The 72,089-nt window shown below is 36.2% G+C and overlaps 1 protein-coding gene across 1 annotated transcript; it reads right to left on the reverse strand.

The window, feature by feature from the left end:
• Positions 1-21,464: 21,464 nt before the first annotated feature.
• LOC149137729 (uncharacterized) lies at positions 21,465-21,824 on the reverse strand. Its single transcript, XM_089352082.1, has one exon. It carries the CDS (start codon positions 21,822-21,824, stop codon positions 21,465-21,467), a length of 360 nt encoding a protein of 119 aa, XP_089208208.1.
• Between the last annotated feature and the right edge of the window lie 50,265 nt (positions 21,825-72,089).

The following is a 72,089-nucleotide window of genomic DNA, read 5'->3' on the forward strand; positions in this document are numbered from 1 at the left end:
AAATTCTTTCATCCTCTAGCTCTGATAAAATGTTTGAGAATCATTATGTTAATATATCTTGTCTGTTGAAAATTCATGTTTATTGCAACTGAAGATAGCACTGTATTTAAATTGATGTAATGCTTGCATTGTTCAATTAAACGGAGTTGCTTGAAATGGTCATATTGCACTTGACATACTGTTGCTTATTTTGATTATATATATATATATATATATAAATATACAGGGATTAGCATTGAGTTGCTTCTCCAACATACTGAAAATTTAGAAATAGCAGTCAAAGAACTACTGCTATTTCTAAATTTTCAGTATGTTGGAGAAGCAACTCAATGCTAATCCCTGTATATTTATGATGATAAATGGTTTTACCGATAAAGGTTTTTTCATACTGAACTACTTGGCAAAATTGTTAATTATTAATTCTATTACTAATTGACGATTCCCTGCCCTTATTCTTGTATATATATATATATATATATATATATATATATATATATATATATATATATGTGTGTATATCTTCAGTAAATCACAAATCTAAAAGAGAAGTACACTCTAAGTTATAGAGCAGTAGATCACTTGCTAGGGAGACCATAGACAGGCCATATCTATCTATCTATCTATCTATCTATCTATCTATCTATCTATCTATCTATCTATCTATCTAAATATATATGACAACAGCTTGGGGTTCCTCGCTCCTGGTGGTTTTACAGTGTGTCCTGACTCTAACCAAGGGTATATCTGCATCCCTGCACTTAGTTAGATTGTCATCACATATATTAGTTATCCTATAGTTGGGAACCAGACAGGTACTACAATTCTGGGTTAGAGTTGACCTGGGAACAATACTGGTGGTCCCAGTCTTCTCAAAATCCTGAAGCACCCAAACCAGATCCCCACTAATGAATGCAATTTAGAATCATACCCAGGACACACACACACACACACACACACACACACACACACACACACACACACACACACACACACACACACACACACAGATAGATACATTTGATACATATGTTTATAAGCATATATGTATGCATCTACATGTGGATGCACCTATGTGTGTATATCTGTCTATGCAATATCGTTTCTAAAAAAAAATCCATTTCCTTGTTGAGATAGGAACAAACAGTGACAAGAATATCTGTATAAATATTTGATTTCAGGCTAAAAACAATAAAGAAAAGATCTATCTTTTGTCATAAGTATTTTTGTATTTGATTATTTAATTTTTGCTATGATATTTTGCCCAATGAATTCTTCAGCTTCTCAGCTGCTATAGAAAGCTGTCTGACTGCTGTGCTAATGTAGAAAGAAGTGTTGACTGCTGTACAAAACAGGAAGGAATCAATACTATGACCAATGAGTGGTAACAGACTTTTCACCATAGAAATAGAGAAATTTTCTTGGAAGCTGAAGTATGACTAAGTGGAAATATTTTTTTCTCCCCTAAAAATTGAAGTGACAGAATTCTGTCCAATTAAATTTATTGTTGTTGTATAGGAAGATGATGAAAAAAGACAACTACAGTTAAAATTGTAGAAATGAAGCAAATATATATACATACATACATCATGCATACATGTGTGTGTGTGTGTGAGTGTGTGTGTGTGCACACATATGTGCATGTGTGTGTATATGCGTGTGCAAATGTGTGTGTATGTATACCCATCTATTTATGTATGTATGCAGGTATCTGTCTATCTATGTTTGTATGAATGCATACACATGAGCATACATACATGCATAGATACATACATGAATACATACATGCAAACATCTATCCAACCATCCAGCTATCAATCCATGCACGCACACACACACACACACACACACACACACACACACACACACAAGTGAATGTATGCATCTATATTCCAAGGGTTACAATTTTGCACCTAGATAGTAGAAATTTTAAATAGGAGTATATCACTTCAAGGAAAAGGCCATTGGTTAAGTAACTTCGACTGAAATTGTTCATCTTAGCTCTTGGCAGAAAAACTAAGAATATTGTATTCCACCAAGCACAGCAACAGACACTGAAACAACTTAATTCATTTAGAATAATTACTCAAAATTTAGTATTTTGAAAAATTGTGTTTTTCCAGAAAATATTAGGAAACATAAATTTTCCTTGGAAATATAAGCATAAGTCAGCCTGGATGTCACCAGATGACTGAACTGAGAAGACCAGATAGATCACTTTATCATTTAGTGGAAATTGAGGTGGAGCTTACCTGATTTCAGTATGAAATGGGAGGCAGATGTGGTATCCAACCATCATCCTGTCCTTGGAACACCAGGAGTGAGACTAGAAGTCTATCAGAATTTGTCTGACAAGTTGGCTGGGGTTTATAGTAGAAGACACTCATCTAAGGTACTATGCAGTGGGACTGAAACCAGAATCATGTAGTTGGGAAGCAACCTTCTTAATTGCACAGTCATACCTTTACCTATACTTACATCAAAAATCATTATCTCAGAGAATTGCAGAATTCCAAAGCGATCATGCTTTGGGAGTTATGCCAATCCATACACACAGGAAGATCAAAGCTAACGTGCCAGACATTGTTGTCAAAAGCAAAAAAACTGCCAGGAAAAGAAGTACCTGTCCATCAAAGTGTCAATCTCAACAGATGATTATGTATCTTTTGAAGAAATGGAAAAAGTTATCCAAACTGGAAATAGAGTAAGCCTAAATGTGAGAACTGTGAACAGAAACAACGCTTACGATACTAAGTACCTAGTGAAAGATTAAATACACATGTAGACAGACACATGTAGCCAAAACCTAACAAATATGAATATCATAAGGAAAATATTCCTATGCAGTTCAAAATAATTATTATATAAAATAGTGACAATATAATTAGAAAATACTGAACTAAAACAAAAACACTGTAATTAAATTACATGGTACTTTGTAACATAATGAAAGCATGCAATAAAAACAAGACTACTGAATAATAATGATAGTAATATTAATATTAATAATAATAATAATAATAATAATAATGATAATAAAAGCAAACATAATTCTCTTATGGTTTCTTAAACATTCTCTAGAACAACACTATGTACAAAACCAAATATGTGGCACCCTAGGCATAACACCAACGTGAACTTCTAACTTGTCTCTTAAGGTCTCTGGGTGAGACTTGGAGACAACTTGTACAAATGTAAGCTGAAAGTCAGCCTTGGTGGAGTTTGAACTCAGAATATAAAGAACCAGAAGAAATGCTTGCTGAGCATTTTGTTTGACGCATTATCAATTCTGCCAGCATCTGCCTTACTACTACTACTACTACTACTACTACTACTACTACTACTACTACTACTACTACTACTACTACTACTACTAATGCTGTTGCTGTTGTTGCTGCTGTCGTTGTTGTCGCTGCTGCCGCCACCACCGCCGTCACCACCACCACCGCCGCCGCCGTCACTGCCGCCACCAACGCCACCACCGCTGCCGCCGCCATGACCGCAATGACAACGACGACCACTGCCACCACCACCACAACCACCTCCACCACCACCACCACCACCTACCACCACCACCACCACCACCACCACATCAACCACCACCACCACCACCACCACCTACCACCACCACCTACCACCACCACCTACCACCACCACCTACCACCACCACCACCACCACCACCACCACCACCACCACCACATCAACCACCACCACCACCACCACCACCACCACCACCACCACCACCACCTACCACCACCACCACCACCACCACCACCACCACCACATCAACCACCACCACCACCACCACCACCACCACCACCACCACCACCACCACCACCACCACCACCACTACTACCACTACAAATTATAGTAACGATAGTAACAACAACAACAAAGCATTTTCCTTTTATATTTTCTCTCTGTATTTTCTATAGAAAGCTTCATATCTTCTAACTTCCTTCTTCCTACATGCATCCAGCTATGGTAATTGGGAAATTTGCTCCTGACAATAGAATTGTTCAGTTCTACATCCATTTAAGTGTCCATCTTTCATTAGGGACACTTAAAAAGAATGTACACTCTACTTATCTTCATCGAAAATATACATATCTTACCAGCTAGCTGTCATTTTTCTCACCATTTACAGGCATCTATTGGAAATAAAGAAAAGAAGTTCATTGTTTTGGCAAAAGCACATAAAGATGGTCAAGATATAAAGCTCTTCTTTTTCTATTAATCTATTTATTATATCATAGCTGAAAAGGGCCAAGAAATTTTCTTTTTCTTTCGTATTCTGTTTTCTATTTTTCCTTTTGATATTTTTATCACATGCCAATATCATATGAGCAATTCATTTTGTTACAAATTTTGTTATTTTGATTCAAATCCAAATGATTGATGAAGAGAGATTAAGAGGTTATAGACGACTCTTTCTCTCCAGAGAGAGGGATATATATATATATATATATATATATATATATATATATATATATATATATATATATAGAGAGAGAGAGAGAGAGAGAGAGTGCTAAAGTAGAGTAGTGTGAAGCCTAAAGTGTTGGATTTCATAGATGTGAGGTTAAGATGTTCATTTTACAACCATATGATTTCAGGTTCAATCCTAATGCATGGTACCTTGAGCTAGTGTCTTTTATTATAACTTTGGGTTGATCAATAACTCATTAGTGAAATTACTTAAACTGTACAAAAGTAATTGTACATACATACATACACCAACTACATGATCCTGGGTTCAGTCTCACTGTATGATAACTTGGGTAAGTGTCTTCTACTATCAGGTCATCCCATAAGTTCTGTCCAAATTTAAAAAAAAAGAAAACGAGTGATCAAATGTGATATTTAATTGAAATTTAATCAGCAATGTACTTTTCCTGATTATCTATGGCTTCCTTACATCTATTTACAAGCTTTTTAATCTATGTAAAACTCTTTTGGCTTCAAAGTGAAGAACTCTGAAATGTCAGTTTTGACCTCCTCCTGGCTTGCGAAAGTTATGTCCCCCAAATGATTCTGTACACTACGAAACAAATGGTAGTCTGAAGGAGCAAGGTTGGGAGAATAAGGTGGATGAGGAATTTTTTCCCAACCAAGCTCTTCGATCTTCTGTGATGTGATCTTTGCAGTGTGGGGTCGCGCATTGTCCTGATGAAACATCACTCCTTTTCAATTCGGGCCTTTTTTCTTCAAAGCTTGGTTCAAATGCTCTAATTGCTGACAGTAGACTTGAGCATTGATTGTTGCATTAGATGGTAACAATTCAAAGTGAATTACTCCTTTGCAATCCTACCAGATAGAGAGAAGAACCTTTTTTCCATGAAGTTACCTTCTCGGTTGTGGTTGAGTTTTTTTTCCGTTTACCAAGTCACGGTTTACGACATTTAACATTTCGATAGAAGATCCATTTTTCGTCACCAGTCACAAGTCTATCAAAAAGGGTGAAATGAATTCATGAAAATGGAGAGAAGAGCAGATGTGAACTCGGGATTTGCGGTTGGGAGAATAAGATGGATGAGGAATTTTTTCCCAACCAAGCTCTTTGATCTTCTGTCATGTGATCTTTGCAGTGTGGGGTCGCACATTGTCCTGATGACACATTACTCCTTTTCGATTCACTAAAGTGGGTCTTTTTTTCTTCAAAGCTTGGTTCAAACAATTGCTGACAGTAGACTTGAGCATTGATTGTTGCATTAGATGGTAACAGTTCAAAGTGAATTACTCCTTTGCAATCCCACCAGATAGAGAAGAACCTTTTTTCCATGAAGTTCCCTTCTCGGTTGTGGTTGAGCTTTTTCCCTTTTACCAAGCAACTGTTTACAATGTTTAACATTTCGATAGAAGATCCATTTTTCATCACCAGTCACAAGTCTATCCAAAAAGGGTGAAATGAGTTCGCGAGAATGGAGAGAAGAGCAGATGTGAACTTGGGATTTGTGGTTGCTTTCGGACAATTCATGAGGCACTCATTTTCCAAGTTTAGGAACCTTTCCAAGTTGTTGAAGATGACGATGAACAGTTGTATGGTTTGAACTAAGCCTTATTGCGAATTCTTCAACTGATAATGCAGGATTTTCTTCAAGTAATGCCTCAAGGAGCTTATCATTACATTCAACTAGACGTCCTGTTCAATCTTCATCTTCAAGGCTGAAATCTCCACTTCTGAATTTTGCAAACCATCTTCTGCAAGTTCTTTCATTCAGGCGTTCTTTCCCATAAAATGAGTGTATGTTTCGAGTCGCTTCCGCTGCAGAGTTTCCTTTTTTGTACTCATAAAACATTATGTGCCTCAAATACTCTTTGGATACTTCCATGTTAGAAAGGGTTTTAATGAAAGAAATTTTAATTCTATTATTCTGTAAAATAATATTTAATTAGGTTAAATGTACACAAATGCATAAAAATAATTTAAAATTCCATTAGACATTCTAAAATACTATTAAATTTCATTCAATTTAAAAAAAAGGTAAAATCGGACAGAACTTATGGGATGACCTGATATAACCTTGGGCCAACCAAAGCCTTGTGAGGGGATTTGGTAAATGGAAACTGTAAGAAGCCTGTCATATATAAATGTGTGTGTGTGCATGTGTGTGTGTACACGTGTGTGTGTGTGTGAGTGTGTGTGTGAGTGTGTGTGTGTGTGTGTATGTTTGTGTATGTGTGTGTGTGTGTGGGTGTGTCTGAGTTTGTCCCTACTACTGCTTGACAACCATTTTTGGTCTGTTTACAACTCCATAACTCAGCCACTGAGGGACATGCTCAACTGGTGAAGATCAAGCAACTGACAAGCAAATTTGCAGTTTTGAGCAGAATATTTTTTGTAGCTCATCTTTTATACCAAGACAGAACAATGTACATGATAACACTTCCAGTCAGTTGAGATCAGTAGCCATGAGAACCACTGCCTGGTATTGCATCAGGGCATTTATTATTATTATTATTATTTTCTTTGATATTGGCTAGATATCAAATACATGCCGTGAGACAACCAGTCACCTAGGAGAGGCACTGTAGAATAATATTATTGTTCAACACAGCTTTTTGTCCTGTTGAGTTTAAAGAAAAAAGACTGCAAAGGTTTTGAGAATGTAGATTACATGGACAAGAACTTACAAAGGGTGTGAGCCATATTATTTAGCACTATTTCTTGGATTTCATATATGTTAGGTTGTTCCGGGATTTTTTCAAAGAAACTACTGACTGTTTCTATTTATTATTCTGATGCCCCAATCACAACTAGTATTGCTTCTATCTTCAGGTGCCACATCCTGCTTATTTCAGTTTCAAGGTTTTTATACTTAGCAAGTTTATCATATTCTTTGGCAGGTACATTTTTGTGAGGTAGTATTGTCAGTTCTGCAAGTAAGCAGGTTAGTTTCTGGTGTCTTTAGTAATAATCTCTGGGCGATTGGTATTAATTTTGCAATCAGCTGTATACTGTAAAGTCCCAAAGAACGGAAATTCTGTTACTTTCAATCACTGGTTTAGGCTAGCGTTCATACCAGCTTTTCATATATTCAGCACAGACTTTTGCACGAAGTCCCGAGAATGTATAGGCAGGCATGTGTGTGTGTGTGTGTTTGTGCTCGTGGACCTCTGTCATTCTTAATATTCCCTTTCATTTGTTGTATAATGTCTCTTACAACTTCCTTTTGTTTTGTAAATATGGTTTTTCTTGCAATCCTTGTAGCTAAATTAGAAACCATTATTATTATTATTGAGTGAGAGAGCAGTGCATGCCATCAAAGTGACACTGGGGTAAAATATACAAATCCCAGTATACCCATCATGACTACTCGTCTGATAAGGATACACCAGGTACATGCATCACAACCATCTGTGCATGACATAGTGATCTCATATCAAGATAAACAGTGCATGACCTTGCAGGTGGGACCCAGTTAGAATTTTCTTCAGGTCGAGCAGTCCATCTCGCTCAAAAGGTCCCTGAATAAGGTTTGTTTAAGGATGTTGAGCAAAACACCCATGTCTCCAAAGGTGAATTATTCAAACCCCAAAAGAATTCCTCTCAACACATGGCTATGATGCTCCTCCACTACTTCTGCCCATGATCAGAAATGCACACATCGTCAGCCATGAAGGGACATGCTCAAATGGTTAAGGTTAAGCAACTGACAAGCAAATCTGTGGCATTAAGCAGAATATTTGCTGTAGCCCATCTTTTATACCAAGGCAAATCAATGTACATGGTAACACTTCCAATCAGTTAAGATCAAAAGCCATGAAAGCCACTGCCTGGTACTGCATCAGGGCATTTATTATTATTATAATTATTATTATTATTATTATTATTATTATTATGATTATTATTATCATCATCATCATCATCATCATCATCATCATCATCATCATCATCATCATCATCATCATCATCATCATTAAGGTAGCAAGTTTCCAGAATCGTTACTGTGCTGGGCAAAATGCTTGGCAGCATTTTGTTTCTCTTCACGTTCTGAGTTCAAATTCTGCTGAGGTCAACTTTGCCTTTTGTCCTTTCAGGGTTGATTAAATAAGTACCAGTTGAGTACTGGGGTTGATGTAATCGATTTGCATCTTTTCCCGAAATTGCTGGCCTTGTGCCAAAATTTGAAACCACTATTTTTGTTGTTATTTAACTTGACTCAGGTTCAGTCTTATTCCTGGTAGGATTTATGAGGGTACCAGGTTACTACCTGTAACCGCAGGTATCCACAAGTTTTCAGCAGTCTTTCAAGTGCTTAGAACCCTTCTGATAATCATTGCTGTCTCTTCGAGTCAAACCTTCTGTAGGAGCTCTATAGGGTATTCTATTCCAATCTCTTTCAGCCATTTGTCTATATCTTTGCGACCTTGACAGTTCTCATACACCAAACTCTTCCTATTTCAAATTTTAAGGGATTGTATTGTTTTAGCTTTTCTTCCTCTTTCTTTTCAATCCTGGAATCAAACAGGCATGATGGGTTGATTAGTAAGCAACTTTGCTTTTCCTTATCTATTATTGCTATGTCTGGTCTATTATTTTCTAACTTCTTGTCCATTTGAATTGGAAAGTCCCATAAAATCTTACATTTTTCTGACTCAACTACTCTTTCAACACGATTTTATATCATCATTATTATTATTATTATTATTATTATTATTATTATTATTATTATTATTATTATTATTATTATTATTATCATTATTATTATTATCATTATTTTTATCATTATTATTATTGGTTTGTTTGTTTGACATAAGTAGGTATGTGAGTTATTACTCTGCAAAATTTGGATATTTACCAAGCAAGGAAAAATAAACAAAACGTTTATTTTAAGATATTTACTTTTGAGAATTCTTCCAGAATATTATGGACTTCTCTTATACTGGGTGAGAAGCAAGGCTTGTTATTTTTTTAATCTTTTAAACATAACTTTTTATTGTGTTTACATTCAGCTCAAGATGGCTACAAGACATAAAAACATGCCCAAGTAATTCAACTGAATGTGAGCATAGCATAAAAAACACAAAATATAGAAAAGCAAAAAGAAAGATATTAAAATATTTCACATGCTGTAAAAAATGATCACTTTTTGATAGGAAGCAGCAATTTTAACTTGAACATTCACAACAATAAACCAAACAACATCATCAAAACCAATACACACACACACACACACACACACACACACACACACACACACACATTTTGCCAAACAAAAATAATACTGAAACTTTTTAATATCAACAACAAATATAGAAATGTAGCTTTGTATTTTGATAATGCTTCCAGCAACAAAGAAATTCTATATATGAGCTATTTAACTGAAAGAACTGCTTGGCAGCATTGTGTAACTGAAACAAATACCTTTTTGCTTGAAGCTATCACACAAGTGTGAGAAAGGATGGAGGTGACTTGTTTGTACATTTTCAAAGCTGGAGAAAGCTCTGCTCAATGTGTGGAGTGAAATTGCCTCTATAGGACAGGGCTGATTATCTTGTTTTAAACCGGGGATGATGTAAGGAGACAAATTGAGCAAGTGCATCACATATGTGCCCATCAGCTATTCTCCACCACAAAAATATATGAAATAAAAAGATACAAAGGACACTGAGAAAGATATTAAAGATGATATAGGATCTTGACTATTTGCATTTTTGTAGTACAAAATAGACAAATGGTAAGTATTGATTTGAGCATTAATGAAATATTGGGCCTCTGTAGATAAATCAGTCTGGATGACATCTGAAGATCTCAAAATGATTCCAGAATTGTACCCTGTAGCAGGTGCAGAAGGAAGGGCTTTAAGCCTTGCAGTGCAGGGTAGAAAGCTCAGTTGCTACACATATGGCAGTAAGAGTCATGTGAGAGCTTTCAACTTAGAAAAGCTGGAATATTTGAAAGCAAAGAATCAATGCAGATAGCACCAGTAAGACAAGGCCACAAGGTTGCTGTTTACAAGATACAAGTTACAACCTTGCAAACTACAGAGAAGATTTGCCTCACCCTCATTCTCAGGAATCTGACCAAGAAGTCAGTAACTTCAGGCATAGGAGTGGCTGTGTGGTTAGTAGCTTGATTACGAGTCACATGGTTCCGGGTTTAGTCTCACTATGTGACACCTTGGGCAAGTGTCTTTTACTATAGCCTCGGGCTGACCAAAGCCTTGTGAGTGGATTTGGTAGATGGAATCTGAAAGAAGCCCGTCGTATATATGTATATATATGTGTCTGTATATGTTTGTGTGTGTCATTTGACAACCAATGCTGGTGTGTTTATGTCCCCGTAACATAGTGGTTTGACAAAAGAGACTGATAGAATAAGTACTAGGCTTACAAAGAATAAGTCCTGGGGTCGATTTGCTCGACTGAAGGTGGTGCTTCAGCATGGCCACAGTCAAATGACTGAAACAAATAAAAGAGAGGAACTAAGAATTTTACGAGCAAGAAGTTCCTCCCTCCTAGTTATGCTCTTCCATCTTCTTGTGATGATGGGATGAAATGAAGATTGGAGAAAGGTAGCAAGCTGTTGAGGTGGTCAGAAAAAGATAAGAGTGAGGACAAAAGTAAGGGCCAATTAGAAGTCATGCAAGGCTCAAGAAAAGGAGACTCATACATCTTCTTCATCCTCTTCTCTTACTTTCTCTCTTCCTCTTCTCTCCTCTCTCCTTTCCTTTTTTTTCAATGGGATAGTTACATATCTCCTCTATTGCAAGACACCTGTTTATATCCCCCTATCATACTCTAACCTATCACCACCTGGCATGAAGCCACCAGCTTCAATACAGCTTTACACTCAGTTAAGGAGTTTTGTCTTGCAAGTTACCTGGTAACCTCATTGGTGCTGGTGCCATGCAAAAAGCACCCAGTATGCTTTGTAAAGTGGTTGGCATTAGAAAGTGCACCCAGCTGTAGAAACTAGGTCAAACCAGACAGTAGAGCTTGGTGCAGTCCTCTGGCTTGCTAGCTCCTATCATACTATGCAACTCACACCAGCATGAAAAATGGATGTTAAAAGATGATGATAATGGTTCATCAACATCATCATAATTGGTGGTGAGCAAACAAAACTGTTACCATGCCAGGCAAAATGCTTGGCAGTATTTCATCCGTCTTTATATTCTGAGATTAATTTTGTCTTTGATCCTTTCAGGGTCAATAAAATAAGTACCAGTTGAGCACTGGGGTCAGTGTAATCAACTTATCCCCTCCTCCCAAATTTCTGGCCTTGTGCCAAAATGTGAAACCATCTTTATTATTATTATTATTATTATTATTATTATTATTATTATTATTATTATTATTATTGTTCAGTAGTTTTATTTTTATAACGTGCTTTCACTTCACTACCGAGCGCAGCTCTGTGAGCCTTGGGTATGTGCTGTAGTTTTCTGTGGTGCTCTTATGTTTACTGTATTGAAAGTGTTTTGCGTAGAATGTGTGCAGTACCCAGTAGTGCAATTTTCTGTATGTTATATATATTTGTAAGTCCTGGTGTTTTTGTTATGTATTTGTCTGAATATTTTTTTATTATACCTAAGGCACCTACTATGATAGGAATCGTTTCTGTTTTTAGATTCCACATTCGAGTTATCTCTATTTCCAGGTCTTTGTATTTTGAAAGTTTTTCCATTTCTTTTAGAGAAACGTTGTCATCTGCTGGTATTGATACATCAATTAGAAAGCAATTTTTTTCTTCATGATCTTTGACAACTATATCTGGTCTATTTGCCTTAATTTCTCTATCTGTGTGTATTGGCATATCCCAGAGTATGGTTTCTTTCTCGTTTTCTGTGACCTTTTCTGGCGTGTGTTTATACCATCTTTTTTCTGTTGTTATTCCATAGTGTTGGCATAGCTTCCAATGTATATAGGTCCCAGCTCTGTCGTGTCTGTGAATATATTATTATTATTATTATTATTATTATTATTATTATTATTATTATTATTATTATTATTATTATTATTATTATTATAAGTTGTAGTAGTAGTACAGAGACAAAGATAAGTTAAATGTAAAAATAAATGCAATTGGAAACTGAGAGTAAAGAAGCAAACCTGATGTGAATAAATATTTCTATATCAAATATGTTTTATTGGAAAAAGATGGAAGTTGAAGAAAATAACGCCTTCTCAGGAAATGAATAATTCTTATGAAATATTTCTACCTTTTTATGATAAAAATAACCTTAACATTATGAAGAAAAATAAAATTTTTCCAAAGTTTTAAAAACATTTTTAGCAACATAGTATCTAACTACAACATGAAAAATATATTATGACATTTAGAAGAGATTTTATACTTCGTTTTCAACTTATTTAGAATTTCTATAGCTGCAGTACAGATTTAGAGTTGGTGATTTATATGGTTCAAATTGTATAGCCATCTATGGTAGCTATCACAATTCCTTTTGGTCCTAAATTCTGTACAGAACATATTTTCCTCTCAAACTCTTCATTTCCAGAACAGCTTATTGAACCCACTATCCTGAAATTGTGAGTGCGACTCCCTAACTACAAGGCCATGCACCTTCAGATATACAGATATACACACATACATATGCACACATATATAAATAGGACAAGCTATAATATATGATGTTAGCTGACAAAGTAGATACAGTGAGACTGAACTCCTAGACTCATGGTTCTGAACTGAATTTCTAACCACAGAGCAATGCCTGCACCTATAAATATATAATGATTAAATATAACAATCAGTGAAAGTTGGAATCATCAATCAGATTAGGCTAGACAGGTTAAGAGGTGAGTTTACTCTCATAAATTTCCTAGTGCAACAAGCAAGAAGATTAGGCAGCAGACTTGTAGGAAAATGTCAATTTGGTTTTAAATCCTGGCCCCATAATTTGGTTGTTATACACACGCATGCACACACGCACACACACACGCACACACACACGCAAGGGCGCGCGGCATGGCTGTGTGGTTAAGAAGCTTGGTCTGCAACCTTGGACAAATGCATTCTACTATAGACCTGGACTCACCAACTGACAGATATCTTGTGAATGAATTTGGTAGATGGAAACTGAGTGGAAGACCATTGTATATGTGAGTGTGTATATATATATATATATATATATATATATATATATATATATATATACATATATATACAGGGGTTGGACAAAATAATGGAAACAACTTAAAATTTCAAACAAATTTATTTCAATATGGGGTAGGACTGCTTTTGGCAGTAATTACAGCTTGAATTCTACGAGGTATGAACTCATACAAAGTTTGAATTGTTTCCAAAGGAATTTTTGTCCATTCTTCAACTAAAACACTCTCCAGTTCTTGTAGTGATGATGGTGGAGGATATCGACTCCTTACTTGTTTTTTCTAAAATGCACCATAAATGTCCAATAATATTGAGATTTGGGGACTGTGGTGGTCAGATAAAATGTTCAACTTCACTAGAATGTTTCTTGTGCCATTCAGTAACAACTTTGGCTGTGTGAATTGGTACATTATCATCCTGAAAGATTGCGTTTCCCTCCAGAAGCAGTTCTGCAACCATAGGATGAATTTGATCAGATAAAATACTTAAATAGTCTTGACTGATTCTGCCATGAAGGGAAACCATTGGGCCGCTCGGATTTCCAAGAAGATATAGCCCCCCCCCCCCCCCCCCCCCCCCCCCGATCATCACAGATCCTCCTCCATGTTTAACAGTTGGAAGAAGGCAGTCTGGGTCAAATGCTTCTTTTAGCTGTCTCCACACATATACTTGGCCAGTGGTCGGAAATAGGGTAAAGGATGACTCGTCCGAGAAAATAACATTCTTCCACTGCTCTAGGGACCAATTCTGTAGGTTTTTACTCCACTCTAAACGCTTTGCAATGTTTGTTTTTGAAAGTAATGGTTATAATATATACTCCTGTATATATATATATATATATATATATATATATATATATATATATATACAGGACAAAATAATGGAAACACCTAGCGTCATAGCATCATTATTTCTTTATACACCCTAATGTTCTCATTCCAGTCCATGTCACGATGCTGTTGAGCCAGTCTGTCTTGTCACCCTCTTCCCTTCCTAACTTTTTTCAAATGTGATTGTCTTTGCATGTGTACCAGCTGGAATCAGTGGCTACATACTTACTTGTGAGATCTAATAATGAAAATATAACATGTAAAACTGAATATAAAGAGGTGAATTGTAACAGCATCAACACAACAGCACAGTTAGCAATGATGAAAATAAGATCTGGAACGACAAGAACAGTGTGCCAAGCAACAAAGCAAGGCTAGTATAATCTGTGATAACCGCCATTGTATTGTATGGTTATATTATTAAGTATCATCAGTATCTAAAGTAATTTGAAGACTATAAAGTCGAATGAGATCAGAAATGTTTGATAAATGATAGAAAAATAGCGATTTCCACCTAACAGTGTTTCTCAATTTTAGTGCATTTAACATTGTGATTGTTAAATGATCTATGATGAATTCAATCAACTATGATGGTGATTTTGATCTTGATCTTTCTTTCAAATTCACTTCCGTCAGTTGTGCTATATCTATCCAATCAACTACGCTCTATGCAACAAAGACGGCGATTTTGTCCTAATTGGGTTTCTCTTTCTCATTTTCAGTGCAGTCATTGCTATGTCTGCTCAATGAACTATGCTTTGTTAATTCCTATGTACATGCCATAAGTCTGTTCAGACTCGACCAGACAACAAAGCTGTTACAGCAGTAGTGTCAGCAACTACAACAGCAACAGCAATAACGAGGTTGATAAAAGTGTTTGTGCTGATGATGGTATTGGGTGTTGTAGTACTGGTCACAGTAATGTTGGTGTGTATAACGATGACAATAATTAGGATGTTGATGATAATGATGATGGCGAAGAAAAGCAAGAGAAAAGAAGTGAAGCAGCAAGATTGGGACGATGATGATGATGATGGCGAGCTGGCAGAATCGTTAGCACGCCGGGCGAAACGCTTAGCGGTATTTCGTCAGCCGCTACGTTCTGAGTTCAAATTCCGCCAAGGTCAACTTTGCCTTTCATCTCTTCGGGGTCGATAAATTAAGTACCAGTTACACACTGGGGTCGATGTAATCAACTTAATCCCTTTGTCTGTCCTTGTTTGTCTCTTCTATGTTTAGCCCCTTGTGGGCAATAAAGAATTGGATGATGATGATGGGGGGGGGGGTAGTGTTGGTGTTGGTGCTGGTGCTGGCCTTCTTTGAAAGAAAATTCAGAAACATCCGAAGGGTGGGGCAAGTTATTAAACATTTTGCTATTCATTGTGATTGATTCATCAATTTAGGTGTAGAATATGTCAACTAGAGAAACCACTACATGTATACTTGAACTGGTATAAATAGCTGTCAAATCTCCCTTACATTAACCCTTTTAAGGTGCAATATGAAGGAGATGTTGAAAAGGGAGGATAGGACACATCAGATAATGTAGTTTTGGATATTAGCATGTTTGTCAGTCAGATCAACGGAGACTATCTAGACATCCTTAAAGATCACTGATGACATGAAGGGTGATTTTGTTTAAGGTGAAGAAATTTGCCTCAATAAACTCTGCCTGACCCATGCAAGCATGGAAAAGTGGAAATTAACCCTTTAGTATTTAAATTGACCATATCCAGATCCAGCCTCTCACACCTACTCAACAATGTCATTCTGAAAATAAGCAATAATATCGTTGAAATCTGGAAGCTACAAGATAATGCATGCATAATTCAAAATAACGTGAATATATAAGCATTGCATTTGATAAAGTAATCTGAATGCTAAAGGGTTAAAATGATGACAACGACGACGACGACGATGATGATGATGATGATGATGATGATGATCATCATCATCATGATGATGATGTTGACGATGACGATGATGACGATGACGATGACGATTATGATGATGATATGTGAGATCCTTACGGTATGTGTATATAATATGCAGAATGCTTCCTTAAGGAACTTTCTTTCAGCCATAATCTTTTGTCAGTATAGTAACCATAGTAGCAGGTAATCAATTCATTGGTTCCTTGCCCAGGAAAAAAAAAAAATTTTTTAAATAAAGAAAAAGAAAAAGGAAAAAGATGACAAAACAAACAAACAAACAAAAGCAAACTATTTTAAGCTTGCAAGGACTGCTGTAACAGATATCAAGAATGTGTTATGAGCTATCATTTAACACTACTGAATTGCAAGCAACAGCAGCATATGACACGTGACCATGTGACATGTGACAGGTGACAGCAGACAGATTGGCCAGCATAATACTGCGAATCTGTGTTTGTCAATGTTTGTCAAATGACTGAAACAAGTAAAACAGTACTTCCCGTGGTTAAGAAACAAAACAAGGTTCTGTAGTTAAGAAATTCACTGCCGCTGCTGCTTCTGCTACTACTACTACTACTACTACTACTACTACTACTACTGCTACTGCTGCTGCTGCTGCTGCTGCTTCTGCGTCTGCTACTACTGCTAATGCTGCTGCTACTACTGCTGCTGCTGCCGCCACCGCTGTCGCCGCCGATGCTGCCGGTGCCGCCGCCGCCGCCACCACCACCAAAACCACCACCACCACCACCACCACCACCAAAACCACCACCACCACCACCACCACCACCACCACCATCACGAGCTGTCACAATCATAAGACCAATAACATTATTGACCCTATTAAGACACTAACAACACTGATACAAATAATATAATTACTGTCATGGTGGTGATCATCAACATCATCATTGCTGCTGCTGTTGCTGTTGCTGTTGTGATGGTTGACAAAGATGTCTGGGAAGTATGCTAGTCTACAGGCTATATAGAGGCATAGGTGCAGGTATAGCTGTGTGGTAAGAAATTTGCTTCCCAACCAAGGTGGCGAGCTGGCAGAAACGTTAGCACACCGGGCAAAATGCTTAGCAGTATTTCGTCTGTCTTTACGTTCTGAGTTCAAATTCCGCTGAGGTTGACTTTGCCTTTCATCCTTTCGGGGTTGATAAATTAAGTACCAGCTACACACTGGTGTCGATGTAATCGACTTAATCCCTTTGTCTGTCCTTGTTTGTCCCCTCTATGTTTAGCCCCTTGTGGGCAATAAAGAAATAAGAAATTTGCTTCCCAACCACATGGTTCCAGGTTCAGTCTCATGACTTGGCATATTGGGTAAGGGTCTTCTTCTATAGCCCTGGGCCAATCAAAGCCTTGTGAGTGGATTTGGTAGATGAAAATTGCAAGAAGCCCATTGGATACGTGTGTGTGTGTATGTGTGTGTGTGTGTACATTAATCAAAGTATTATAAATACAGTGTTATAGATGCATTCCAACTGATCTTGTTCATTGGTTTTGTACTGGATATTAAAACTGGATGTTAGATAATAGCATATTAAGTGATATGCTGTGCTCTTCAGAGACAGCAGGTATGGAAAAAATATGCCGACTTTGAGTAATATATCCACTCTATTGACAGATATACTAGTGCATCTTTTTTTCTTCTAACTAATGAATTCTTAGATGACTATCATCATCATTTAACGTCCGTCCTCCTCTACCACTTGACAATCAGCATTGGTTAGTTTACACACCTTTAACTTAGTAGTTCTCAAAAGAGATCAATAGAATAAGCACCAAACTTTACAAGATAAGGACTGGGGTTGATTATTTTTGCTAAAACCTTTCAATGTGGTGCCCAGCATGGCTTCAGTCAAATGACTGAAACAAGTAAAAAGATGTAGAAAAAAGATATAACTGGGTTGTATAATCTCAGCTGCAGTGATAAGCTGGTCAAATAATCATGGAGTATCAGAAAATGAGAGAAGTAAGACAGGTTTCAAACAGAAGGTGTTCTTTCCTTTTTACCAAACTCTCTAATGTAGGATATAAAAAGACAATGAAAAAAACCTCTATGTGGTTGCTTCATCTGCTAGAACAAGCAGCCAAACAACAAGAAATGATACCTGTACTAAGAATTGCTGTTTCAAAAATTTCCAATCTATAGTCATAGTTCTGTGATTAAGAAATCCACTTTGCAACTGCTAAGTGTATTTTTAAGGTTCAGTCCTACTTATGACACTTTGGACTGATATTTTCTACCATAAACATGGATTGATTAAAGCCTTGTGAATGAAATTTGGACAATGGAAATAGTGTAGAAGTACATTAGAGGGACTATTCTTGTTCTTGGGCAATAAGTTTAATTCTCCCCACCCCTCAGTTTAATACTACAGTCTTGGGTACCTTTAATGGAACCACTCAGTTGCAAATTTTGGGCAACAGAAAAAAATGTAATTTTCCACCCTCTTTTATTTGTTAAAAAAAATCATGATAAACTTACTGCATTGCTGTGCGGTAAAAAATTTCAATTTCCAACCACATGGTTCCAGATTCAATCAGTCCTGCTGCATTGCATTTTGTTCAAGTGCCTTCTAATATAACCTTGGGTTAACCAAAGCCTTGTGAGTGGATTTGGCAGATAGAAACTGAAGGAAGCCTGTTGTGTGTGTGTGTGTGTGTGTGTGTGTACACACACACACACACATAGACATAATATATTGGGTGATCCCATAAATAATGTGGTTTTTTTTATACTTCTTTGATTTTTCAAAATTAAGATAAACAGTTTTTTCTAATCTAAAATATAATCTCCTTCATTTTCTACAATGCTCTTCCATCTATCTGGTAGATTTTCAAGGCTCTACTTCCAAAATTCTCTTGTCTATGACAAAAAATGCTCCTCCAGTACTGTTCTGACCTCGTCTACAAAATTCATATTTTTTCCATCCAAATGATTTTGACGACTGTGGAATAAATGATAATCAGATGGGGTAATGTCTAGCGAATATGGTGGGAGGGGCATCATTTCCCATTCAAACTGATCCAGCCTTTGGAATGTCATCCTTGCTGTATGTAACCGAGCATTATCCTGATGGAAGAACACCTTTCATCTTGAAACCAAAGATGGTCGTTTTTCTTCTAGCACTGACTTAAGCCGCTTAAGTCAGTAAATCTCCTTTGTTATTGTTTGGTTTGGGTTTAAAAGTTCAAAGTTGACTAAACTTTTTATATCTCACCAAACAGATAACAACACTTCACATGGGTGATGACCTTCTTTAGCCTGGGGTGCTGGTATTTCTCCTTTCCCTACCCACTGTCTTGGGCGCTTGACATTTTTATAGAGAACTCATTTCTCATCACCAGTCACTATTCAGCTCCCAAAAAGCTTCATTCATGAGATGTGACAGCAAAGAAGAGCACACATTCACTCTCTGCATGCAATTAGACTTGGAAAGTTTGTGAGGAGCCTATTGACCCAATGTGCTGACTTTTCCAATGGAACACAGGTGTTGATGAATGGTTGAATGACCAAATCCAAGCTTCTCTGCTAGTTCCTCAACAGTTACGATGGGATTTTGTTCCACTAGGGTTTGCAGGATGTCCTCCTTGAGCTCTACAGATCTTCCAGGATGAGGCTTGTCTTCTAGGTTGTAGTTTCCGGCTTGGAATTTCTGGAACCGCCGTTGACACTGGCTTACACTTATTGTCCAATCCCCATATATTGCATTGATATCCCTCGCACTTTCCATCGCCTTTATTGAAGGATATTGTATTTTGAATGACATCTTGAACTATCACAAATGGATATGTATGTTTTTCTACATTTAATCACAGACCTCTTCACTCTGATTTATAATTTTATATTTGACATTCTATATTTGACATTCTAAGTTAGATATATGTATGCTAATTTATATTTATATTTATAAATTCTGTTATACATAATAAGCACATTTTATTTCCAATATTATAAGAGTGGGCTCTACCTATTATACTCTAACTAAGGGTGTACTTTCTTTTTCTAGATTTCAATTCCCATATATGTTTACTTAATTCGCTATGATAGATCGCTGACCACTACACATATTTTTTTCTCTCCTTGTTTCTTTTTGTGTTCCTTTCTGTTGAAGAGCGTAGGCTCGAAACGTTAAAGACTTTCTCTACTCCCGAGCGTTATACTAATATATCCATTTGTTGTTTACACCACCTGTCTTCGTCTGTTGTTTTTTCGTGAATTCTCCCTATATTTACCTAAACCTGTGGACTTACTTAATTTGGGATTTTTGAAAGTCTGGTAGTGTTGGGAGATTCTTTTTTTAATTTCATTTGCTGTAGATCCTATACATATCTTATTTATATTATTATTATTATTATTGTTCTGAGAAATTACTATACATTTATAAATTACATTGTCAATATTACAATTATTAGAGAGCTTACATTTAGTCTAATCATGACACGAACATTATATGTGGATTATGACTTCCATCACTAGTAGTTATATTATAGCTAGAGCTATTATTTATTGTGTTGTTATAATAATTATTTAAATTCTTATTATTTATTGAGGAGATGATATTACCTACATTCCTCAATGTTGAGTAGCCTGCTCTTATTGTTTTACTGGAAAATATATTAGAATAAATGTTGTACTTTTTAAAAGACACTTTTACAATTTTTAGTATCTCCTTAATAATATTAGTCTTCACTTGAGCCCCATATGGAATAATTAATCATGTAATATCCTTTTAGTTTTCTATATTTTTATATTATAATTATTAGACACTATCAGTATCAAAGTGTTATTCGTAGGTGTATTAAATCTCCACTTATATAATGTATTATGTTTCTTATTATTGATCATATTCTCATTATAAGTATTACTACTATTATTATTATTGTAATCATTAATAATAAATATGTTGTATTTATTTTTATTTAGTTTTTTTATACTGTCTTTTATTATTATTCATATTTTTGCTGTTAGAATGAGTATTAAGATTACCTGTTGTACTATTAAGGTGTTAGTAATGATTAAAGAATTTTATTTTAGAGTTATATAGCAGGATGGTATTTGACTCTTTCCACTGTGAGGGAATTCTTCCCTCATCTAGATAGTGCAGGAATCACTCGGCGAGGATTTTCCAGAGCTGCTCTCTGCCTGACTTTAACGGCTCCAATGTTATACCATCTTTTCCTGGTGCCTTTCTGTTTTTCATTAAGCTGATGGCTCTTTCAACTTCACTGACAAGGATAGGTGGCACATTTTCTTCCTGTTGGAGTGGTGGTTCCAGCTGGACATTTCTGGTAGACTTGAAAAGCTTGGTGTAGAAGTCTTCACAAACCTTTTCCATCTCGCTCTTATCGTTGACCGGTACTCTATCTGTATTCTTCAAGGCTGTCACCTCCGATCTATATAGTGCCATGTCCCTCTTGCATTTCTTGAGGCTCTCCTTTTCCTCTGCAGCCTTCAGGAGCTTCTCCATCCAGTATGCCTCAAAGTCTCTCTTCAGTTGCTGACGAATCACTCTGCTGAGAAGAGAATATTCAAGGTGAATATTCTCTTCTCTAGTAACTTCGTAGTTTCCTCCGAGACTCTTCCCTTCTCTCTCGGACACACTTTCTTAGCATTCCTTAAATACTCCTTCAATTTCCCTATCAGTCAATGACTTGAACAATAATAACGATGTCCAGGAAACATCTCTAACGTTCCTTAAACATTCTTATGAAGGCCATAAGCTAAGAAGCAAACTTACTGCCTTGTACAAAGATGCTGAACTAAAAGGAAAATCCGTTCAAGATTTACGGTACATTCTGTATAACAGTGGATTAGATGAAGCTTTACCCCAGTTAACGAAGTTTTCTGAATTAAAATTAACATTCCTGTTCATACCTAAGGAGAATTCATAATTATACAAGAAATTTGCAGGGACAAAAAAGGTTGAGCATTTTAGTTCTAATTGGCATAGAAAAAGCCATTTTAAAAAGCATTAAGAAAGACACTTTCTACAATGATGTTATCAACAATTTCTACAAGAAAAAGAGAAGAATTGAATTAACATTTAAATATAATAGGTAAGATTTAATTGTGATTTTTAAAAAATTTTAAGAATAGCTGTATAAAATGAACGTCTATTTGATGCAAATATATATGAGACAGAAAATCTTTGATCATTGCTTCCCCAGCTAGCAAGATCACTGCACGCCCAATATAAATATATATATATATATATATATATATATATATATATATATATATATATATATATATATATATATATATATACATATATACATATACATATATACATATACATATACATACATACATACATATATATATGGAAAGACTTCCTCCTGCCCCCCTCGCAAATTATTGATTTAAAAAAATTTTTTTTGCCAAAAACTCACGTTTTCAGATATGGAGATTCCAGAAAATTGCCAAAAATCGGTATTTTGAAATTATTTGCCCCCACCCCCCACCCTTCCCCCCAATTTTTTCATTTTTCACTTTTTTCTGTAACCCTAAAACCCTAACTGTAAAACCATAACCCTAACCATAAAACCGTAACCCTAACCGTAAAACCGTAACCATAACCCTAAAACCCTAACTCTAACCCTAAAACCTTAGCCCTAACTCTAAAACCCTAACCCCCTAACCCTAACCCTAAAACCCTAACCCTAACCCTAAAACCCTAACTCTAAAACCCTAACCCTAACCCTAAAACCCTAACCCTAACCCTAAGTAGAAAAGTTTTTGGAAATTGTTTCAGAATCATAATCTCTGTATTTTTTCACATATTTTGGAAAAAATATTTCTGAAAAAAGTTACAAATGAGGAATTTAAGGTGGGTGGGTGGGGTGTGGGTGGGGGTAATTTCAAAATGCCTATTTTTGCCAATTTTTTTGCAGATTCATATTCTACATAGCCAAAAACGGGGATTTGTGTAGAAAAAAAAAGGGCTGTGTTGGCGGGGTGGAGTACAAGAGGAAGTCTTGTGATATATATATATATATATATATATATATATATATATATATATATATATATATATTATATGATATGTATATGTGTATGGGTGTGCATATGGCTGTGTCTGTGTTTGTTCTGCACTACCACTTGACCACCTAGTGTTGGTGTGTTTATATTCTTGTAACTTAGCAGTTCAACAAAAGAGATGGATTGAATAAGTACCAGTCTTAAAAAAAAAGGACTAGAGTTGATTTATTTTACTATAATTCTGCTAGGTTGTGTTCCAGCATGGCTGCAGTTTAATGTCTGAAATAAGTAAAAAAATAAAAGAATTTTCTCCACAGTGAATTCAGCATTGGAAAAATTTCTGGTGTGTCCTCCTTCCCTTGGTGTTGTAAATATGTATCATTTAATGTTTAGCTAACCCTTTAACATCTAAATTAAAGTAATGTTTATTAATTCACATTGTTTTGTATTAATCATGTATTTCTCATGGCTTTGAGATTTCAATGTTGTAATTGTCTATTATTAGAATGACATTGTAGGGTTGGTGTAAGAGGCCAGATCTGGTCAGTTTGAACATGGAACAGTAGAATATTTGGGCTGGACATGGCTGGTTTAAATGCTAAAAGGTTAACCTGGGCCTGCTTTCCCAGACTAAAACAATATAAAAATATTGTAGCACTGGGTGACACCCAGTATTTGGGGAAGAAATTGAATGTATGAATTACCAGCAAATATATTATAGCATACTATAACTACTTTAAAGTCAAAACAAGCTGTTCAGCAACATCAAACACTCAACTACGCAACTGAATGTTTAGAAATGACAAAAGCATCACAATATCATCTCTGTAATTAACTGCAAAGGAAGAAGTGATCCTATTATGATGACAGAAATAGGAAGGGAATGTGAGCCAAATTATTATCAACAACACAATATACAAAAAAAAAAAAAAAAATGGAATAGCCAAAAACGGAACCATATTCAATATTCACTGAAAAATCATAGATTAGCTTTTCCTCTGTCTTTTTGACACTATGACCTTTTGATAGTAAACAGATTTTCAATGGTTCCAATAAGGACAATGACATTGTTTTTTGCTGAAATTCTTGAGAGCAAAATACTTTTGGTGAGTGATATAGGACAGCTGGTTTCTGATAGATCTAGTTCTATAGAAACTCTACACATTTTCACTAAGGAGGGAGAGATAATTAGAGAGAATAAGGATATGATTGTTAATGATTACTTTCATCATCTTTGAGATTTTGGAAGTGAAAACACTAGGTTGGTAGCTGATAGCATTTGAAAGTTTGCTTTTCTAGGAAATAGGATGCACTGTAAAATGTTTTCAAAGATGGGATAGAGCTATATAGAAAGAAATATTGAAAAATGCTTTGCAACATTTGTTCTGGCTTTTTACATTCTTAGTTCAAATACTGTTGAGGTCAGCCTTGACTTTCATGCTAACAATGCATCGGGAAAATGCATTGCAACATTTGTTTTGGCTTTTTACATTCTTAGTTCAAATACTGTTGAAGTCAACTTTGACTCTCCATAGTGAATAAAATAAAGTACCAGTTAAGTACTGAGGCTGATTTAATCAGCCAAAATTCCTTCCTCAATGTTTGTGGCCATTGAGCCTATGTTAAAAACAATTATTTATATCTATAGAAAATTTCAATAACTTCAGATCCATAATCATATCTCAATTGTTGCGAATTTCACTTTGCAACTCTATGGTTTTAGGTTCAAATCCACCTATAATACTTTGGGCAAGCATCTTCTACCATAACCATAGATTGATTAAAGTCTGGTGAAGGAAATTTGGTTAATGGAAACTGTGTAGAAGCATATTGGAGGGACTGTTCTTGTTCTTGGGAGTGAGGCTTAATCTTGGTTATCTCCAAGGGAAACACTCAGCTGCAAGAATTGGAAGCTGAAATTAGAATTCCTGAGCTGCCACTGGCCTTTACATTGAGTGTTATTTGTAATATTAAGATATACATTAAAAAGAGGCCCTTAACTGAAAAAAAGTTACCATTACAGCAATTTTCTCACAAGCAAAGGACAAATATAAAATTGGATAAAGTATTGGGATACTAGATCATGAGTCATGTGTTTAAATCCATTTCAGGCATATCTTTGTAATTTTGAGCATGGTACTTCATTGTATATACTTCAGGTTACTTAGCAAATGGGAATATGTAGTAGCTCTTTGGAGAATGCTCAGTTTTGCTTACAGCAGACTGATATCTTTACAGAGGACTATATATCTTCCATCTGCTTGCTGAGACTGTGGAGGTGCAATGGCTCAGTGGTTAGGGCAGCGGACTCGCGGTCATAGGATTGCGGTTTCAATTCCCAGACCAGGTGTTGTGAGTGTTTATTGAGCGAAAACACCTAAAGCTCCACGAGGCTCCGGCAGGGGATGGTGCCGAACCCTGCTGTACTCTTTCACCACAACTTTCTCTCACTCTTACTTCCTGTTCCTGTTGTGCCTGTAATTCAAAGGGTCAGCCTTGTCACACTGTGTCACGCTGAATATCCCTAAGAACTACATTAAGGGTACATGTGTCTGTGGAGTGCTCAGCCACTTGCACGTTAATTTCACGAGCAGGCTGTTCCGTTGATCGGATCAACTGGAACCCTCGACGTCGTAAGCGATGGAGTGCCAACAACAACAACAACAAGCTTGCTGCAACAGTAGCCACAATAAATTAACAATCTTATGGATCCTTAAAGGTTTGTGAAAGGATTGATAACAAAGTTATATATTTGTCTTGAGAATATGACCATACAATGTTTGCAATATAACAATGGCCTGCTTTTGAATAAGTTGTTAATGATATTGACTTCTATGTATAACTTATTCTATCCATTATACTCAAACAATATTTACTATTCAGTTTTCAGATAAGGCATCTATATCTTATTTATCTAAATTGGGGCCATTTGAAGCTGTATTAGTAGTACTTACTATTCTTAAATAGCAATTTGATCAGCATCAATAAAAGCAAACATACACTCTATAATCAATAAATTCCCTTGAAAATCAACACTCTTCAAACATCCATCTCTTTAAATCCAGTCAGGTTTTTATCGACAGCTTAATTGACCTCGGTCATTCAATCGTTTAGCTGACTAAATTAAATCACATAAAAACAATGTTTATTTATAACTTTACTTTATAAATAAAAACCACCCTATTTATATATGGAATATTATAGAAACTAAATTACCATAATTATTTTTTGGTTTTTTTTTTCTATACTAGTAAGTGGAAGTTAATATATTCATTCTTGTTATTGTCAGTTCCTAGAAGGTTCTGTTTTGATTGATTTCTTCAACATGATGTTTAGCTAGAAAAAACAGGAAGCTTATTTCATGCTGATATATTTTTTTAGGACATTATAATGTTTGTTTTCTTGTGAAGAAGGAGCTGGATATATCTACTATTTAATAAATCTGCAAGAAATTTAGGAACAAGTGCTTTGCAGTTACACAGATTTTAAAATACTGCCAAATGTTATTTGGCATGGTGCTGTCATTATAATAAGTTCACTTTATAACCAGATGATTCCAGGTTCAATCCTATCTCAGTGCTGCATACAGTACTGTGAGCATGTGTTTTCTACCAAAGCATTCAGTTAACCAAATATGGCAAATGGAAACAAGCAGTATGGCAGCTTATCTCTCTCTCTCTCTCTCTCTCTCTCTCTATCTCTCTCTCTCTCTCTCTCTCTCTCTCTCTCTCTCTCTCTCTCTCTCTCTCTCACACACACACACACACACACACACACACAAGGTGCCAGCATGGCTGTGTGATTAAGAAGTTTTCTTCTCAATCCTATAGTTGGGAGTTCAGTCCTACTTCAAGGCACCTTGGGCAACTAAAGCCTAGGATTTGGCAGGTAGAAACTGAAAGGAGACCATCTCTCTCACTCTCACACACACACACATGCACATGTCTGTGTGCATGAGTGTGTGTGTGTGTATAAGCATATGTATGTGTATGTAATTGAGAGTGTATATATATGTTTATCTCTCCTTGTCTTGACATTGCATAATAGTTGTAAATGAGTGTCACTGTCATACAAGCAGTGTCATTCATTTCCATCATTCTATGAAAGCATGTCTGACCCTAGAGAAATATTACCTTGATTAGAAGCAAATGAGGGTTGGCAACAGAAAGAGTCCATCAGTCATTTTGATTTACTTTATAATTGAAGTTAAACTCTAGTTCTGGTTCCAAAATGCTTATAATGGTTAGTGCTTAATAATCTTTTCCTAATCGAGCACATCACACACACAGCATAAACCATCAGGTAAATATTTTCTTTGGGTACAATATATTCTCACTTAAATTATTTTCAGAGTCTCTACAAGATCATGTAAAAGGCGCATGGCTCAGTGGTTAGAGCGTTGGGTTCACAATCATGAGGTAGTGAATTCAATTCCTTGACTGGGATGTGTGTTGTGTTCTCTAGCAAGACACTTTATTTTATGTTGTTCCAGTTCACTCAGCTGTAGAAATGAGTTGTGACGTCGCTGGTGCCAAGCTGTATTGGTTTTTGCCTTTCCCTTGGATAACATTAGTGGTGTGGAGAGCGGGGTGTTGGTATGCATGGGCAACTACTGGTCTTTCATACACAACCTTGCCTGGACTTGTGTCTCAGAGGGTAACTTTCTAGGTGCAATTCCATGGTCATTCATGACCGAAGGGGGTCTTTACCCTTTAAGAGCTCATAAAGAAGGTAATCTGCATTTGATTATGTAGAACTAACCTGTTGAAGATGTCACCAATTTCATGTTTCTGGGCAGCTGATGATTCTGAAGCAGATTTTGATTCCAGAATTGAGCATGCTGCAGCAGTGTTTAGAGGAATGAACAAGATTTAAGCTAACACTTTGATTAGCAATGATATGAATATCATGCTATACTAGAGCATTGTCCTGCTAACAGCAGTCTATGCAGGACAAACTTGGAAAATGACTACCAAGATCACTCAGAGGTTAAATGCATTCCACCAATGGTTACTATGCAGAATATTCAAGATCACCTGCAGGGTCAGAATCACAAACAGTGAAGTCCTGAAACAAGCCAATCTGTGCAGCCTGCCAGAAATTGTGATAGAAAGAGGAGTGAGACTTGAAGGTCATGTTTTCCAATTACTAAAAGAATGAATACCCAAGACAGCTATCCCAAAGGGATGAAGAAGAGAGAGATCCAAAAAGACATTGGGTGCCATCTTCAAAGAAGATCTGAAGCAACTTAGCATCACTTGGGGAGATGCAGGCAATTATGCTCCAAAGTAGGATGTTTAAAGACATTTTGCTACCTGATGTATGGGCTAGCTGTACAGGAGAAACTTAGAATAAGACTTTGTGGAAATGAGTGAGTAAAGAAGTAAATCTTTTGGATGGGATGACAGCATAATATTGGTTTCAAATTTTGGCACAAGACAAGCAGCTTCTGGGAAGAGGTTAAATCGATTACATCAATCTCAGTGCTTAACTGGTACTTATCTTATTGATCTCGAAAGGATGGACGGCCAAGTCAACCTTGGCAGAATTTGAACTTAGAACGTAAGGACAGACAAAATGCCACTAAGCATTTTGCCTAGTGTGCTAACAATTTTGCCAGCTTGCCACTAATGGTCTGGTACCTAATGCCACCTGGTTATTTTATCTCTAAATCTGTAATTAAACCACCATGAAAGTATTCAGACATACAATCCAGTTAATTACTTATCCCTAATTAAATTATAAGCGTTAATTGTACAAGTGTGAAAATATGCAAGTATATTATTCAAGATTAGTGCATAGTGTAGAAAATAACAATCTGTTAAGGCTAGCTAATATATCTGCAACAATAGCAAGTGTGCAACTGTATGAGTTGCCAGGAGGCTTGTTTATGAACTTGACTAATTACATAAAACATGCTGAAATATTTCTCATTATTATAATCTATAATTGGACAACTTCCCCAGATAATAATTAGCTTTGCTGAAATTTCATTACATTTCCCTGCACAATATCTTTCATAGTTATCTGTCTTACATTACATTTCATACACTGAAATTTTCTGTGGGATAGAAAACTGATGAAGATATCAGTCAGTGAAATATGGGATAGAAAGTTCATAAAAATATCAGATATATCATCACCATCATAGTCATCATCATCATCGTTGTCGTCGTCTTCATTGTCGTTGTCTTCATTGTTGTGGTTGTTGCTGCTGCCGCTGTCGTCGTTGTCATCATATTCATCATTATCATCATGAAAAGAGAGGAGGAAAATGGTGAGCAGTCATAGAAATGGTTAGTAGTAGGATAGAATGATGGATATTACTTATATGTTTTCTGGAGGAGGAGTGGTGGTGGTAAAGAATATAGAAAAGTAATGATAACTGTTGAGAGAAAGAGAGAGAGAGTGAGTGGGTGATGAATAATCAAGATAGCAAGGGTGAGTGAGTGATGGATATCAATAAGAGTTACTTGAGTGAGTCATGGCTATCATTACAAGAGAGTAAATGGATGGGAATATTGGACACCGACATATCCGATGCAATTCTTTGTCCAACATCACGATGAGAAAGAAAGGGGAGAGAAAGAGATACAGATGGTGCTAGGAAGGACTGAAAATAAACAGGTTTAATATTTTCCTTTAATACAAGGTGGAGTTATGGTACAGGAGAGGGGTGATAGAAAAGTGCAAGAGATAGCAGAAGGGTATTATAGAGACAGAATGGGTGAAAAACTTAGATGTAGATTTGCATTATATATATATTGCGAACATACATACATGTATGATGCATATGTACCCAGATTACATACGGAGGCGCAATGGCTCAGTGGTTAGGGCAGCGGACTCGCAGTCGTAGGATCGCGGTTTCGATTCCCAGACCGGGCGTTGTGAGTGTTTATTGAGTGAAAACACCTAAAGCTCCACGAGGCTCCAGCAGTGGGTGGTAGCGAACCCTGCTGTACTCTTTCACCACAACTTTCTCTCACTCTATCTTCCTGTTTCTGTTGTGCCTGTAATTCAAAGGGTCAGCCTTGTCACACTCTGTGTCACGCTGAATATCCCCGAGAACTACGTTAAGGGTACACGTGTCTGTGGAGTGCTCAGCCACTTGCATGTTAATTCCACGAGCAGGCTGTTCCGTTGATCGTATCAACTGGAACCCTCGTCGTTGTAACCAACGGAGTGCCAACCAACCACCCAGATTACAGAGTGTGTAACTCTGTCAAAAACTTCCAGATCAATGAATAAGTGGTACAAGTGGTTGTCTTACAAGGAGAATGGCCCCAGTGGCCCTTCTTTCACATATAAATCTAAACAGCATCTCATCTAAACTAACTCTTTACATATATTTTATAACTCGTCCCATCAATTTGCTGTCTCTGTAATTACCTCTCTCTCATGCATCAACCTTTATGGAAGCATGTGGCATAGTGGAAACGGTGTTGGACTCAGGATTATAAGATTCTGGTTTTGATTCCTGGACTGCGCAATGTGTTGTGTTCTTAAGCAAAACACTTCATTTCATGTTGCTCCAGTCCACTCAGCTGGCAAAAATGAGTAATCCTGTGATGGACAGGCTTCCCATCCAGGTGGGGAATATATGGAAATGGGCTGTGCGTGAGAAGACCCGGCAAGCCAAGTAAGATCGTTGCCAGTGCCCCTGGACTGGTTCTTGTGCGGGTGGCACATGAGATGCACCATTTTGAGCGTGGCCGTTGCCAGTACCGCCTGACTGGCTCCTGTAGGATTTTCGAGCGAGATCGTTGCCAGTGCCCCTGGACTGGCTTGTGCGGGTGGCACATAAAAGACACCATTTCGAGCGTGGCCGTTTTCGTGCGGGTGACACGTAAAAGCACCCACTACACTCTCTGAGTGGTTGGCGTTAGGAAGGGCATCCAGCTGTAGAAACTCTGCCAAATCAGACTGGAGCCTGGTGTTGCCATCCGGTTTCACCAGTCCTAAGTCAAATCGTCCAACCCATGCTAGCATGGAAAGCGGACGTTAAACGATGATGATGATGATGATGATGAAACCAGAAAACCAGCCCTCATGAGTCAGTATGACTCGAGAAGGAAACTTTTTTTATGCATCAACCTTTGCCTGTGTAGTAGCTGACAGTACTACTGTTTTGCCAGTCATTGGATATAACACCTTCCTGTATTATATGATTAATTATGTGAGTGACTAGCATGTGTCAAACTTTTAAGCATTTACATGATAATCTCTGATGGACCAGCTACTTTCCTTGCCATCATCTCACTACATGTGTTTGCTACAAAACTGCTGTCAGCTAAAATGATTGCTTCCTCTGTTGGGTTTATCTGAAGAAGATTTCTTCTCTCATCTCATTCAGCAACCTCTTGTAATAGCTCTTCCATGCCTCTCTCTTTTTAGTTTCAATAAGAGCAAGTCTGTCATCCTTGATACCTCTGCCCTTACACTTGCGACCCTTCTGCTTATGTGGCAGGACTCCATTTTTTGCCAGATGTTCGTACATTGACTCTGCGAGTATTCCAGTCAATAACTTCCACATAAGTGGCAAACAGGATATTGGCCTGTAGTTTTCTACCGTATTGTCTTTTTCAATGTTTTTCAGGCACAGCATTGTCCTACCCAATATCAACCACTCTGGTGTTACTTGACCGGCATTTAACAAGGCGTTGAGTCGTGCAGCTATTCGTGCATGACATTCACTAAATCTTTTGATCCAGTAGTCTTGAACTCCATCTGGCCCCAGCGCTTCCCTGTTGCTCATTTTTTTGGCTGATTTCCTTCACTTCCCTAACTGAAATGACTAGTTCTGCCTGTTTTTGACAGACTACTGCTTGTTTCAGTTCTTGCAACCATTCAGCATTCTTCTTGTGCTCCTTGTCTTTGCTCCAGATGTCATTCCAAAACCTTTGACTTTCAATGTTATCTGGTATCAACTTTTCATCTGTACACTCTCCATTTATTTCTTTATAGAATCTCTTCTGATCTACCCTGAATAACTTATTCTGGTGGTAACCCTTCATTCTTTGGTCGTATCCTACCATCTTTGCTTTCTTTGCGACCAGGCGCTGTTTCAGTTCCTCCATTACTACTTTCAGGCCCTTTCTTTCAATATTATACTTCCTTTTCACCGCCCTGTATTTTTGTTTGCTTTTAAGCTCCCCTTTCTCTTTTTAGTCTACACAGAGATTTCCTTCGAGAGCATGTCTAACCCTGCCTGGATTCTTCTTTTCCATCATGGATCTTTTCTTTTGTCACTCCCATTAAGTTTCTTTTTCTTGGCATCAACACCCATGTTTTCTGCTACAACAATACTTGCTGCCTTTATCAAATTATTTGTTTCTGTAGTGTTTGTTCTGGTGTATTTCAGAATTTCATTGATAGTTTTCGTTTCTTGGTTCAAGAAACGAAAACTTTCTTGAACCGAAGATCAACCTTTTTAAGGTTGCAAATAATGTCACTATCGTTCTCCTGTAGTCTTACCTTTATTCTGTCGTAGATTGCCTTTTGTTCATCTGTTATGTCGCCATTAGTTTTATTGTCTTCTTTGATATGTCTCTCATCAAGTAAACTACCACTGCTCCTTTCCTGTGCTATGGGATTACTCTTATTAGTAAGAACTGTATTTTCATTGTTAACTCTGCTGCTATTTTCCATGACCCATCTTTTGATAGCTTCGACCTCTACTTCTCTGAACCAACAATTTTTTCTTATTGCTCTAGCTTGATCACATAGTCTCTGTTTCGTGAGTTGAAACAATCCCTTTTCTCTCCAATGATCATACATACATTGTCAGTAGCCCCTAATTAGAGCACTATTTTCATGTGCCATGCTGCTCAGGTAGTAACACTCCATGACCACAGCATTAATTTACTTGCTCCATCTACGCCATGTGTGGTGGACCCTTTCTGGATATCGACAGGCTGGAGCCAGACCAGAATCTCTGAGCCTACCAGGTGTAACAGTGTCACCGTCATTGGCTTCAGTTTCATTACCACCATTATTCACAATATTTTGTTTGTTCATTGTCACCCATATGAGGTAGCGATTATCAGGTTGCACAATTACCAGTGTTTTTATTGTGATACCATCACTAGATGTACCATTAATCAGCCCATGAGGAGGCTCCACCCATTTACTTTCATTGTTATCATTATTATCATCACTGATATCACTGATATCACTGATATTATTGTTTTTATGTGTAGTAGCAGCAGTGGTTACAGCAACAGCAACAGTAGCAGGGGTAGGGTAGTGAGTAGTTGGGCCTCAAATTCCTGTGCTATCATAATAGTAGTAGTTGACAGTTTTGCTAAAATATTTCTGACTGAAACTATCATACATGCATGGAGTTGTGATTTTATGCACCCAACAAAGTATTATTGTTAAGCTGAAACTTGCTAATGTAAAAAGAAATGGAATGGTGAAACTGTTCCGTGATGCAGCATGGAATTTTGTCAGTGAACAGGTCATGGTCTCAAAGCGACAAAAATATTTTGGCAAATTAAATTCAAATGTTGATGTGAATCTAATGGTTTTTGTGTGTTTTTAAATGGCTTATAAACACCTTCCATACTGCAATTGTTTTTGTTTCAGCACACGATCTCAAATCAGGTCACTTGTTATACAAAAACATCTCCGTAACTGTTTTTTTGTTTTCTGAAAAAGCAACGTTTTGGACTTAGACACTTTTCCATAATAGCAACTATATATATATATATATATATATATATATATATATATATATATATATATATATATATATATATATATATATATATATATTAATTCCTTTTTGGTTTTTAATTGCTAGTGAATCACTCGTACTATAATGTGTTTAATATATCTTAATATATTAATATATTATTGTAGTATCTTCTTGTATTGATAACATACACTCTAACCGTTTGAATTTGGTGCTGCTTATCAACAGTTTCCTTTTCTCATTTACTATTATGAAGCAAACTATCTCTTTAGCCCCGAATAGTTGGCAGATGCTTCTGAAGAGAAACAAGACCTTATTGATTAAATTTTGAAATCATGTGATAAATCCTTGTCCAGCTATTTCTTTTTGTGAGTCTATCTCACAAGGGAAAGATCATTTTAGTTTGCTGTGCTTCCCATAAATGTAATGAGGTTAGTATTATTTGTGGCTTTCAGAGTTAATTTCTAGCAATCGCTGGTGCTATTTTGCACCCTTTATTTATTAATTCCTTTTTAGTTTTTAATTGCTAGCAAGTCACTCATACTATAATGTGTTTAATATATCTTAATATATTAATATATCATTGTAGTATCTTCTTGTATTGATTTTATATATATATGTATTAGTAATATTCGTAGCCACTTTAACATGGCTGTCCATTCGAGTGGACTCTACTGCAGTTTTTTAACCTCAAGAAGACATCTCCTCTAGCTGGTTAATGATGTACAGCTGCATCCGATAAAATTGTGAACAAGGGAGCGAACCCTTACCATCTCCTAGCGACGGGACCAGTAGACCAGTGGTGGTTTCAGGCTATCTCTGCCACTCCTCAGTACTGGATACTTCGTCTGCTAGAGATGATAGCAGTTCACTTCTGCACACAATATATATATTTCAAGTGGACACACAGTCACTGATTTGCAACAAGCAAAAATGCTAGTTCTAAAATCTCACTAAGAGATCAATGCAGTAGTTGTACTGACAAGTAATATTCGTAGTCACTGCTTCGATCAATCCATAGGGATATCTGAAGAAGGAATATTTATATTCTGAAATATTATATCAGACTATGGATGATTAAATTACACCAGTAATTATAGTGCACTATTGTGCCATTCAAAACACATTATTACTATATATATATATATATATATATATATATATATATATGTATATATACACACACACATACACATACAAAGAAAGAATACAATTTAAATTAAGTTTCACTACAGCTGTTTCAGATGTGGTTTTTATTGATGAATAAATTGATTACACCATGAAAAAAAAACCTGTTTTCTTCAGGTGAATTTCAATGAAAGCCGGTTAGAGAAATCTTTATTAAAATATGCTTCCAGTTTAGCATTCTGCCTTATTATTATTTTTCATTTTCCTATGTATATATATATATATATATATATATATATATATACATATGTATGCATATATGTGTACAGGTGTGTGTGTATGGAGAGAGAGAGGAGTGTGAGAGAGCTGGAGTACAGAGTAAATCTCTAAACAAACAGGCAAACAGATCCTTATAACAACAACAACACACACACACACGCACACACACGCGCGCGCGCGCGCGCACACACACACACACACATACACACACACTAATAGAACAGTGTTTGACCTTTTATTTTAAAACAATACTGTCATACTGTGCTGATTTTAGACACAATGTCAGAACAAATAACGAAAAGATAAAAATAAAACTGCAATACCAAGCCTATCTATTGACTACGAGGAAAACTAAATGACTGTATTGCATGCTAATATACAAAATGGTTATGATATATCTGAACAATGTAAGACGTGTTTGTTGGACAGAATAAAGAAAACAGTTTAGGCTTGTGTTTCTTAAGTTCTTATAATGAATCAATAGAAAGTACTGAACTATTTATGTCAAGATTAAGTCGATGGTAACAGCAAAATGTTCAAGTGGATAATGTATTAGATTAGATGGAACATCAGATTATAGGTCATATGTAGATATCTCCTGTATTATGTCTCTGAGTAAGTTACTTAATGGCTGTCAGAAATATGTTCTAGATGTTTTAAGGGTTTAATTTTCTTGCAAGCAGGACATCATCACAAACAGGAATATTATATATAAAAGAAACATGTCTGAGAAATAACTTGACTTCAGCATAGACATATATATATATACAAGCCCTAACAAGAGACTGTAATTTCAGTGTAAATGTTCAAACAAAGGTTTTTATACACAGAGTATGCTAGGTGTGTGAAACACACCCAAATACATATGTGTATATGTTAAGCAAATGCACAAACATACAAATAAGGATTTAATGAACTGAATTTTTTTGTAGGTGAAAACATGGCTGTGTGGTTAAGAAAGCTCCATTAAATTTTATTAAATATATATGTATGTATGTGATACATATATTGTACAAAAGAAAGAAAAAAAGGTGCAAGAAAGAAAAGAAAGAGAAAAACATTAATGCAGCAACAAGTGCTTCAATTGGTTGCACACCATAAGGTTCAATGGAACCTCCTGAAGCAAGCCAGCATGCTCGTGGTATTACCATGGGTGATGGTGAGGCTAAGGCATTGGAGAAACCAAACACCCTCATGGACATCACCTGACACCTTGGTGAAGCAAGCTGCAAATGATGACAAGAACTTCGCTGTTAGTGGCCCAATTCCTCCAAATGTCTCTAACGCCACAGGTTGGAAGGGAAAATTCATTGTCAGGTTCTGATACTTCAGGGTTTTGTTCCATTCGGCTAAGTGGGTTAAGAAATGAAACCCAAACCCCATTTTGCTACCAAGTAGTTTCAGTTTCAGTCCAACTGTAGAGCAAGTTGGAAGTGGGTGGGCAAATGTAATGTTTTCTACTATATCCCCATGCTGACCAATGCCTTGAGAGTGAATTTGGTAAATGGAAACTGTGTGGCTGTATGGTAAGTAACCATACACATGGTTGGACAAACGTCTTCTACATCACCTTGGGCCAACCAAAGCCTTATGAGGCATTAACTTGGGCAAGTTAATATAACAGATAGCAAGGCTATCTATTATAGCCTTGGGCTGACCAAAGCCTTGTGAGTGGATTTGGTTGATGGAAACTGAAAGAAGCGTGTCACATACATATATGTATATATCTAGATGTGTATGTCTTTGTGCCTGTGTTTGTCTCCCCATCACTGCTTGACAATCAGTGTCTCCATAGCTTATCAGTTTGGCAAAAGAGACTGATAGAATAAGTACTGGGCTTAAAAAAAGAGTCTTGGGGTTGATTTGTTCAACTAAAAAAAACCTTCTATGGCGGTGCTCCAGCATGACTGCAGTCTAATGACAGGAAACAATTAAAACAGTAAGGCAGCAAGCTGGCAGAAATGTTAGTACGCCGGATGAAATGCTTAGCAGTATTTCGTCTGTCTTTACGTTCAAATTCCCCCGAGGTCGACTTTGCCTTTCCTCCTTTCGGGGTTGATAAATTAAGTAAATTGTGTACTGGGGTCGATCTAATTAACTGGCCCCCTTCCCCAAAATTTTGGGCCTTGTGCCTAGAGTAGAAAAAGAAACAAGTAATACATATATATGTATATTTTATCTTTTACCTTTTACTTGTTTCAGTCATAAGACTGCAGCTATGCCGGGGCACTGCCTTTGAGAATCTTTAAGTTGAATGAACTGACCCCAGTACTTATTTTTTGTTAAGCCTTATTCTATTGCTAAACAGCAAAAATAAGGGGATGTAACCACACTGACACCAGTTGTCAAGCAGTGGTGGAGACAACCACAGACACAGACAGATAGACAGACACACACACACACACTCACACACATACACACATGCACACACACACGTATATGTATATGTGTATGTATACACACACACATAACAAAAGTAAATAGACACCCTTATAATCATTAAAATTTATTTAAATCTGAAATTATACATTCAAATTATTTATTAATTGTTATAATATGAATATTTAATATTTAGTAGACATGCTCTTTGCATTATTCAATGCAAGGACCCTATTAGGCATGTTACTGATCAGATTTTGCAGATTTCTTGCAAAGTACAGATCAGATTTCTTGCCACGTTCCATGCAGTTATCCCCAAAGATCTGGCTTTGAAGATGTTTTCTTGTTCTTTTTATGAAGTGTCCTGTCCATTATGTCCCAGAGGTCTTCAATAGGGTTCAATGCCATTCACATCCAACAAATCTTGGGTCATTTAGCTATGTAACAAGGAACCCCCATCTTCCATAAATAAAGAGTTTTCTTTAATCATTTCACCACTGGAGAAGATTGGAAGGACACATATTTATCTGAGTTTATGTTTCCCTCACACTCCACCAGCTCTGATCAACCATTGCTCCAAATTGCTCTTCAGATGACCATTGCAGAGTAGCTGCCATGTTTCAATGTTCGCTGCAATCTTTCCACATCAAATTCTTGATCACTAAGTCTCCAGACCCACACTTGACCACTGTCAGGAAATACAGCAAATCTGGACTCATCAGAGAATAAACATGACAGTGTCCCAAAATGCTAGTAGCCTCTCCACCATCTCACTGGCCCAATCTTTTCTCTGTTTGTTGTTGGCTGGTCGAAGAAGTGACTTCCTTCTTGCTGCTCTGCCATAGTAACCAAGTTTGTGGAGATACCTGACAGCTGTTCTGGCACTGACATCAATTTGTTCTGCTATGTCAGAGGCCTTGCAACGAGGATTATCTGCCACACTTCTCTTAAAAACGAAAAGGGTCCAGTCAGAGGGTCCTGATTGATCTGGGTGAGGTGATGTGCTTTCCTTCCCCTCCCTGGTGAATTGCACAATCACTATTAACTGTAGAAAGACATGTGTACATGCATACACATAATATACACACATATATGTGCACACACACACATATATGTGCACACACACACACACACACACACACACACACACACATGTGTGCTCACGCACACATGTATGAATGTATTATGTATGTATCGATTTGGTTATTTAGTTATATGTAAGTCTCATTTCTTCTTAATCATAAATGGGGGGTGGATGAATGTTTAATTACAGAAAACAAAATATCCTAGTTTCAGTAATTTGTAAAGATAATTAATTATATCCCCTAATGAAATCTATTTTAATCTTATATCCAGTTTTATTAGAGAGAGGAAATGGATTTACCAAGGGATTAGAGATGAGTACTACGTATGTATATACATATGTGTGTGTATATGTGGATATGTATGTGCATGGTCTCTGTGCATGTGTGTCTGTGAATATGTATATACATAAGCGTAACACACACATGTATGTGTTTATTGTGAGCCAGTGTATGTATAAGTGTGTGTGTGTGTGTGTATGTGTGCATGTGTGTGTGTGTGTGTGTGTGTGTGTGTGTTTGGATACATATATATACATACATATAAATTTGTGGGTGTCTGCATATGTGTTTACATACGCAAATAAAGACTCACTTATACATGTATGTTAGAGACATCTGTTAAAACTGAATTTGAGAAATGACAACATGCATATAGATAATCTTTGAAAGTCCTTTGAATAAGATCAATGCAACTAAAGTGTGAGTATATAACTATATTCACGGATTTTCAAGCGAGATCGTTGCCAGTACCCCTGGACTGGCTCTTGTGCGGGTGGCACATAAAATACACCATTCTGAGTGTGGCCGTTGCCAGTACCGCCTGACTGGCTTTTGTCCGGGTGACACTTAAAGCACCCACTACACTCTCTGAGTGGTTGGCGTTAGGAAGGGCATCCAGCTGTAGAAACTCTGCCAAATCAGATTGGAGCCTGGTGTTGCCATCCGGTTTCACCAGTCCTCAGTCAAATCGTCCAACCCATGCTAGCATGGAAAGCAGACGTTAAACGATGATGATGTGCACACACACACACACACACACACACACACACACACGTATGTATATTTAAGGTATAGATATGATATTTCAGAGGAAACAACAATAACTTATTTTTGTGGTTGAGAACAAACCACACTACTTTGCATTTGGGTGGGGCTAATTGATTTCCAGCCTCCCCCAAAATTTCATTTGACTGGTACTTATTTCATTAGCTCTAAAAGATTGAAAGGGAAAGTCGACCTCAACAAAATAATAATAATAATAATAATGATAATGATAATAATAATAAGTACTATAGACGAGTTAGATCAATACTAAAAACAGAGCTCAATGCTAAAAACAAGATAATGGGTATCAACACTTTAGCTGTCCCTGTTATAAGCTACAGCTACAACATCCTTAACTGGACACTAAACGAACTATGTAAAATAGACAGGAAAACAAGAAAAATAATGACAGGATATAGGATGCACCACCCAAAATCTGACATAGAAAGGCTATATATACAACACACAGAAGGTGGCAGGGGTCTTATACAGCTAGAAAACTATTATAAAATAACCACCATAGGACTGCAAAAATACCTACTCCAGAAGCAAGGGAAACTAATACAAATATCCACAAAACACGAGCAAAACAAAAAACTGTTTTCAGTATTTAAGGAAGCTGACAAATACAAACAAGAAATCAATCTACCTAACAAATACGAAGAAGAAGAAGAAGAAACAACAAAAGCTATAAAACAAATGAAATCCAAACTAAAACTAGAACAGCAACGGACCATGATAAAACGATGGCAAGAAAAGCCCCTACATGGTAAATACTGGGCTAAACTAAATGCGAAAGAAATAGACAGAGAAAAATCCCAGCAATGGCTGAGAAGCTCAGGACTCAAAGCAGAGACTGAATGATTTTTAATTGCTGCACAAGACCAAAGCCTCCCTACCAGAAATTACCAAAAACACATAATGAAAAGAAATATAACAAGTAACTGTAGAATATGTGGAGATCGACAAGAAACAATAAATCATATTATCTCTGGCTGCCCAGTCCTGGCTAAGAAGGAATATATTCACAGACACGACAGAGCTGGGACCTATATACACTGGAAGCTATGCCAACATTATGGAATAACAACAGAAAAAAGATGGTATAAACACACGCCAGAAAAGGTCACAGAAAACGAGAAAGCAACCATACTCTGGGATATGCCAATACACACAGATAGAGAAATTAAGGCAAATAGACCAGATATAGTTGTCAAAGATCATGAAGAAAAAAAATGCTTTCTAATTGATGTATCAATACCAGCAGATGACAACGTTTCTCTAAAAGAAATGGAAAAACTTTCAAAATACAAAGACCTGGAAATAGAGATAACTCGAATGTGGAATCTAAAAACAGAAACAATTCCTATCATAGTAGGTGCCTTAGGTATAATAAAAAAATATTCAGACAAATACATAACAAAAATAGCAGGACTTACAAATATATATAACATACAGAAAATTGCACTACTGGGTACTGCACACATTCTACGCAAAACACTTTCAATACAGTAAACATAAGAGCACCACAGCAAACCACAGCACATACCCAAGGCGCACAGAGCTGCACTTGGTAGTGAAGTGAAAGCACGTTATAAAAATAAAACTACTGAATAATAATAATAATAATAATAATAATGATAAAAATAATAATGATGATAATAATAATAATAATAATAATAATAATAATAATGATAATGATAATGATAATAATAATAATAATAATAATAATAATAATAATAATGTTTCCCTAAAAGAAATGGAGAAACTTTCAAAATACAAAGACCTGGAAACAGAGGTAACTCGAATGTGGAATCTAAAAACAGAAGCAATTCCTATCATAGTAGGTGCCTTAAGTATAATAAAAAAATATTCAGACAAATACATAACAAAAACACCAGGACTTACAAAAAATTGCACTACTGGGCACTGCACACATCCTACGCAAAACACTTTCAATACAGTAACCATAAGAGCACCACAGCAAACCACAGCACATACCCAAGGCGCACAGAGCTGCGCTCGGTAGTGAAGTGAAAGCACGTTATAAAAATAAAACTACTGAATAATAATAATAATAATAATAATAATAATAATAATAATAATAATAATAGTAATAATGATAATAATAATAATGATGATAATAATAATAATAATAATGATAATGATAATGATAATAATAATAATAATAATAATAATAATAATAATAATAATGTTTCCCTAAAAGAAATGGAGAAACTTTCAAAATACAAAGACCTGGAAACAGAGGTAACTCGAATGTGGAATCTAAAAACAGAAACAATTCCTATCATAGTAGGTGCCTTAAGTATAATAAAAAAATATTCAGACAAATACATAACAAAAACACCAGGACTTACAAAAAATTGCACTACTGGGCACTGCACACATCCTACGCAAAACACTTTCAATACAGTAACCATAAGTGAATCACAGCAAACCACAGCACATACCCAAGGCACACAGAGCTGCGCTCGGTAGTGAAGTGAAAGCACGTTATAAAAATAAAACTACTGAACAATAATAATAATAATAATAATAATAATAATGATAATAATAATAACAACAATCCTTTCTACTAAAGGCATAAGTTCTGAAATTTTTTGGGAGGGGACTAGTTGATTACATTGACCCAGTGTTCCACTGGTAATTAATTTATTAACTCTGAAAGGATGAAAGGCAAAGTTGACCCTGGCAGGATTTGAACTCAGAACATGAAAATGGATGAAATGCTACTAAGCATTTGCCTGGTGTGCTAACAGTTCTGCCAGCTTGCTTTGTTAGTAGTAGTAGTAGTTACTACAGACAGTACATGGCTTTACCAAGGAAATAGAAATGAAATTCGGATTAGAAAAATGTGCCAAAGCAACCCTGAAAAGAGGAAAATTAGTTAAAAGTAGCAATATAACACTAGATAAAGCCAATGAAATAAGAGAACTAGACGAAAGCCAACCATATAAGTATTTAGGAGTCAATGAACTAGATAGGATACAACATACACAAATGAAAGAAAAAATAAAGAAAGAGTACTATAGACGAGTTAGATCAATACTAAAAACAGAGCTCAATGCTAAAAACAAGATAATGGGTATCAACACTTTAGCTGTCCCAGTTATAAGCTACAGCTACAACATCCTTAACTGGACACTAAACGAACTATGTAAAATAGACAGGAAAACAAGAAAAATAATGACAGGATATAGGATGCACCACCCAAAATCTGACATAGAAAGGCTATATATACAACGCACAGAAGGTGGCAGGGGTCTTATACAGCTAGAAAACTATTATAAAATAACCACCATAGGACTGCAAAAATACCTACTCCAGAAGCAAGGGAAACTAATACAAATAGCCACAAAACACGAGCAAAACAAAAAACTGTTTTCAGTATTTAAGGAAGCTGACAAATACAAACAAGAAATCAATCTACCTAACAAATACGAAGAAGAAGAAGAAGAAACAACAAAAGCTATAAAACAAATGAAATCCAAACTAAAACTAGAACAGCAACGGACCATGATAAAACGATGGCAAGAAAAGCCCGTACATGGTAAATACTGGGCTAAACTAAATGCGAAAGAAATAGACAGAGAAAAATCCCAGCAATGGCTGAGAAGCTCAGGACTCAAAGCAGAGACTGAATGATTTTTAATTGCTGCACAAGACCAAAGCCTCCCTACCAGAAATTACCAAAAACACATAATGAAAAGAAATATAACAAGTAACTGTAGAATATGTGGAGATCGACAAGAAACAATAAATCATATTATCTCTGGCTGCCCAGTCCTGGCTAAGAAGGAATATATTCACAGACACGACAGAGCTGGGACCTATATACACTGGAAGCTATGCCAACATTATGGAATAACAACAGAAAAAAGATGGTATAAACACACGCCAGAAAAGGTCACAGAAAACGAGAAAGCAACCATACTCTGGGATATGCCAATACACACAGATAGAGAAATTAAGGCAAATAGACCAGATATAGTTGTCAAAGATCATGAAGTAAAAAAATGCTTTCTAATTGATGTATCAATACCAGCAGATGACAACGTTTCTCTAAAAGAAATGGAAAAACTTTCAAAATACAAAGACCTGGAAATAGAGATAACTCGAATGTGGAATCTAAAAACAGAAACAATTCCTATCATAGTAGGTGCCTTAGGTATAATAAAAAAATATTCAGACAAATACATAACAAAAATAGCAGGACTTACAAATATATATAACATACAGAAAATTGCACTACTGGGTACTGCACACATTCTACGCAAAACACTTTCAATACAGTAAACATAAGAGCACCACAGCAAACCACAGCACATACCCAAGGCGCACAGAGCTGCACTCGGTAGTGAAGTGAAAGCACGTTATAAAAATAAAACTACTGAATAATAATAATAATAATAATAATAATAATAATAATAATAATAATAATAATAATGATAAAAATAATAATGATGATAATAATAATAATAATAATAATAATAATGATAATGATAATGATAATAATAATAATAATAATAATAATAATAATAATAATAATGTTTCCCTAAAAGAAATGGAGAAACTTTCAAAATACAAAGACCTGGAAACAGAGGTAACTCGAATGTGGAATCTAAAAACAGAAGCAATTCCTATCATAGTAGGTGCCTTAAGTATAATAAAAAAATATTCAGACAAATACATAACAAAAACACCAGGACTTACAAAAAATTGCACTACTGGGCACTGCACACATCCTACGCAAAACACTTTCAATACAGTAACCATAAGAGCACCACAGCAAACCACAGCACATACCCAAGGCGCACAGAGCTGCGCTCGGTAGTGAAGTGAAAGCACGTTATAAAAATAAAACTACTGAATAATAATAATAATAATAATAATAATAATAATAATAATAATAATAATAGTAATAATGATAATAATAATAATGATGATAAAAATAATAATAATAATGATAATGATAATGATAATAATAATAATAATAATAATAATAATAATAATAATAATAATGTTTCCCTAAAAGAAATGGAGAAACTTTCAAAATACAAAGACCTGGAAACAGAGGTAACTCGAATGTGGAATCTAAAAACAGAAACAATTCCTATCATAGTAGGTGCCTTAAGTATAATAAAAAAATATTCAGACAAATACATAACAAAAACACCAGGACTTACAAAAAATTGCACTACTGGGCACTGCACACATCCTACGCAAAACACTTTCAATACAGTAACCATAAGTGAATCACAGCAAACCACAGCACATACCCAAGGCACACAGAGCTGCGCTCGGTAGTGAAGTGAAAGCACGTTATAAAAATAAAACTACTGAACAATAATAATAATAATAATAATAATAATAATGATAATAATAATAACAACAATCCTTTCTACTAAAGGCATAAGTTCTGAAATTTTTTGGGAGGGGACTAGTTGATTACATTGACCCAGTGTTCCACTGGTAATTAATTTATTAACTCTGAAAGGATGAAAGGCAAAGTTGACCTTGGCAGGATTTGAACTCAGAACATGAAAATGGATGAAATGCTACTAAGCATTTGCCTGGTGTGCTAACAGTTCTGCCAGCTTGCTTTGTTAGTAGTAGTAGTAGTTACTACAGACAGTACACGGCTTTACCAAGGAAATAGAAATGAAATTCGGATTAGAAAAATGTGCCAAAGCAACCCTGAAAAGAGGAAAATTAGTTAAAAGTAGCAATATAACACTAGATAAAGCCAATGAAATAAGAGAACTAGACGAAAGCCAACCATATAAGTATTTAGGAGTCAATGAACTAGATAGGATACAACATACACAAATGAAAGAAAAAATAAAGAAAGAGTACTATAGACGAGTTAGATCAATACTAAAAACAGAGCTCAATGCTAAAAACAAGATAATGGGTATCAACACTTTAGCTGTCCCAGTTATAAGCTACAGCTACAACATCCTTAACTGGACACTAAACGAACTATGTAAAATAGACAGGAAAACAAGAAAAATAATGACAGGATATAGGATGCACCACCCAAAATCTGACATAGAAAGGCTATATATACAACGCACAGAAGGTGGCAGGGGTCTTATACAGCTAGAAAACTATTATAAAATAACCACCATAGGACTGCAAAAATACCTACTCCAGAAGCAAGGGAAACTAATACAAATAGCCACAAAACACGAGCAAAACAAAAAACTGTTTTCAGTATTTAAGGAAGCTGACAAATACAAACAAGAAATCAATCTACCTAACAAATACGAAGAAGAAGAAGAAGAAACAACAAAAGCTATAAAACAAATGAAATCCAAACTAAAACTAGAACAGCAACGGACCATGATAAAACGATGGCAAGAAAAGCCCGTACATGGTAAATACTGGGCTAAACTAAATGCGAAAGAAATAGACAGAGAAAAATCCCATCGATGGCTGAGAAGCTCAGGACTCAAAGCAGAGACTGAAGGATTTTTAATTGCTGCACAAGACCAAAGCCTCCCCACCAGAAATTACCAAAAACACATAATGAAAAGAAATATAACAAGTAACTGTAGAATATGTGGAGATCGACAAGAAACAATAAATCATATTATCTCTGGCTGCCCAGTCCTGGCTAAGAAGGAATATATTCACAGACACGACAGAGCTGGGACCTATATACACTGGAAGCTATGCCAACATTATGGAATAGCAACAGAAAAAAGATGGTATAAACACACTCCAGAAAAGGTCACAGAAAACGAGAAAGCAACCATACTCTGGGATATGCCAATACACACAGATAGAGAAATTAAGGCAAATAGACCAGATATAGTTGTCAAAGATCATGAAGGAAAAAAATGCCTTCTAATTGATGTTTCAATACCAGCAGATGACAACGTTTCTCTAAAAGAAATGGAAAAACTTTCAAAATACAAAGACCTGGAAATAGAGATAACTCGAATGTGGAATCTAAAAACAGAAACAATTCCTATCATAGTAGGTGCCTTAGGTATAATAAAAAAATATTCAGACAAATACATAACAAAAACACCAGGACTTACAAATATATATAACATACAGAAAATTGCACTACTGGGTACTGCACACATTCTACGCAAAACACTTTCAATACAGTAAACATAAGAGCACCACAGCAAACCACAGCACATACCCAAGGCGCACAGAGCTGCGCTCGGTAGTGAAGTGAAAGCACGTTATAAAAATAAAACTACTGAATAATAATAATAATAATAATAATAGTAGTAGTAGTAGTAGCAGTAGCAGTAGTAGTAGTAGTAGTAGTAGTAGTAGTAGTAGTAATAATAATAGTTGCATGAAAGGATCGCTGTGCAGTTGCACGGAAATCCTCAGCAAGGTCACATCCCTGCCTGGATGACAAGTGGACAAATGTTACCATGTCTCAAGGATCCCTTGAAAGGAAACTTGGCATCAAATTTTTTTTTACCTATAACCTGTCTACCACTAATATGGAAACTTATGACTGGTGTCTAGATGGAAGAGTTATACAACCCTCTGGAAAGTAACAATCTATTTCCAGAAGAACAAAAGGGATACAGGAAACAAAGTAGAGCAACAAAAGATCACTTTTAGTTCATAAAATAATAATTTAAAATTATAGATGCAGATTGACGGGGCTGAATGTAGCAAGGCTAGATTACAAAAAAAAAAAAAGCATATGACATGATACCACACAGTTGGATAAATAAAACAATGAGCATGTTTGGAATAGCAAAAAGCATGGCGAAAATGCTTAATGAAAGTATGAAACATTGGAATACTGAGTTGATCGAAGGAAAACAAAAACTTGGGAAAGTGAACATCAGATTACTATTCATATTGGCCATGACTCTGTTCATTATGATACTATGAAAAGTTAAAATGGCTTATGATTTGGGAAAAGAAAATGGTCAGATAAATCATCTCCTTTTCATGGAATGATTTAAAGGTTTGTGTGGAAAAGAAGAAACAGCTTGAAAGTCTTGTACATACTATCCATTTTTTCTCAAATGACGTAGGTATGGAATTTAGGATAGAAAAGTGTGCTATATTGAAAATGAAATGAGGATTTGAAAGAAGTCAGGGAATTGAAATGCCAAATGGGCAAACAACGAGAGCAGTTGAGAAAGAACAGTGGTATAAGTACTTGGGAATACTGGAAGCAGACAAGATAAAAAAGGAAAAAATTAAACAAATTACCGGCAGAGAGTACACAAGGAGAGTAAGAAAATTATTGCAGTTATAGCTGAATTCTAAAAATCATATTCAAGCAGTAAATTCAAGAGCAGTACCTTTAATCAGATATGGAGTTGGAGTAATAGACTGGACCAGAAACGATATAAAGGAACTTGACAGAAAAACTAGTAAGTTGTTGATGATGTATGGAGCCCACCATCCGAAAGCTGATATTAGCTGGTTGTACTTGAGGAGAGAACAGGGTGGAAGAGGTTTAACTGTAGTAGAAGAATGTGTACAGATGGGGGAAAAAAATTGTCTAGTAGAGGATTTACAGAGCAGCACAGAACAACTACTAAAGAGACAGTTAATAAAAAAACAAGTGATTGGAGGAAAGGACAAGAATGAAATGCAAAGAGAGCATGTCAGACAGATTGAAGAGAAACCTCTGCATGGCCATTTTAGAGAGCCACTGTAAGACCATAACATTAATTTATGATTAGCTTGATATCTCAAAACAAGTTGACATAAAGACACATACACCCACACACACACACACACACACACACACACACACACACACACACACACAACACACACATTTGTGAGTTAACAAGGCAAGTAGTGGTTTCATGTGAAGTTCTCTTCACAAGAAACCATTGGTTACTTTGTTATCCAACAAATAAAGAATATCTATCCACCAATGCAGTGTTGAATACTCATTCTCACTGTTTGAGATTAGCTTATATATGCATATGCGTATGTGTGTGTGTGTGTGTGAATATATATATGTATGTATATGTATATATTTCTATATATGTATGCATGCATTTATATATATATATATTTGATAAATGAGAGATGGAAGATGGAAGATGCAAGAATGTTTATTAATCACTACCAGGTGTATACCATATGATTTATTATCTAATATAATAGAGAGTTAAAACAAGTTGTTTTGCTCTATATGAGATCAGCGACTGTGTTTTGCTTAAAGAATACATAGTATTTGTGAGTTGAGAAAACTTTCAACAGCTGAGGATGGGTAACCAGCCAGAAATCATGGTCTGTGAGTATCACGTAAGGCTGGAAATGGGAGCAATGACCTTCTCTCTTGCAAATACTATACAGATACACACTGTGTTGATAGCCAGCTGGATAGCCAGCTGGATAGCCAGCTGGAAAAGATGTTTTCCTGGGGCTTAAACAACAGTAATATTGTCTTTTATAGGACCACCACATTCTGCTGGCAAATAAACTTTACCATATATATATATATATATATATATATATATATATATACACACACACACACACACACACACATATATATATATACATGTATAAAAATATATATATGAATATAGGATAGTGATACAACAATGCACCAATATTTAATGGGAATACCAGTTGATAATATGACACTATAGTAAAGCTTCACTGTATATATATATATATATATATATATATATATATATATATATATTTTCCACTGTGTAGAAATCTGTTACATATATGTATGTATGTGAGTGTCTTTGTATTGATGTTTGTCTCCCAGCCACTGCTTAACAGCCAGTGCTGGTTTGTTTACATTCCTGTAACTTAGCAGTTTGGTAAAAGAGACTGGTAGAATAAGTACCAGGCTTAAAAAAAGATAAGTACTGGGATCAATTTGTTTGAGTAAACCCTTCAAGGCTGCAGTCCAGGGACCAAAAAAAGTAAAAGATAAGAGATACATATATAGACATGGATATAAGATAGGCTTCTTTCCAGTTTCTCTCTACTAAATCCACTATAAAGCTTCAGTCAGCTTGGGGCTATAGTAAACGACATTTGCTCAAGATGCTGCACTGTAATACCAAACTTGAAGCAAAGCAAATTTCTTGACTACATAATCATGTCCCATTAAACTAGAGGCAGTTTCATTTAGGCTGATATCCAAACAATGAAATAAAAGAAGATTAACTGAACAAAGCAGTCTCTGATATACAAAGGAAGATAAATAAATAAAAAACAAATGCACTGGATTAAAAGTTTTCTTGCCCAGGGCAGACCTGAGACTAAATAGGAGCTGCAACAGTTTTTGCATCATTATATAAAGAAGAAATTGCAAGTGAATGGCTGAAGCAACAGTTTTGTAAAAGCAATATTACTGCTTATTTAGTGACCTTTATCTTGTGACCTGTTTGTTCATGTTCAGGTGACTAACTAGCTTTATTTACATGTTTATATTTTTGTTAGTTGGGTTGGTCTTTTCAGTGTGTTGACACCTCTTGTTTGTAATATATTCTATGTAATTCAGAATTAAAAAAAGAAACAAAAACAAAAACAAAACCTTTCTATTTTTACTTTGTGAGGTCTTGCGATAGTTATAAGATAGGACTCTAAAGGTGATATTAACAGACGTTATTGTCATGAATAAGATATGTGTAATTAGAGATGGACAGGCAGGCATGTGTGGCTGTGTGGTTACAAAATTTGTTTTGAAACTGCATTGTTATAAGTTCAATCTCACTGTGCAGCACTTCAGCCAAGTGCTTTTTACCAAAATTCCATATTGAACCAATATTGTATGAGCAGAATTTGATACACAAAGATTTTGTGTGTGTCTGTGTGTATACACACGCATGCACGCACACACCCACACACACACACACGCACACACACACACACACATACACACATATATATCCGAGTTTGTATGATTGTGCATGGAAGAATATATTAATCAATGAAATGCCAACTTTGTCAGGTTTTCATGTATTATTATTTCCAACTTTTCCAATTTTACAATATTGAAATAGACTAGTACTTTCATGCATTGTACAATCATCAGGTTTATGTAGTGATAGTCTGTTCCACAATTGATAACTCTGTTGTTACAGTTGTCAATTGTGGAACATGACTGTCAGGACTGAAATCAGACTAAGTTGGAATTTCATTGGTTAATATATATATATCATCATCATCATCGTTTAACGTCCGCTTTCCATGCTAGCATGGGTTGGACGATTTGACTGAGGACTGGTGAAACCGGATGGCAACACCAGGCTCCAATCTAATTTGGCAGAGTTTCTACAGCTGGATGCCCTTCCTAACGCCAACCACTCAGAGAGTGTAGTGGGTGCTTTTACGTGTCACCCGCACGAAAACGGCCACGCTCGAAATCGTGTCTTTTATGTGCCACCCGCACAAGAGCCAGTCCAGGGGCACTGGCAACGATCTCGCTCGAAAACCCTACAAGGCCAGTCAGGCGGTACTGGCAACGGTCACGCTCAGGATGGTACATCTTATGTGCCACCCGCACAAGAGCCAGTCCAGGGGCCCTGGCAACGATCTCACTTGGCTTGCCTGGTCTTCTCACGCACAGCACATTTCCAAAGGTCTCGGAATGGCACTTTTTATATATATATATATATTGAGAAAAAAGGAGGCAGTCAGAATTTTGGATAATTCTATTATCAAACAAACTCTTCAAGATAAGAATTAAAATCAAAATCAATTAAAATCAATTTTGATTTTAATTCTTATCTTGAAGAGTCCATTTAAACGAACAAATGTGCTAATAATAAAAGAATTATCCAAAATTCTGACTGCTTCCTTTTTTCTCAATATACAATACCTGTACACCACTTCAAACTCTCTATACATACATACATACATACATACACACACATACATACACACATACATACACACATACATACATACATACATACATACATACATACATACATATCATCATATATATATATATGTGGAAGGTTGAAAAGTAAAGCATGAGTTGATATGTACAAGGAAAATAAGACAAGGTAGAAAATACTAAATAATTTTACCGCAAAGAACATTTTAGACTGGTTTCAGTCTTTGCGACTTTTTCAACTTGGAGTAAAGCATGAAAAACAATTAGATTGTGTAAAAATTAAATGAAATGTTTTTAAAAATATTTCCATAGTTTTCAACTACAAGGGACATTTTCTTTTTTTCTGTCTGTCTGTCTCTCTCTTTTACTCTTATGAAGGCTTGGTAGTAGGTAGTGGCAATTCTAAAAGAATAATTGGTATGAGGGATGTAAGTTCTTGGTTTTGATTGTTTAAGCAGCAGTAGCTGAGAAAGGAGGCAGTGAATAATAATAATAATAATAATAATAATGATAATACGGGAGTGGTATAACAGTAGTAGGATGTTGGTGGAATCTTCTTAAATGGTCAAGTGACCTAAAAGTGACCTGTTGTGTTTATAATAGTAGTGATTGGAATTGTTCTGAATAAATTCATGAGTAATGACTGTTCTGAATATATCGTTTTTTATTTTTGCATGGGTATTATTCTAAGGCCTTTGTAGTAGGTCATTTATGGTTGACGCATTCAAAAGGGGTTTATATTTTGCTATAAAATATGACTCTTTGTTAATGTGCTGATTATAGGTTGCATCGTCCCTGAATTTATAGAGGGGAAAAATTCTGAAGTCGGGTTGTTTGTTAGTGGCGCAAATGCCAATGTGTTCGCTAAATAATATTTTTCTGTATTCCTGAATTTTAATCTGGGATCTATGTAGAGCCATCCTTTGATGTAGACTGTTTTTGGTTTGGCCTATGTATTGCTCTCAACACCCTGAGCAAGTTAATACATATATTAGGTTTTCCGAAGTGCATGTGAAGTTGTTTTTCACTGTAAAATGTTGACCCTGTTTAAAAGAGAACTCCGATCCCTCAATTAGGTTGACACATATACTACAGTTAGGTCTTCCACATTTTTTTACTGACAGCTTCAGTGTTGTTGTTGAGTGTACTTGGGCTTGTGTTAGGAAACTTTTCATAGATTTGGATTCTCTTTTGCTCTTTATGATGGTGTGCGTTTTGAGGATTAAATTCATTCTGTGGTCCCTTCTTAGTAGGGGAATGTTCTGGAGGATGGTGTTGAAGGCTTCATTATTAAGGAGGTTGTGTATGGAGATGTATGGTAGGGCTTTCTATGGTTATTTGAGAGCTTATAAAGTGGTTCTCTATCAAGCATATTGGCGTGTCTTACAACTGCAAACTTATTTAAGATTTTCTGCTTCAGTTCTATCATAGACTTTATATTTTCTTTGGTAAATGTGTAGTCTTCAAATATTGTTTCTTTACCACTTTCCTCACTATATTTATCGAGTTTATTACATTTTTTTCTCCAGACGTTTGAGTGTTCTGGACAGATAGCAGTCTTTCAATTGAGATTTGTGGAGAGTTCCTCTCTTTGTCTGGTTCTTCATTTCCTTGTCTTATATTTAGGTCATTTTCCACTGCATGCCTGATCGTAGTTATTTCACTATCTGTGAGTCTTTTATTTCTGCAGATATGCCTCCTATCATTTACTAACTTGTTTTCGTCCAAATATAGTCTGCTGTCTTCATTTTGTGTTCTCCATATTTGATAAGAGTGTGCAGTGTGTTTGTTTCAGATGACCTGCCTAATGCATAGTAATAGGCGTATATTACCTGTGTGTACTCTTCTTGGGTCCATTTGATCCTCTTACATTTTTCCTTCTGTGATGGTAGACTTGGAGGGCTCGAGTTGGGGTAGTTCCCGTTTAAGTGACCATCCAGGCTGGCTCTCTCCTGGAGGATGTGCTTCCAGATTAACCACAGTACAAGCGATCCGGTGTACTGTTGTAGTTTTCCTTTTTGCTTTGTAAGACATATTTGTGCTACATTAAAATTATTAGTATTGAGCCTTGTATTGTGACAGATGTAGAGACAATTGTTGTCTCTGCCACTATTGTCGACTCTGCCATTAATACCATTACAGTTACTTTAACGTTGCTATTACAGCATTGCTCATCGTTACTTACCACCAATAGTGCCTTGATCTGTATAGTTGTGGTTGACCTTTGTAGCCAACCATTATTTATTTAAATCTGCCACCTTTGCTACTACTACCGTGTGGTATTATTAAATGTTGTTTAGTTTCAACTTTTGTCTTGTACTTGAGATAATCATAAATATGTGAAGGTTGAAGAGAATAGTAGGAGAAAGAGAAGCAGCTTTGTGAATAGACCAAATTCTACAGGTCTGTTAATAGGTTCCACAGATGGTGAGGAGGTCAGCAAAGGGCCTTCGCATTCCTGCATGATAAGGAGGCAAAAGAAGCCTCACACCTTTGGGGTCAGCAGAGGTCAAATGTGCTTATTACTACTAGCAGTCAATAAGAGCATTGACTTTGGCCTTGAAAAGAAGAAATTCACCATGTTCTATTTTTAATTACTGATAAAATATATATATATATATATACTGTTGTTCACATCCATGAATTTTTGAATTTTTATTATTATTATTATTACTATTATTGTGGCTGTTGTTGTTATTATGCTGATAACCTTGCTCTAATAGCTGTGTCACTAACAGAACTAGAGGAGAAGTTTCAGGTGTGGAAGCAAGGTCTAGAATTGAAGGGCCTTAGAGTTGATCTAACAAAAACCAAAGTCTTAGTAAGTTGGAAGGCAGACAAATCACAAGTCCCTTCAGGTAGATGGCTCTGCTCAATCTGTAGAAAAGGCATAGGTAGAAACTTCATAAGATGTACCTGGTATAAGCTATAGACACATAAGAGGTACAGCAATATCAAAGGTAGGTTAACTGGGAAGATAGTTTCTGTGTGTGACAGATGTACAGGGGCAATAAAATCCGAAGATGTACAGAAAACAAATTCCATCACATACCAGGGGGAAAAACTAGAAGTAGTTGATAGCTTCCGTTACCTAGGTGATCAAGACAGTTGCAGGGGTAGATGCTCTGAGAGTGTAGCTGCTAGAATAAGAATAACCTGGACAAAGTTCAGAGAGCTCCTATATCTGCTGGTAACAAAGGCCTCTTGCTCAGAATACAAGGTAGACTGTATGATGCATGTGTGCGAACAGCCATGCTACACGGCTGTGAAACATGAGCTGTGACTGTTGAGGACATACATAGGCTTGAAAGAAATGAAGCTAGTATGCCTCACTGGATATGTAATGTCACCTTTCAAGCATGGCCAATGCCAGTGCCGGTGACACATAAAAAGCACCATTCAAGTGTGGTCAATGCTAGTGCTGCCTGACTGGCCCCCATGCCAGTGGCACGTTAAAAGCACCCATTATATTCTCAAAGTGGTTGGTGTTAGGAAGGGCTGTTGAAACCTTGCCAGATCAGAATGGAGCCTGGTGCAGCCTCCTGGCTTGCCAGTCTTCAGTCAAACTGCCAGCATGGAAAGCAGACATTAAACGACGACAACGACGATGACGATGACGATGATTATTATTATTATTATCATCTCTGAAAAGGCTATTTGCTTTTTACTTTTTGTTTTTGTGTGATTAAATCCTGTTGTTGTTGACAATGCCTGGATTAGCTTTTCCAGTGTTGAGTATAATTTAATTAAATGATTATAACAATAAAACATTGCATAAAATATAGTTTTTAGTATAAAGCAATTATTTTTTATAAGCATTACATAAAATAAATCAATAATTGTTATACACAGAAGTATAACACAAGCAGATAATTCACACAAAGAAATATATTTCCACTTGCTATAAAATATGCAATAATACAGAGATAAACAAGAAAATCGCTAATAGTGCATTAGTTTTCCCTGTTGCTGTTGTTAGTGATGTTGCTGTTATGAGTTTAACCACCTTAAGATATGCTTCAGATACTCAAGTCTACTGTGTTTAATTCTTGTTTCACTCAACAGTGGCTACACTGGTCAGGACAAATTTGAAGGAAACTCAATACCCTTACAACATACTTAAGATTTCTAGAGTTTCAAAACTCTATCTTACCCGCCTTCTGTTGAAGCCAATCTTCTTTTATTTTTGTATTGGTTTTGTCAGACAGAAGTTTTGAGGCTCATCATTGCATGAGCCCTTATTTCTGTTGACCCTGTTTATTCATCCTAGATTTAATCTGTTTTGGACAAAAAAATAACAGCCCAAAGGAGGTGAAGATGTTTCTTTTAAGATGGCTAAAACAATCTCATTTACTGCACAGCATCTGTTGCTGCAGAAATTCTTAAGGTTAAAAGTCACGGAAAAGCGATGATCAAAGGCCCATGAAATGGAGATTGAGAACCAAGTTGAATTGCTTAATAGAGAACTTGGAATGTTAAATGCAATATTTGAAAAGAAGATGGTGAAGGTAAGAAACAGTAATGAGCCCCAAAGAAAGTATAACATCAGCCACAGAAAAGTAGAGGTCACTAAAAAAGTATTAAGGTACTCTGTTTCTTTTTTAAAATGGACAAAGAGAAAACTACAGGAATTTGATAGAAGAACTAGGAAGCTGCATGCAATGCACAATATACACCACCCTGAAAGTAATTTCAGCAAACTTTCAAGAAAGGAAAAAAATAGAGGTTTATTAAATGCAAAAGACACTTTCAAAACTGTGATATTGTATTTGAAGAACTATTTTGTATGTAGTGAAGAAAGAATATCATCTGCCAATTGAAATATCTGAAAAGTCACTGAAAAGGAAGAGAATTTAAAAACAAAGGGAAGAACAATGGGATAAACACATGGAAATTACATGGTTAGTTCATGCAACAAACTGAGAATGGTGAAAGTAAAGAATGCTGGTTATGGCTGACAGATGGAAGCCTGAAATGAGAAACTGAAATGCTAATTATAACCACTTAGTTACAGTTAGTAATTCACTTTCAAACCATTAAAGTCATTAAAATTAATTTGATAAAGACAACGTTTGATAGAACTCAGTTAGAAAGCAAATTCAGAATCTGTGGAAAAGGAGATGAAAGTATTAACCTTCTCTTAAGTGAGTGCATTAAGCTAGCACAAAAGATTATAAGCAAAAGCATGACTGTGTCAGTAAAAGAATGCACTGGGATGTTATCTGTGTGGATTCTAAGTGATGGGAAAGTGAGATAGTGGATAAATCATAGAATTTTATAGGATTTCTCCATAAAAACTGCTCACACAATTGAAGTAGACTCTTGTGAAACACAAGACAGTGTAAGATCATAAATTTTTCAGTGAAATTTTCTATATGATAATAGAGTAGATAGCAAAGAAATTGAGAAAATTGAGAAATAATGTAACCTAGATGAAGAGATTATGGAAGATAGAGATAACAAAAGTTCTTGTAGTAATTTGTGCACTTAGCACAACACCTAAACTGCTAAGTGGTGGAAGGATCTTGGAATTAGGATTAACATTATCGACCTGCTGCTGCTGCTGCTGATGATGATGATGATGATGATGATGGTGATGATGGTGATGATGGTGATGATGATGATGATGATGATGATGATGATGATGATGATGATGGTGATTATGGTGATGATGGTGATGATGATGATGATGATGATGATGATGATGATGATGATGGGTATTAGTGCACCACCCCCAGCCATACCAAATAACATGAATGTTGTGAGTAAAGAGGTTGAAAAATGTCACCAAGTACTCCAAATTGAAATTGGAAATGGCAAGACTGTATGGAATGCGAGAGGGTAATGTAAAAGTGATACCAGTAGTGATCGGAGCATTGGGCTCAATCCCTTTGTAACTTCAAAACTTCTTAAGGCAACAGGAACTCCCATGAAAGATTGGACACAGCACAAATCTTAAGGAAAGTTTTATCTGTCTGAAGTACTTGTGACTTGACAGATGACTAAAAACTCTGGTACATTTTTACCTTCATTGTATTACAAAGGAATAATAATAATAAGGATAATAATAATAATAATAATAATAATAATAATAATAATAATAATAATAATAATAATAATAATAATAATAATAATAATAATAATAAGGATAATAATAATAATAAAAAAAATAATTATCATTATTTCATTTATTAGCCACTAGGGCTGACATATAGGGGATGATACAGTAGACATGGACAGCAGGGATTTTACTCAGAAATGAGTACACAATTAAAACAATAACAATGATGTCCAACAAAAGAAAATATGGTGGGAGGTAACCACCTGGGGTTGGCTCAGGTACCCCACCAATCCTGAACCACTTGACGCTAGAGCACCTTTCTCCTTTTCAAATTCACTAGCCTACAAGCACATTATTAGAGTAAGTTACATTCACCCACCTTTTAGCAAAGGTGCTGGGAGGCAGCACTTCTCTCTCAACCTTCATCTTCCTTTCCAAATGAAATTTGAAAAAGTTGATGAGTGATTGTCTGAAGAGAAAAGAGTCTGTCTTCAGTCCTTTCAACCTGGTCCGCCATACAACTTCTTTCGCTGCTGCTATCAGGCAGAGGAAAATTGCCTGCCCTTCTGGATCGATGGAAAGCAGCAGTTCGATCTTCATTATAGACTCAGCTGATAGCCAGATTCATCCTATATGTGATAACAGCTGTTCAACATAACTCCATAAGTCAGTAATGCAAGGACACTGGACGAGTGCGTATGAGACAGTTTCATTGCTCTTTGTGCATCTCAGGCAAGTCCATCTGACAGCACTTCCATGCTTGTAGAGTTTATCTCGAACCGACTGTGCCTCCCAGTAGCACTGCCATGTTAGGGATTTCTGGAAGTTATCCATCATCCCTGGCTCGAAAGTCTTCCTGAACAGACTGGTTAGTTCAACTTTGTCAATGCCTAGCATCTCTCCAAGTGCATCATTACTCTTTCCCTCCACTAACCCTCTATAGAACTCAAGAATGGATGTTCCACTGATTGCATTGCTCACCTGGTGGAGGGAAGTGAGTGCCTGGCAACATTCCAGATGCCAGTCACCCATTCTCAGTCTCTTCTTGACCTAGGACTGTAGCTCAGTCAAGGAATCTGGCTGTGGAAAAGCCTGTTTGACAAACGGTGACCACACATGTTCACTGTTTAAGCAGGATATCTGGAGATGCCGCAGCCTCAGCACATGTCTGCACATCATTAGCCACGGTATGCCCAGTCCTCTGCATAGAGAGTGTTGGCAGCAGATGGAACCTCTCCCTTCCACAGGAATTTGAAGAGGAGGTGTTGTAACTTGACAAGGTGTGATCAGGGACAAGACACAACGGTCAGGTGGTAGTAGATGACAGACATGATGTACGCATTTGACACCTCTGCTTGACCTTTCAGTGATAGCTTCCTCCCAGCCTATTTCTAGGTGAGTCTGGCTACCCTGCTCATCACCTTGTCCCAATTCTTATCCACCTGGAGGTCTGATCTGAACCAAACCTCATGCAACTTTACTGGTCTGTCCGCCCAGCACCCAATGACACTGTTGAATGGCATGGACTTCCCTCTACAGGTGCTGAGTTGCAAGCCCACCGACTTTTCTGGCTTAAGTTTTGCTCCTATCAACTTTTCATATTCCTCCAATGATGTGCTGACCACCTTGATTTCTGAGGTGTCTGACACCATCACGGTGATGTTGTCCACATATGCCAACACAGCTCTCCTGCATCCCAGTTCAAGTGGGATGCCCTGCAGCAGCTCCAGCTTCTGTAGTAAAGGCTCAAGTGACAACATGTACTGAAGGGAGGAGAGAGGGCACCCTTGATGGACTGATCGGGAGATCTGAAACGTTTCCGAGAGGTGGCCATTAATTTTGACCACTGAGAAGATACTGCTGTGCATTGCAGCGATCCAACCTCTGAAGGCGGGGCCAAAGCCAGCCACTTTGATATCAATTGTTGATCCTATCGAATGCTTTTGATTGATCTAAATTGATCAGCACCACACTGACGCCAAGTTTACACCCTACCCTTTCTATGATGTATTGCATGAGGTAGAGGTTGTTGTGTATGGACCTAGTCGGAAATTGATAAGCCAGCCAGCAGCTGAAGACACAGAAACACTAATACAACCCAGCAGAACAACTGATAAATAACTCTAAAAAACTAGGATATCTACAATCTCTTGTGAGCATTTTAAATTTCCTTCAAAATAAGTTGAAAATATCTACAATCTCTTGTGAGTATTTTAAATTTCCTTCGAAACAAGTTGAAAATCTTGCATATCTACAATTTTCTCTGATCATGTTCAAGAACTTTGAAACTTTAATACCTACAACTTTATATGAATACCTATCCTTTCCCACGTATATGTAAATGTAAACATCCTTTTAGTACAAGAACACTACAGTTCCCTCTGGCCGAAAACAAATGATTATCATTAGAAAATTCAAAAACTTTAATAACTACAATTCTCTGTGAAAATTTTGCTGTGAAAATTTAACTGTGAGCATTCTGAATTTCCTTCAAAACAAGTTGAAAATTTTGCATATCAACAATTTTCTCTGCCCGAACACACAAACGATCATGTTCAAAAACTTTGAAACTTTAATACCTACAACTTTCTGTGCATACCTGTCCTTTCCTGACTATTTGAAAATGTAAACATCCTTTTAGTACAAGAACACTACAGTTCCCTCTAGCTGAACACACAAACAACCATCATTAGAAAATTCAAAAACTTTAATAACTACAATTCTCTGTGAAAATTTTGTCCTTCTTTTCTCCTTGACTACTCGAATATGTAAATGTACCTTTTATTGCAATAGCACTATTAAATGCTCAATAAAACTTACATTTTATTCCAACAGCACTATTAAGTGCACTACAAAATATGTTGAAAATCTCACATATCCACAAGTTTCTCTGGCCGAACATACAAATGACCACCTTTAAAAACTTTGAAGCTTTAGGAGATAAACAACTGCTAATATATACAAACTGCACAGTTATGAAAACTAAACCATGGCAAAACCTATAAAAAGGCAGGAAAAATTCAACAATGTAAATATCAATATATGTGTGTGTGTGTGTGTGTGTGTGTGTATATATATGTATATACAGGTCTGGCCTTAAGCCAATTGGACCGATTGCTTCCAATTGGGCCCCGTGCTGAAGGGGGCCCCATGCCAAAGGGGGACCCGTGCTCTAGAGGGCTACATTCTATTCTGCGACGTTTCGTAAACGTAGTCTCCTTGAAGTCTTTTTAAAATGTCTACAAGGTCTTTCAAAAAGAAGAAAAAAACATACTTTCCACACTTTAGCGACACGAGATATCAAAAGTTAAACCCATTCATCCAAAACTCCTTGGGTCAGTCACTGAATTTGAAAATATTTATTGCATTTTTAGTGTAAGTGTCAATATGTATGTTTGTATGTGAATGTTTGGGAGGGTTATTCATGGATGACTTCAAACTTTGTGATAAAGATGAATCTCGAGTCAGTCCCCTCATTGATGTGATGTATACTTTCAGTGCTGATATCAAAATGGAGTTCAGGCTGAAAAAGTGTGGTGTGTTAGTCTTGAAGAGAGGTAAAATCAAATGTATGGACAGGCTAGCAATATTGTCGGGAGAGGTTATGAAGCTGATAGAAGAGACAGGTTATAAGTACTTGGGGATATTGGAAATGGATAAATTGATGGAGAAAGAAATGACAGAAAAATTTAAGATGGAGTACTTGTGCAGACTGAGACTGATCCTTCAGTTGAAATTAAACGAACAGAATAAGATTGACGCTATCAACACCTGAGCAGTTTCACTTCTTAGATATGGAGCAGGGTAATCGCATGGATAGTAGAGGAACTAAACAACTTAGACAGAAAGACAAGGAAGTTGCTGACTAGATCTGGGAGACTCCACTCAAAAAGTGACGCAGACAGACTGTATGTACCGAGAAAAAGATGGGGGAAGAGGATTAATTGGATGTGAACACAGCATTAGAGCAGAAGAAAACAGAATAACATGGTATGTAAAAAATGCCACAAAACTGCTCTTATTGGAAGGAAGAAGGTCAGGCTTGTGTAGGATGGAAGATTGCAAAGATAAGGCACTGTGCAAGCACTTGAGAATGAATGAAACTGAAAATAGGTGGATAAAGAAAAGAATGCATGGACAATATCACAGGGATTTTGAAGATAAGACAGACAGAGAAAAAAGTTGGCTGTGGATGACTAAAAGTGATTTAAAACTGGAAATGGAGGCTCTAATCTGTACTGCTCAAGAGCAAGCATTAAGAACCAATTACATCAAATACAGAATAGACAAGTGCAGAATTTGTGGACAAAATGGTGAAACCATATGGCATATTACCAGTCAATGTATGCCACTAGCCCAGAAAGAATATAAGAGACGTCATGACAATATAGTAATGGATACTTTGTAACAAGTATCAACTTGACAGAGCAAAAAAGTGGTATGAACATAAACCCAAAGACATCATCAAAAATTATAATGCAAAGATCCTATGGGATTTTACGATTCAGTGCAATCATGAGATAGAGAATAGGAAACCAGACATAGTGTTAATTGAGAAAGTAAACGATGCTGGATCATAGATATAGCATGCCCAGCTGACAATAAAGTATGCAATAAGGAAGAAAGAAAAGTTGATAGATACGACAGGTTAGCATGGGAGGTTAAGCAGTTGTGGTCACTGAAAAAGGTGGTAGTAGTACCAATAATTGTTGGAGCCCTGAGAACAGTAAATAAAAATTTGGAGAAGTATGTGGAAAAAATAGGGGCTGCAATAAGAGTAGAGTACTTGCAGAAAACAGCACTGCTTGGAACCACTCAAATACTCCAGATGGTACTCGAAAAATAAGGGATGTTACCTTAGTTCACTGGTAGTGAACAGCTGGCACCATAGTACATCTCCAGTGTTAGAAGCTGTGCAAAGACAATGAAATAATGATGATGATGATGATTTTTCTACTATAGATGCAAGGTCTGAAATTTTGGAGAGAGGAGGGTAGTTGACTACATCAACGCTGTGTTTGACTGGTACTTATTTTATTGACCCTGAAAGAATGAAAAGCATTAGTAGAATTTGAACTCAGAACCTAGATAACTGAAATCGTTTTCTCATGATCTAATGATTTCACCAGTTCACCACTGCACAAAGCTAGCAATTCTGAAGAGAGGGGTGAATTGTCAGTTACATCGACATATATTGACCTAAGAGTAATGACCGGCAATGTTGACCTTGAGGAGTTTTGAACTCTGAGTATAAAGAGCTGAAAGAAATATTATAAGGCATTTTGTCTGATGTTCTTAAGATTCTGCCAATAAAAACAACATTGTGTTTATGCTTTCCTCACAGACAGACATCAACAAGATAGCATCATTTTAGAATAATTATTAACCACTTGTCACAATTATTCAGTAAAGTAGCATTTATAATTAATGCTATGGTGTCTATTGATAAAAAGAAAAGGGCAAAAACAACAAAACAACACAGAGTGTCTGTCAATGTCAGGCTTATTAATAAGCTGTTGTAAAGCTCTATTAAATAGATAATGTTATGACTGACATTTCTGACTCTTTCCTTCCAAAGAAACTTCTTGTCTTAGATATTCTAATTGTTTACTGGCTGCAGTAAGTAGTAAAGACAAACGTGGATGAAATGGGATATAAATCATGATATGAAGAGACAAGTGAAGCTATAAAAAGATATAAAATTCTTAAAATAAGTCAATGTCATGTACACATAAGGAGATGCTAGTTCTGATATTTCAAGCAGACCTCTGCCTGCTGAAGTTATCTTATTTATGTATTTACTTATTTATTATCTATCGCAACATTTCTGTGGTTTCCAGATTTCATTGTTCAATTACATATAATAAAAGTAGATCTCTTATTTGTTACTTGTTTCAGTCATTAGACTGCGGCCATGCTGGGGCACCACCTTGAATAATTTCTAACTGAATGCATCAATCCCAGTACCTATTTTTTTTCTTTTTAAGCTTAGTACTTATTCTATCAATCTCTATTGTTGAACTGCTAAGTTACAGGAACGTAAACACACCAACACTGGTTGTCAAACAGTAGTGGGAGATAAATACAGACATAAAGACACACACACACACACACACACACACACACACACAATGGGCTTCTTTCAGTTTCAGTCTACCAAATCCACTTAGGTTTTGGTCAGCCCAAGGCTATAATAGAAGACACTTGCCCAAGGTGCTACATAGTGGAACTGAACTCAGAATCATGTGGTAGGGAAGTAATCTTCTTACCATACAGCCATGCTTTTGTCTAGATACAACAGAATTTAAAAAAAAATATTGATTTTTAAAAAAAATTAAGAACAAAAGGTCTATATTCTAAATGAGGAGGAAATGCAAATATGACATTCATGCTTCTCTTGATTAAGAAGATCATTTTGCAACCATGTGGTTTCAGGTTCAGTCTTACAACATGGCACCGTGGACAAGTGTCTTCTTTTATTATTCTGGGCTGACCAATACCTTGTGAATGAATTTGGTAGACTGAAACTGTATGGAAGCCCTTCGTATATGCATGTGTGTTTGTGTGTGAGTGTGTGCATGTGTTTGTGTGTGTGTGTGTGTGTGTGTGTGTGTGTGTATGTGTGTGTGACTATGTGTGTGAATGTGTCTGCGGGTGTTAAATATGGTGAATAGGGCAGGTGCGGAAGTGATACCATGTGGTGTTTGGTGAGAAACTCACAAGTGAGGAGAGCTCGGTGACAGGGTGTTTTTGCTGAATGTCCTCCTTCAAATACTTCAAAACATTGGAGTAGAACTTTCAATTGATCCTGTGGCCCTGGGAGATGAATTCTCAATGCACATTTCCGGAGGTGATGCTCGTGGTAGGTCTTCCAGATCACTCATCGTCTTCCAGGTATGTTCTTCCATTTTTGAAGCACCCATGCCACTTGAAACATTGTGTACGACCCATTGCCTCATCACTGTAAGCTTGCCAAAACATGCTCTTTGTTTCTGTCCATGACAAAATCACAGACTACAACATACACGGGATCACAAAAACACAAATTTCACAACTTGTGAAATAAACACAGCGAAGTTACTCAGCACACTGTCTCATGAAGATCACTGCTAGCTTTCACTGTGCACACAACCGTGTGTTGCCATCTGTTGGTGTGCTACAGAACTAGTCTGGCAACTTTTTGATACCACCTTCGTATGTCCAAGGCATTTTGTCTGATGTTCTAATGATTCTAAAGAACTTTTTGCATGCAATGGTCAGGTGCACTACAGCTTTTCAAGAAAGAGTAAAAGAGGGGACAAATAGCAGCAATATGTCAAATAAAGAAGAAACAACAATGATATCTAAAGGTGCAGGGCACAAGATAAAAATATTACGTTACTTTCCCTAAAGGAACCTATTTTGTTTATCTTGTGTGGATTCTTTGAATTGAAGAAATTAAACTAATGACCATATAATTTTACCCAAATTCTTCATCCTCTTCACTAATCAATAGAAGTCCAGATCCTGCAATTCTGTACCATATCCAGTGCCATAATGTACCTACACCATTGTAAGAGAAATAGTGTGTGAGTTCTGAGGGCAAGTTTATGTTTCATACTGTACAAATTGCTGCTTCAATAAGAGGACTGTCTGTGAAGATTTTTCCAAAATAAAAGCAAAACAAAGGAAGATAGATTATATTCACTCTCAGAATAGAAACACTTCAAAAGAATTTCAGTTGCCATAATGTAACTACAACATTGCAAAGGAAATGGTGTGTTAGCTCTGTTTTATAGCATACCAATTGCTGCTACAACAAGAGGACCGTCTGTGAAAATTCCTCCAAAATAAAGCAAAACAAGAGAAGATAGAAGATTATATTCGCTCTCAAAATAGAAACACATTAAAAAAATTTCAATTTGATTGTTTCTAATGAATATTCCCATCATGCTTTCCATAAACGGTAGACTTGTAGTTGCCAATAATTTGGATGTTATGCTTCAACGCACAGATTTGAATAAATCAATTCTGGCCAAACAAACTGTTTCTGGTGCTATTTATTTTGATTAGACATTGATAGCTCTAAGAACTAACATCTATGTCTAGGATACAAAATCAAAAAAAAAAAAAGAAAAAAAGAAAGAAAAAAGAAAAAGAAAGAAAAATGAATGAAGAAAATATAAACACAAAACAAAAAAATATTTAATCAATATTTATTAAGAAAGAATGTTTTACCACAGAACTGACAAAACCTCTCCTTCAAATTGTTGCTGACAATGACAAATCGAAAACTTTATATCAGTAATTACATTTCTGTAATTCGCTATCCCTTGCAATAATTATAACATTACAACAAGTACAACAACTATAACAATGGTGTCTAATAATGGCACAAGGTCTTGAATTTGGGATGGTTGTGGGTGTCATCAATTTAATTGATTCCAGTACTTGAATGATACTTATTTCATTGAGTTTCTTCTTTACTACCACCACCACCACCACCACCACCTAAAGATTTAACCCTTTGCACCTGTCCAGCATATCACATGTGCATCATATACAATACACATTCCCAATTTTTTTCCAACCATCAGAATAACTTGGGATCTATGAAAGGAAAGCTTTATATTACTGAAAACATAGGAAACAGGGGCTAGCTCTAAGCTTGTAAACAAGCATGGACGTTTAGGACAAACTTATGAAAATGCTTTGGACAGGCAAAGGGTTAAGGCAAAGTTGGTTCTAATTTGAAACTTGGAACATAAAGGAATGTAACTAAATGCTGCAAGCTATCTGATCAGAAAATCTACCAATTCTGCTGTCCACCATCCTAACATAAACAATAATGACAACAACAACAACAATGACACTACCATCAGTGACTAGAATAAAGTAATAAATATAAAAATGAATATCTTATGTTAATCAATAGTTATACACTTAGTATAACCAGATTCACCACCACCACCACCACCACCAGTGCTGCCACCCACCTCCATTAGCATTCTCATCATCAAATACATATTCATCACCACCAACAATGCTACAACCGCCCCCTCACCCTGATACATCCACCAAACCCCTTTACTACTACTACTACTACAACTACTACTACTACTAGCACCACCACCATTACCACCATCATCATTTGTCTGTTAGATAAACTATTTTTAAACATCTCATCATATTTAGGCAGTTATTATTGATTATCATCTGATCTTTCTTTTCTTCTTCTTTACTCTTTCTTTTACTTTCCTGTTTTAAACTGATGTTCTCTATAAAATAGAAGGAAACATTTCAGGAAAATGGAAAATGAAATGGAATAAAATTTACAGCTGAAACCAGTTTATACATCAATTATTCTCCATGCATGGGAGTCAAACATCATTGTGACATGAATTCTAGATCAAACTGATATAGTTTAATCAATTTTCTCATTCTTCTCAATTTATTGCCAGTCCCAACACTAGCTTAGTTGTTACTACAATACAAATGTGGACCAATGTTAGACTCTCAGCCTGTGTACTATACAGTAAACTCATGCTAATCCAGTACTCAGATAACTGGAACTCTCAAGCATGTGGAACTCAAGGAAAAAAAAAAATGAAATAAAAGGATTTGTGTTGTTAAATAGAGTCAAGAAAATTTGTACTAATTTGTGTTAATTAATTTTCATTGAAAGAGAGAAAGTTATTGCTGATTCTCAAAGTAAAGTTAAACTAAAGTTTCCTTCTTGAGTCGTACCAACTCTTAAGGGCTGGTTTCCCAGTCTCCATGGCATATATATTCTCCACCTGGACAGGATACTGGTCCGTCACAGGATTATTCATTTTTGCCAGCTGAGTGGACTGGAGCAATGTGAAATGAAGTGCTTTGCTCAAGAACACAATGCATTGACTGGTCCAGGAATTGAAACCACAATCTTATGATTATGAGTTCAATGACCTAACCATTAAGCCATGTGCTTCCACCTTCTCCAAGTACAGTACTGCAGTTTTTTTCTTTTTTATAAGTAAGTCCTGAACAAGGCAAGAAGCCACTTAGTGTAAGGGACTATGAAGAAGGAGAAATTAAGATGAAAGGAATGAATTTAAATTTAAACTTGAAAGAGATCAGGTCAAATGAAGGAGGAAAACAATGAGATGATACAGAGTTCCAAAGTCTGGCAGTTTGAGGAAAAAAGCAATGATTAGATGATTAGAAAAAGTTCCTTATCCATGGAAGCATAACAGCATTTGGATGAAGACACTGTAAGTTTCAAATCAGTTGAAATGGTACAAAGTGATATGGAACTAAGAGAAAAAGTTCATTAGAGCACTTCTTGCAGTAATAACAAGAAAGACTAAAATTGTAGACATCATTTCTGTGTGACAAGGGTTGCAGAGAGGGACCAATCAAATTAAAGATTTGCTTTTCTTCCTAAATATGACAACAACATTCTATACAAAGATGAATTGTGGACATGTAAAGACACAGATGGAGGTAGTCCTTTGACCTTTACAATGACAAAACCTTATGGGAAGCAGGCCTACCAAGTAAGATCAGGGGAGAAAGTGAGACCAAACAATTTTAAGGAAGACCTTTCCTCAAGTGGTTTGATTGTCTCATCACATGATACTTCAGACGTATAACTCATGTGAGTATGAAGAAGATAGGGATCCTGCTTTCTACTGAAAGACATGATTTGATTTTGCCAGGGTTAAAAGTTACTGGCCACTTCTTGCCCAATTTCTTAACAACCTGCAGATCCATCTCAAGATTCATGATTTAAATTGTATTTTTATTTCTTCTTATTTCTTTCATTTCAATTATATTCAGAATATTAATGATAAAAATAAAATAAAAGGGATCAAAGGTCCTTTCCAAGCCATTGGCTCATAAGGCCAGTTTTCTGGATTCTGTGGTATATATATATATATATATATATATATATATATATTGATAGGAAGGACAACAAAAGAAAGAAAGAGACCTCAATATTTTTCACAGGAATTTTCAATGGCTGGATAACTGAAGAGATGTTGGCGTGGGTTCCCACCCTGGCATCCGAAACTCGGAGTTTTATCATGGCTACCGAATAAGTGTCATATATATATATATATATATATATATATATATATATATAAAACCACAATCTTGTGATCATGAGTGCAACACCCTAAACACTAAACTACATATCTCCACAAAAATGATAATACTGATGTATATATAGGCACAAGCGTGGTTGTGAGGTAAGAAGCCTGCTTTCCAACCCCATGGTTCCAGGTTCAGTCCCACTGTATGGCACCTTGTGCAAGTGTCTTTTACTATAGTCTCAGGCCAGCCAAAGCCTTGTAAGTGGATTTGGTTGACAGAAACTGAAAGAAGCCCATCATATATATATATATGCATATATATATAAGATATAAGTTAGCGGTATTAAAACCATCTAAGGGATAGATGTATCCAGAGGCACTCCTAGTAATTACCTCAGTATGTATGGTCTTTGTTATAAGACATACGGTAGTAGGTAATTTAAAAAGTAAACTGTAGTTTAATGTATATAAAGACGATAAGTAAGTGGAAAAAAAAAATAACAATGAGAAGTGGATCTTTGATGTTGATCCACTTCTCATTGTTATTTTTTTCTCCATTTTCTTATCGTTTATATGTATATTTGTATGTGTGTGTACGTACATATGTATGTATGTATGTGTATATATATATATATATATATATATATATATATATATATATATATATATATATATATATATTTATGTGGGTGTGTCTTTGTATCTGTGTTTGTCCCCCACCATCGCTTGACAACTGATGTTGGTGTGTTTATGTCCCCGTAGTTTAGCTGTTTGGCAAAGGAAACTGATAGACTAAGTACTAGGCTTACAAAAAATAAATCCCAGAGTCAATTTCTTTGACAAGAACTCCTTAAGGGGTTCTAGTCAAACCCAGCATGGTGACAGTCAGGTGACTGAAACAATTAAAAGAATGCAGTTTTAATAAATTTTGTGAGGTACTATGGTAATTTAAAAAGTGATGATCAACCATCTAAAAAAACTTCAGTTATCTGGCTATCCTCTGATCCCAGTAGTATCAGCTAAGTGGGAGTTTATCCCTTTAGCATTTAAACCAACGCTATCTGGCCAAAATATTCTACCTGCTTCATATTCCAAGTGGCCAGAACTGGCCTCCCACACCTGTTCTACAATGTCATTCTACAAATAAACAATCACATTTTCAAAATCTCAAAGCTCTGAGATAATGCATGATTAATTCAAAACAATGTGAATAAAGAAGCATTACATTTGACAGAGTAATCTGAATGCTAAAGGATTAATGCCAAATCTTTAGCAGTAACTTAATGTTTCTTGTGTAAGGAGAACAACTTCATCAACCAAAAAACCGTTTCTTATGTAAGGAAAACATTTTAGAATCTTAAATTTGTAGTTTACCATCTGTGGTTCCTCACACATGAGAACAAATTAGTAATAAAGCTAACTTTCCAGTTTCTATTCTTAGTTCACAATTGGTGTTGAGATGATTTAGAATAGAGTTAATCTTCCTTCTTTTATCTTTTTATCTTTTACTTGTTTTAGTGATTGGACTGCAGCCATGCTGGGGCACCAACCTGAAGGGTTTAGTCAAACAAATCAACCTCAGTACTTATTGTTTTAAGTTTGGTAGTTATTCTATTAGTCTCTTTTGCCAAACAGCTACGTTACAGGGATGTAAACAAATCAACACTGGTTGTCAAGTGATGGTAGGGGATAAACACAAAAATAAAGACATATTTTATATACACACACGTGTGTGTGTGTGTGTGTGTGTGTGTGTGTGTGATGCACTTCTTTCTGCTTCTGTCCACCAAATCCCTCATAAGACTTTGGTCAGCCCAAGACTATTGTAGAAGACACTTCCCCAAAGTGTCACATAGTGGGACTGAACTCCAAGCCATATGGTTGGGAAGCAAATGTCTTACTATGCAATCATGCTTGCACCTATGGATATCATTGCCTGTGAGTGAGGTTAATTATGTCCCAAATTTCTTTAAATATATGCACGTTATGGTGGTACCACCCATCTGGAATCTGAGCCATTTTTTCAACCAGTTGGTTTTATTCATTTGCTGAGGTAAAAATGTGGGATGCAAAGCAATCTGAGTAGTGCTGGTGCCATGATAAAATATAGCCAATTTGCCTTTAAAGGCACATAGCTCAGTGGTTAGAGCATCAGGCTCACAATCTCGAGGTAGTGAGTTCTTGACCAAATGTGTTGTGTTCTTGAGCAAAACACTTTATTTCACATTGCTCCAGTTCACTCAGCTGTACAAATGAGTTGCGATGTCACTGGTGCCAAGCTGTATCAGCTTTTTCCTTTCCCTTGGATAACATCAAAGGCATGGAGAGGGGAAGCTGGTATGCATGGGTTATTGCTGGTCTTCTATAAACAACCTTGCCTGGACAAGTGCCTTGGAGGGGAACTTTCTAGGTGCAATCCCATGGTCATTCATAACTGAAGTGGGTCTTTACCCTTTACCCTTTTACCCTTTGTAAAGTGGATGGTAAATGAGCAGAGACTACATAAGTTCAAGAGAATCCTTTAGTGTGATTGAGGACATGGTAATCTCTCCAGTGTGTGTTGACATCATGACAAAATGTACCTGTACCCAATACATTCAGTAAAGTGGTTAGTGTTAGGAAGAGTATATGGCCACAGAGACCAAAACAAAAATAGAACATGGCATGCAACTCTTCTTTACTTTAAACAAAGTCTGCATAACTCATCAGTCATCTTCCATTCCTTCAAGATGACCGAACGATTCTGGCTGCTTCAACAGACTAACATGTATTGTATGATAGTGTTGTATTGTATTAAAGCTAATGTGTTTATGTATTGTATGATAATGTTCATGTGCTGCACTACTGTTGCTGATGTTATTTAGCCCCTAACTTAGCCCTAATTGAGTACATCTATAATCAAAAGTATTCCACCTGTTGTTTCTAGCAGGCCAAACGACCATGTAAAGATTCTTTTGCAGGGTAAGACGGTGTTGGTATTGTAAAGTAGTTAAGTTGCCATGTGAAATTGATGATTTATAGGATTACAGTAATATGAGAAACAGAGCAGACATTTTATTGAAATTCAACTTCAGTGAAGTCATATAACTCGGAAATTGTATTCAATAACATTATATACATGTTAGCTTGTTTCAATATAATGACTCATTTGTGCAAGATCTGTTATATAAATAT

Source organism: Octopus bimaculoides, chromosome 1, assembly GCF_046866305.1.
Source record: "Octopus bimaculoides isolate indiv1 chromosome 1, ASM4686630v1, whole genome shotgun sequence".
In the NCBI taxonomy this organism is placed as follows: domain Eukaryota; kingdom Metazoa; phylum Mollusca; class Cephalopoda; order Octopoda; family Octopodidae; genus Octopus; species Octopus bimaculoides.

Coding starts and splice junctions, on each gene's coding strand:
- LOC149137729 (XM_089352082.1), bottom strand. CDS start 21,824: ATGGAGAAGCTCCTGAAGGCTGCAGAGGAAAAGGAGAGCCTCAAGAAA.